Source organism: Anomalospiza imberbis, chromosome 7, assembly GCF_031753505.1.
Source record: "Anomalospiza imberbis isolate Cuckoo-Finch-1a 21T00152 chromosome 7, ASM3175350v1, whole genome shotgun sequence".
Lineage (NCBI taxonomy): Eukaryota > Metazoa > Chordata > Aves > Passeriformes > Viduidae > Anomalospiza > Anomalospiza imberbis.
This window is the reverse complement of record NC_089687.1, coordinates 21,847,322-21,919,410: the sequence shown is the minus strand read 5'-3', so window position 1 is coordinate 21,919,410 and position 72,089 is coordinate 21,847,322. Positions and strand designations below refer to the sequence as shown.

The window sequence follows — 72,089 nt, the reverse complement described above, 5'->3', positions numbered from 1 at the left end:
AAGATATCCAGTTTTAAAGACTCTTTTGAGGAAAAAGGAGCAAATCCAAAAAAGATTATAAGCAGGTAGAGAAGAGGTTTTGTCCAGAAATCCATAGTGTATTGGTTTATAAAGCTTTCACACATGCTGGCTGTAATGCTTTACAAAAGTGGATTGATTCACTATTTTTGACCTACTGGGAGGCTAATCATTTGTTTAATGACTTTGGTAATCTTCCCTTCAAGCGGTGGTACGGGTGCTGAACTTGCTGCTCATGGCCAGAAGGCTTGAGGTCAAACCCTTAACTGATACAAATACTCTGTTCCTCCTCAAGCCAAGCCTGGCAGCACCGCCTGCCTGCCTCTCCTGCTCTCGTGTTTGTCTTCCAGGCCCCATCCAGATGTTGCCCTTCTGTGGTGCTGGTGCTAGAGTGGGTGGGCATCCATCACCCTGCTCCACAGCACCAAGAAACTTCCAAGATCTGTCTTATGACTGCAGCTGTAAAAAGTGTCCTGTTTCTGCAGCTGCCACTGCCTCTTGCTACAGCTATTAATCTTGTAGAAGAAACCAGTGTGATGTTTGAAAGCAGCTTTGTATCACCTTTTGTTAACCAGGTTAGTGCCAAGTGGCTGTCTCCAAGAGGAGAGCTATGCAAATGACATTAAGGGTTTGCCCTATTGCTGGACTGGGGGGAAAGAAATGGGGAAAGAGAAGACAGTTAGTTTTGTTCCCTGGAAAACAGAAGAAGGAAGAAGCATCCACTGTGGAAAAGTCTAAGATTTTTTCCCCTTCAGTTTAAGACAATTTAATGTACTTTATTATTTCTTCCTTAGCCTGATATATGCTTTAAAGTCTCTTTTAAAATTGGAAAAGCCACTTCCCTCTCCCTGAGGGCAGTGTAAGGATGCAGTTTAGACTTTGCTACAGGGAAATGGTACCATTGGCAGTATTGTGCCCCAAAACTCACTTGGGTGGCCTGCTTGATGCACTGACGCTGCCCATTTTCTCTTAAAAAGAATCCTGGCAGCTGCTTACCGTCACCTGTTCCCCAGCAGTCACTAAGCTCCTCATATGCTCTTCTGGAGGGGTGAAGAAAAAGTAAGTGTTGCCTGTGAGAGATGGTGTTTTCCAGGGCTGATGCTGGGCCCGGGTGTGTTCACCACCTGTCTGTTGAGAGAAGTCACAACAAAACCTTACCACTCCCAGTCTTCTGTAAGTATGTTTTTAACCCACCTGCTTGGGTCTAGTGGATAGTTTTAAAATGTGCAGCAGGTATAATGAATTGGTGAATAAACACTTCAGTGATATCCTCCTCTTTCCCCAAAACTGCTGCCAAAGCTTTGCCAAGCAGTGGTAGCTGCACACAGCTCTCCCTTGGGAGCTTCAAAGGTGGAAAGTCTCAGCTAATCAGAATGATTGATGTGTATATAAAATATGCATTATTCTAATCTGGGATGTTATGGGAGACACTGCATCCCACTGTGAGCATAGGGTCTCCTCCCTGGTGGCAGCTGGTGTGTAAAAAGCGTGTGGAGAAAAACATGGGGAGGATGTTTACTGTTTGCATACTGTGTGGGTTTTAATGCTTCCTCAACCTGTAACCAGGGAAATTTCCTGGCCAAAGTGGGAGGCCTGTGCTGAGCATCCGGAACTGGGCTGTTGGCAGGACTGCTGTAAGATTCCTGAGTTTTTCTGGTGCTGACAGCATCCATCCTGAAGGGGATACTGCATAGTGGGGGTTGGCATCCAAACATTTTTTATGTTAGTTGTGAGCAAAAGTACTGGTACCTGAGAAGCTTCAAGCACATTCATTTTTATAGCTTATCCAACCAACACAAAATGAAAAGGTGGAAGATACACAACACATCATGACATATTTTCCCCTTTGCTTGTTTCTAATATGTGCAAATGACATTTTTAAATAGTAAAAAATGTTCACCTTGAGTTTAAAATACTTTAATAGTCATCTAATTATATCTTATTTCCTCTGAAATTATGCTAATTATTATAGAAATTTATGAATGCAATTAATTTCATAAAGGTTTTAAAGTTTATTTCCCTGTAAAGAACACCAAAGCATTCTCACAGTACCATTACTTTAAGGTTCTGATTTTAGGTCTTTTTCACTTTGATTATTTGCAGTGTGGCAGCATTTCTTTTTTTCATTGAGTACATTACTTAGGCATTATCAATTAATTCTGCATGCATGTATCAATCTAACAGGTACATTTCTCTGGTTATAGAGATAAACAATTACAATATTTATCTCATGGGCTTTTTCCTTAAAGGGGCTATTCTAAAATTTTTCTTCTGGTGTTCTGCAAACTCTAAGGTATTTTGTTTTCATAAATTATGAAAGGAAAATGTCACAAGCTATCACTGTTTCTGTGCTCTGCCTTTGCTGACAGCTGTATGATGCTCATTCAGTGCAGCAGATTGGGAGCTGAAAGTTTCATCAATAAATATGACTCTGATGGCTTCATGTCAACGGTCAAGGTAATGGCCTTTTATTATCCTGGAAACACACTTCCACAAGGAGTGTGTATATTTTTCTTAAATTCTTCTGAGGAGAATTTTTTTTTTTTTTTGCTTCTGCATACAATTTTAGTCATTGTCCTCTGTAACTGATATCTAAGGCATTTGAATAAAAGAAGAATAATGTATTAATTTTTATTTATCACTGTGTGCTGAGGAAGAAAGAAATTCAAAGAATGCTGAATTGTCTTTCTGTAAACTTTATGATGACTGTAGAAGTATTTTATAATATTTTGAAGTCTTTGAAAAGGGAAACATGCAACCGACCTATTTGTAAAAGTACAAAATGCAGCACAGAGATTTGCAGTGTTAAAAATCACAGAACAGTTTTATTCTGCACTAAATATGGATGAGACATAATTTTGTGTTTCACTGAATTTTAAAATTATGGTTTAAAATGGAATTTTCTAGTCCATTGTACTAATGAAGAAAATTATTGTGACGCATGTATTTACTTCCAGGAATAGTATGCATCCATATGAGAGAGAAATGAGCATTGTAATATTTCAACTTTGCACTGCTCTTTTGTAGATTAAATACTTTGTAATATTTAAAATGTTTTTGAAAGTTTTAGCTTTTCTTATAGCTTTTTAAAGTGGTCTGGTAAAAGTATTTATTGTTAATTAGATTTTAGTAAAAAGTTTAGATAGCTTTCTCTGTCTGATTAGTTAGATGGCAATATTTGGCCCTCAAATGGTAACTTGTAAAATAAATCAAGGGAAAAAAGATACCTACCTCTACAAAAATATTTCTCATTCAATGGCTGTACTGTGGTTTTATATTTTATCCAAGAGTTTTTACTGATATTTATAAGATTTTTAGAATATCTAACTAGTTATAAGGGTATATGTTTCTCAATTATATCTGATTTGGAAAAACTTCTCATTAAAGCATATATTCCACAAGATAGCAGACCAGCTAATTTTGGTGAATTTCAGCATATCTGGAAGAACTGACAGCTGCCAAGAGATAAACATATTAGTGAAACTGTTACTGGGAGATGCTGCTTTGGTCCTAATAATGTGAGGAATGTGGCCCCTTTTCATGTAAAAACTGTGTTCATTTGAGTTTAAAAATGAAAACTTTTCTGCATGGGGTTTTAGCTTCCATCTGTGTTACAGCATTTCATAGACTTTCTTTAATAGAAACTATAGTAAAATCAAGCTGGAATTCCTTCCAGGTATTTGAGGAATAAAATAATCTCTACAACATCCATGAAAACAAGGGCTTTTTTATCATGTGTCTTAGTCTCATCTAGTAGTTCCTTTGTTATAGTTTGTATATATAGTTTGCTGAGAAAATAAGACATCCCAAGTGCTGTAGGTGTTGGGTGCAGTCTCACTGTCCCTGTTGGAGGCACTGCCGCCAAGCCCTCCTGGCACAGGGGGTGCTCTGCTCCTGGAGGTCCTGGGAGCTCCAGGGAAACTGAGGGATCAGCTGCCCTGCCCAGGCTGTGCCACAGGGATGGAGCCCTCTGCCAGTAGTGCTACACAGGAGCTCCATGAAGAATTTGAAAGCACTAATTAAAAGTTGTGTTACTAGCAAGATGCTGACTCTGGGCACTTAATTGAATTGATGTGGACTGCTGGGGTGAGGAAGAAGACCAGAATTAGGTGATGTGGCCCTGATCTGCAGTAGAGACTTGTCCTTGTTTTGTGGCTTACTTTTCCTCTGCTGCTGGTAGAACTGCAAACTTAAAATTCTGATCCTTGCATGCTAGACGGCTTCAAAAAAGTAGAGATGTGAAGCAAATAAAGCAACATTTTACTGAAAGTTCATTCATCAAAAAGCTGCATATTTTGAAAAGGGTAAAAGTACTACTAGACCCATCAGGGATAAGTAAAGGCTATATACTATAGATTATTTTAATCCCCTTGCTAGATATAAAAGGGATAATTACATATTTGTGGTTGAAGCCATGTGGTGGAAAAATCAATACAACTTTTTTGTATGACACTTCATTAGTGTGAAAAATTTTAAAAGCTGAAAAGAACTGCCTTGCAATTAAATGCCTCTGCTATTTCAGATTCAGTAATGGGTTTGTATTATTATCTAGTTTATTTGAAATAGTGGTTGCACTATTGCAGTAATTGGAAAACATTGATTATGCACTTGTATATAGAAAACCTGGCAAATCATTACAGGGCATAGCAACAGTTAGTTAGCCTTACTAATGAAGCACTAATTGCTGTAAGTAGGTTAACATGTTAGTGAAACTACAGGGAGATAGAGCTTTGAAATCTTTTGTCTGTTCAGTGTTATGTATTTTTTTTAACTCTTATTTTAAGAAACCTCATTTTGCAAACACAAACCACAAGACTTTCTTGATATCATATTTGGAATAATTTTGTAGATTTGGTTTGTGTGGGTTTTTTCACTTAGATAGAAAGTCTGGCACACTTTAGTCATATCTATGCTACTCAATCAACATAATGACTTTAATGTATGTGAATGGCTAGTTGGAGTGAAAGGCTGGTTGGCTCAATTGATTTCCTTATTCTAATGCAATTATGTCATCCATGCTATATGCTTCTTGAACAATTTTTTTTAATTAGACTGTTCTATGTTTGAGGTAGTAGCTAAACTGCTATATGACTACTTGGGATACAATTTTAAAAAAAGCCTTCACTTTTTGAAAACCTGAGGGCACCAAATCTCTCTAGTAAAATGTATTAGAAATAGAAATGGATTATTTTATTATAGCTATTGACTAAGAAAGACATATTACAATTTCTTTAATTGATTATGCTACATTAGTATGTTTTGCCAGCTTCTGAATCAAAAGGAACTTGAATTTTGCTGTTGCTCTCTGCTTAAGAACACATCTTTAAGGCATGTCTTAATGAACAGCAGGAGGGATGAAATCATGACCCTTCCTGAAATCCAGGGCACTTGCTGGCCATCCTTCTCACAGCCCTGCCCTCCAGGAGAGGGTGGCACGGCAGCTCTCCCACGTGCAGAGGTGCTCCTGACCCCAGAGCAAGGGGAGCCCATGACTTGCCACTGCCCTTGCCTTGGCCTCCCCCAGACTCCTCCTCAGGAGGGTGAGTGCATGGGGCAGGCTCCAGAAGCTTCTGCAGCTTTTCTTCTGCCTCCCTCCTTCCCTCCCACCATATGGCACAGCAGCTCCACTGCATTTTGATACTGCTTGGCTGCAAAAGTGCAGGGCCAGGATTTCCTTGTTTTAAATAGGTGTTAAATTCTCTCCCAGATTCACAGGAATAAAGCATGACCCCCTAAGAAGTTGCATAATGACCCTGACTCACAGAACATCTTGGAACAATTCTTACATTGAAAAGTAAATGAATAACAACACACAAACTTTACTAACCAAGTGTTAGAAAATGCTAGTTGTGATTCTTACCACATTCCAATTTTTAAAAAATAACTGTGTGTGGTTTTTCAAAAGATTTTAAAGGGTAAGAGGGATGTTTTAAAGGGAAAACTGCTTTCAGTTCAGAGCTAGCCTCAACTAGCTCTGCTTTGACTCAGCTTACTTAACAATATTGTACCCCTCTGTTCATAATAAAGAGCTGTTTTGTGCAAAGCAGCTCATTATTATGAATGTAAGGGCATGTTTGGACTAGTAAAGCAAATAATAAAAATTGCTGCCCATGTCACGTTTTTCCTTTGTCAATAAAATATTTTCCTCAGGGTCAGAAACAATTATTGACCAGAGAAAAATCTCAAGTTCTGCTTGGAAATTTTACCTGATGATTCTGGAAGGATGTGAAGTTTTCAAACTAAAAGTATGTGTGGTGAACATTATCTGCAAGGTCTTTTGTGTTAAGGAAATCACGACATCTGCCAATCTTTCAAATTCCAAAGGGTAAAGAATGAGGTCTGTTAGGCTGTCATCGAACATGACAGGCTTAATGTAAAGTTTATAACAGAAAAAGGGCAATCTTATTGTGGTTTATTCAGTTTTATGTTGCTTGTTCAGTAGAAAAGCTCGTTTTTTTTTATCTAATTTATAGTATTTGAAATACCAAACAGATTTTTTTACATATCTCCTGAGCTCTCAGCTCTTCTTGGCTACCCCTTAGTCATTCCTTTAGGGAGCAGTCTTAAATCCTTCCAATTTAGAATCTATGTGAGACCAGACAATTGTTTTACTTGAGCATATCCTTCAGTTGTTATAGAGCTATTTCTAAACTCCAAACATTTTAGTTTAATTACTGCTTAGAATATTTGCTATATTTTTATCTAGGTTGCCTCTCACTTGAGCCCATTGGGCTGAAGAAAGAATTACTCCCCATGCTTTCTGTAGCCTTTCTTGTTCAGATCTGTAATTGGCCCTGTGTTTTTGACTTTTTGCTAATAAGCAGCTTACTTGCTCTCCCACTAGACTCAACCCACCACTTTTGTTTCATGAATTTTACAAAGGATTTTAATAGATGCTTTAGGCTATGCAAAATGTTATATGAAGGAAAGCATTAATGCTCTAGCCTTGACACAAAGGATGTGTGAATGGCTGCTTATCATTACCGTCAGGTATCAGAATTTTCATTAGGAGTTCTGGAGGACAAAAGGGGGAAAAGTGTAGCTATATGAAAGAATATTAACCTATACTGTGCAACCAACCACAATTGCTTAGCATTTTACATTAACTCTCTTCAGACACTGGCTCTCATTATTTTCACACATACATAATAACTGCTTATTATAGCGGTACAGTTCACACTGATATATTGTAGATAAGGTTGTGTCAGCACTTCCATTATAAACCCTATTTTCAGAGGTTTAAAAGGCAGCTGTAAAAATTTACTCCAGACAGAAGATTGGTTTTCCAGGTTTCTGCCTCGAGCAATTTTTTTTTAAACCAATTAAAAACAATTGGCTGTTTTTTAAGCTACAGAAGTAAACAAAACAAATTAAGAGGTTTAAAGCATTTTGCACTTCTGTAACTCACAAACCTTTATTAAAAAAGAGAGAAAGAAATTTAGAAAGCAATCTGTTAATGTTATACTTACCTGTGCTGTTCTGCAAATGAAATATACACTGGGCATTGCTAAAGAGCTGTAAATCAGGATACTAAAGCTTAAAATTGACTCCTGAGCACAGTAGATGATTCTTAACAAATAATTTTTTTTTAGCTCTAGAATATAAGCCTGGTCCTTGCTGTCACCAAAGAAAGGTATGATTTTTCTGAGGTGCTTACTCCTCCAAGGACTGAAAAGAATTGTTTCCTCTTAGGCTTCTCCTTGGGCTCCTTGGGAAGCCAAGGTGTGATTGTGCCATCCTGTCTGTGGCAGCAGCAATCCCATTCACTGTAGTGTTGGGGTCTCTCCTCAGAGCTTTCCACTCCTGCAGGAAGATAATGATCAGGAAGAGGTAGAAGTTAAGAGAACTTCTGGAGATGAGGTGAGAGCCTTCCTGTTTCTGTGTGTGACCAAGCCTGGCACTGCACCTCCACAGAGACAATGGAGGTCAGCTCCCTTCCCGCTTTGCATTCCGTGGATGCCGGTGGAGGCAGCCCTACTGCTGAACTGCTCCGTGGGGAGAGGCCCACTCATCAGCCTCCAGGTGACCTATGGCTCCAGCCACTCTGTGACGCAGCGGCATGACACACTTTCCGCCAACTGTATCGTGAGTACCTGCAGCCCCTCATCCTGCCACACATTCCCTGAAAGTTCTTGAGCAGAGGAGGGACGTGCCTCCAGTTGAGTTTGAGGGCTTGTCATACAGGAGATGTGATACTTCCTCACCTCACATCTGGAAGGTGAAGGTTGAAGGTGTGGCTGTCATTTGCAGTGCTCTTTCCTTTAGTTAATCCTGAATATTGTCCAGGTGCCAGCATGGAGGATGGAACAGCACTGTTGGATTTTGCTCTCTAACTGTACCTGGCAGTGAGAAAGAAAAATAACAACACACCCATGGTTATGGAGGTTACTTGGGAGGTACCCAAATTATTCAGCTTGATGTCCCAACATTTCAGCCCATCTGTTCAAACAGGGATTTATCCACAACTGTGAATTATGCCTTAGTATCTACTGGGTAATATTATACGTTAATTTCTGCAAATAGATTTAAGTATGACATTTCTGAGAGTTGTTCAGCTGAAATGAATTAATAATGCATTTTTATGATCTTCTTTTCACTTAAAAATATACTACAGTGCAGTGTATTGAGATAGCCTCTAGTTTTAAAAGAAATATTTTAAATATATTTAAATACAGTTGGCTCATTTGGGATAGACATGGGCAAAAGAAAAACAACACCCTATGCATGTTCTTGAACTCTTGTCACTAATTTGGAGGTATTTTCTGTCTTTCCCCTTAAATGATTTCACAGGAAAATGTCATGTGCCAGAAATGTGGCTGGGAAATGCCAGTACTCTATCTTTTACGATAAGAACAAAGGATCAGATCCTGAAGTTCTTCCTAGGTATTGTGTTTATTTGCAATATGGCAAAGCCCCATCATAGAACTGAGTAGAGTGTCTGGAACTTGGGAAGAAGTATAAAGGCACCTGGAACAATGGCAAGATTTAGAAATTAAAGCCTATCCAGTTGTGTTTTGAGGTGGCAGTTCATACGAATTGGAAAAAGATGTGACAAACACAGCAAGAGTCCATGTTTGGTTGCTTATTTGTTTTTGCTATATATAGTGATAACAAACCAGAAATCAGTCTGTTAATGAAAGCAGCTTAGTAAGATATTGAACTTCTGACCCTATCAGCTTCCCTTAGCTGCCCTCCTCACAAGCAGACTGCCATTAAGTTCCACACAGATAATTACCTGTGTCCTCATAGCTGCCACGGTGGCTGCCCACAGGGCAGTACCACCCAGAGAGTGGCTGGCCCAGGGCTCGCCTGTGCTGGCTGTGCCAGCCCTGCTGCCGCTGATCCAGGCTGCCTCGCACCGAGGTGGTGGCACTGGTGCGCCCCGGTGTCTGGAAGATTCACCTCCTGGTTCCAGAGAGAAAACCATTGCTGCCTGCCTTTCTGAATAGTGAGTTTAGATGAGGTGTGGAGTATCCATAATCTCATCTGTCTGCCTTGCAAGGCAATAGCTACACAAGCATGAAATGTAATATGAAAGAAAAGATGGAAAAGAAATGTGAAAAGGTAGCAAAGTTCATGCATCATAATGTAGTTTCTATCTAAACAAAAATTCAAATTTAATTGTAAAATTGAAGTGGCCTTGTTTATGGAGGAGCTAATAGTATCTCTGTAAAGCTCATTAGGTATAAGCCATCTCATGTTTTAGATTTTTCAAAAAAGAAGTAATTTGTGTTTGCAATCTTACAGAAGAATTGCAAATTAAAAATTGAGACAATGGATCAGTCAGATTTCATCTGGGCAAAATAATTCGTGTTGTGTTCCTGTTCTCTGATCTTTCTAGAAAAAGCTATTTGGTTTGTGCTTATTCAGCAGCTATTGAAAATATCACATTAGTTTTTTGGGGCAATGCACCCAAGTGTATTTAAACTGCAAGAACCCAAACAATGAATGTGCAATCAGGAAGAATGGAAATGGGGAGAACAGTGTTTCTATATAGTCTGGATACTTTCCATTTTATGTATGCTAAGATATAGGTTACCCCACAGTATTAAGTGTTAATGATGCATCACCACATTTTCTCCACTGCATGGAACTGTTTCCATGAGATTTGTATACAAGGAGATAAAAATATAATGGCTAGGCTTAAATGACACATTGCAATTATCTTGAAATAAATAACTAAAAATATTGTTGAAGAGTTTGACCCTTTCTACAGAGAAGTTTAGATTTTAAATACAGGCAAGGAACATCTGAGTACAAATTTTGTCGAGCTTTCTGTCTGGGCTTTGATCACAGGATGGGCTCCTAGTCAAGTGTTCTTCCTTTCAGTTCTCCATAAGCCTACAGAGGAAGTATTACAGATAGATGTTTCTCTTTGAAAACTAAGAAAATAGGGTAAAACCAGTCTTTGTGTTAGCCTAGTTGGCTGAGATCAGCTACAGGCAGAATATAGATGATTTACCCTGGTGAGCCATGGTTAGAATGGAGCTGTAGGATTTGTCCCTTGGGAGGTGTAAGAGCAATGGAACAAACTCAAGCAAACTAAATCCCTCAAAAGTGAAGACACAGCCAAGAGTGTGAATTTATTTCTGATCCTAAATAATGTAAGTTTTGGTGTGGTTTTTGTTTGTTTGTTTTCTGCTTCATTATAGTTTATCCTCTAAAAGTAGGAGAAACATATGTGTCAACTGTGGAATATGAAACACAAGGCAGGTTCTATAAATGGTTGGTATAATGCATACCACTTTAAATAATTTAAAACTATTCACAGAATTGCATGGTATGTAACCTTTTGAGAGCAGAACTTAAGAAGCATTGAAAGAGCAGGGTGTTGAGTACATTTAAAATATGTGGAGAAAACTGTATAAACTCCCCAACACCTTTGACTAAAGGTAGATATCAATAACCAAAATGCCTCCAAACACAGAGGCATGATTCAAAAAAAAAAAGCTGCTAACTTGGAGACCAGTGAAAATTTATTTTCTCCCCTTATAAATTAGCAACGTTTTCTGTAAAACACTTTGACAGTGTGGTCTACAAAAGACAAACCAGGCTGAAAGCAGAGTTGGAGACAAGAATAAAACTTTCCTAGCTGGCTGCAACATTGTTTAACTTGAGCATAGGGGATCCACCTTAAGAAAGGTCCAAGGAGCGAGATGGAAACCAAATACAGTCAAAGGAAGTTGGGGATGTGGGTGTCAGGTTGTCAGTAATCTGACAGCTGTGGTAACTACCCTCTAATCCAGCAGCTCCAGCCACGCTCTCGGCTGACACCGCAAGGACTGACTGACAGCTGAAGAGCGGGCACTTTTTACAGGCAAAAGTGACATCCAGTCTATTAAGGCTGACAAGCACAAAGCAGAGATTTGCCCTGAATGGTTTGGTACTGAAGCCTAGTAAAGGGGTTATTTGAAAGGTCTTAGAGAAAGTGTCAGACTCAAGCTCAGATGATAACAATATTGTAATGATAGCACTGGACAATGAAGTGCTATGATTGCCCATACAGGCCAGGAAGATTGCATGTGGATATTGTGCTCCAGAAGCCAGTTTACAGCAGCAGATTCTCAAAGCAAACTTGCAACAGCTGTAAACACACTCTATGTCAGAAATGTAAATATATATTTTTTTCAGTGGATGATAATCTACTCGTGCCTTTGTTACTTTTGCTCACTGTCTAAGGAAAAAATTAACAGAAGGGCAATTACTGCCCACCCCGTAAAAGATAGAAATAATGACACACTCAGCATCTTACAGGTTGAATTAAGAATGTTCTCAATATTGAAAAACTACATTAATAATTGAAATTGCTGTATCCTAGTCCAAATGTTAAATAAAGGAGAAATCTGGGCATGATACTGTACTGTAAATTCATACATAGATGTGCTCAACAAAAAGGGGCTAATAAGTAAATATAAAAAGGTATGGCATTGTGTAGTAGTTAAGCACCTGACTGGTATTGTGAGGCTCCAGGTGTCACAAATGTGACCCTTGGTTATAGCAGGATCTGAATCTGCTATGGACTAGCACTTTTTAATATTCCTTTTAATGTTCCCGAGATGTTCCTTTATCAGCAAAGCTCTTAAAATTTTCTTCTGCTTTATTTTTCTTGGTTTTCATATAAGATACAATATTTAATCAAATTATGAAGTGAATTTTTAATTTTTTTTACACAGAAGCTTAATTCTGTAGGCAGCTGCCTTTTCATTCCCACTCTCCCTTGTACTATCTTTCAGAGCCCTTATCTGGCACCCACACTTAGTGGGTGCTAGAAGCCACATGTATTAGCTGGCTTTTCAAGTAGAAATAACATCATTCAACAGTTTAAGCCACCCTGTACCATCTAGTAATTTCTCAAAAACCTATATAATTATTTTCCCAATATCAAAGTGGTCCTGCAGTTAGGTTTTCTTTTGTGTTTTTTGGGTTTTGTTTTGTTTTTCTTTGTTTTAGTTTTAAGTCTTTTTCCTTGCTATCTTTTCTTCCAGATACTTTCAGGGAATTGCCCCTTCTTTCCATTAGGTTATTTATGTAGCTCCTGTCTATGAACTGAAGCTAGCCTAAAAGCTAAGACTGAATTTTATGTCTCTTCTGCTTGTTGACTGCATTTTCTGGGGAACAGATGTTTACAAGCAAAATTATCAGATCAGGTTTAAAACAACTCAGATTCTAATTTCCAAGGAAAAAGAATGGCCAAATAATGGTCACTGACTGAGGAATGAAGAGTTTGCAGGGGAAAAAAAACCTGCGTTTTTTTCAGTTTCAAGAGTTTACAGTGCTAAAACCTGCACATGGTTTGATTACCAGTAAGTGAATAGTCAAGGCTTGGAGTAATTTTCATCCATTGCTACTCATTGTCCAATTATTGCCTTTAAACAGAATTTTTTGTGAGGATGAAATACCGGTGGTGGAAGCACTTTTGTTTGAAGACAGAAGCATGATTGCAGGCTTTGCTCAAGGTGTGTGGAAGAGCTTGTGCCTGTAAATGGCTGTAGGAGTGGGCACTGCTTTCCTAAATGGCTGTAGGAGTGGGCACTGCTTTCCTAAATGGCTGCAGGAGTGGGCACTGCTTTCCTAAATGGCTGCAGGAGTGGGCACTGCTTTCCTAAATGGCTGTAGGAGTGGGCACTGCTTTCCTAAATGGCTGTAGGAGTGGGCTGAGAAGCCAAGGCAGAATAAATGTGAGTGTGGCCAGTCCTGCCCAGCCCAGCGTGCTGTGGAACTCACAGATGGATGTGTTGTATGGGCTGGCTTAATGAGACCTGTGGATTCTGGAGGAGTTTTTGGATGTCATTGTGAACTGACAACATTGTGACCTCTTTGCTGAAGTCCTTTATGCTGCCATGAAATTTAAAAAAAGTTCTGCTCTGACCTGTACAAATAATTGTTTTCATTCCTCCATGTGTTTTGGATTTCTTGAACATTTATGTGACGGAGGTTACAATTTTTTGAGCTGCTGATACCAATGAGTAGAACTATGTGTGTGAGTGAAAGTATTCCGTGCGAAGGTCAAACCTCACTGTGTTCAAAAACAGTCAACAGGAAGTAAGTGAAAATTATATGAATATATTAAATGTAGTTAATAATCCTGTAAAATATACAGCATACTTCCCCATTTATTCTATTATATATATGTGCCTGCATATGTATGGATATATGCTGTGTTTTCCAGTGTGATTGTTTGCTTAATTTGGGCTGGGAGTGGGTTGATGTTTTTGTGTATTTGTCTTTGGGGTTTTTTTTTAATTGGTAAGCTAGGATCTGATTTTATTTCCTTGTTGTTTAGTGTTATATTTCAACAACTATTTAACATTACTTTTCCAGCACACTAGATTTTACTTAGGGCAAACAAACCTGCTTACGGATCTTTGTATCTAGAAGCATAACACAAATACATAACTTTTGGCAAGAGTTCAGTAGAAAGAATTACCTGAAACTTGGTGCCAATGTATTCCTGTATTTGCTGTTCTAAACTAAAAACCTGATCACTAACTCTGTTGTAGCCATCTGTCATTTACAAAATGACACATCCAATTTAAAACCACTAGGAAACAAAATGTTTAATCAGAATTTTAGGAATACTTGCTAACCATGAATCTTGAAGGCCTAACTACTTAGCTATTACTGTGCAATTTATCTGACAAGGGGTGTCATCTATTGCAGACGATGTACAAGTGCAAGTCAGCATCACCTTGAGCAGGTTACTTTATTTGTCCTTTGCCCCAATTTTCCAGTCTGTGGAATGGGAAAAGGGATTTTCCTATTTATAGGAAAGGTATTGACAGGAGAGAAAGTTCAAGTGCGTTTCTTACATATCAGTCTTGCACAAAGTTTTTACTACATATGTCTGCCAAATGTATTAGAAAATACTGCAGATGTTTTGGATGTTAGTGTGAAGCTTTATGGTGGAATTACATGACTGGGGGATTTGATAGGACAGGAAGCCTGTCTTAGTTGTGTGTTTCTAGAACATAACTAAAAGATATGAACACAGAGCACTGAAATGCAAAGTTTAGTGATGAAAATCTGCACAGAAGTTTTATACAGAGGCTGACTCCTCCTGGGTCAAACTTCCTCCCTTTGTACATTAAATTTTGTTAGACTTTTTTTTACTCATGTTATGCTTGGTTTGTACTACTTTGTAGTACTAGCACTATAGATTCCTAAGTTGCAGAGTTACCCTGCATAAATATGCAAAGCCAAAGAAAACCCCTGTTCTGAGGAGCTCAGCTTTAACAGATGAGACAGATGTGAAATGATTCACCCAGGATCACCCCAGAAACAGGAGGTCAGTCACAAGGAACTCCAGGAAGACTCAAGGTATTAGAATGCCCTGGCTAATTCAGGCTCCTCCTTGGAGTGATGTTCTCCTTCAAGCATTGTCCTGTTTATCTTCTTTCACATCTCCAAATGGAAATTTAAATGTGTTGCAGAAATGAAATTTTAAATATAAGTTATATTGGGAAATAGAAATGCCCAATGATAAAAACAGAAGCAGTATTTCCTGGGTGTGTTTCAGAAGATGGAGCTCTGACAATGATGTAAGCTCTTTAAACCAGTCACAGAGCCAAGAGAAATGTAAATCTTTATTAGCTTCTGTGCTTTATTATACTTTATTATACGCCATTAACAGTTATTTTTAAAATATGGTAAGTGGATTCATTTTCCATACAGTAGTTGTGAAAGCATTGCAGATGTAAAGGAAAAAAAAATAGAGAAAATGATCTCTGAAGACGTGAAAAGAGAAAAATTGGATAATAAATGCTCAATCAGTCTGAGGTATTTTGTAAATCAGACAACTTTTATTTGGATATACTATTGTTTAACAGCCGGTTTAAATTGGGACCAGCATCCTGATTCTGGACAACACGGCTTTTATTGGAAATCCCTGCCACTTTTAAACATCTTTAATACATTTTAAAAATAGAACTGTAAAAACCAGTAACCAGACTTCAAAGCGAAGACATGTTGTGCCAGAATTGCGAAGCTGGTGCCGATTTTCACTGGTTGTAAAGCCCTGGGAGCGCCCTGCGGTCTGTCCCGTGGTGACAAACACCAGGAGCGCAGGCGGCTGGCACGGGACACCCGCCGAGGGGGGAGGGAGGGAGGGTGGCACAGTGGTCACCAGTGTGGGACTCGGACCCCTGTCCCCCAGCCTCAGCTGTCATTGGTGCCACTGCAGCATGGCCTGGCATTCAGGAGGGAATCAGGGCTTGGGGCACAGGAAAGCAGCTTATTAATGGTCACCCAGAATGGCCAGGGTCTTCCGGCTGCTTTTTGGTGGTACTTAATGGCAAATAGGGGAAACCAAGAGCTACCTGTATGTAGTGCTCTGTGTGGGGCCTGTCCTGTCAGATTGTGCTCATTTTACACCAACCATTTAAAAAAAGGTTTCTAACATGGTTGCATACTTCTCCAGGAGTGGGTGGGTAGTGATATAACAATTTCCTATATGATGGTGTTGGGAGAAACAGCCAAGAGGCGAAAAAGAAAACGTTTTGATTTTTAAAAATTTTTTTGGTGTTTCTACTTGCTATGTGACACTTATAACATACTAAGATGAAGGGAGAGGCTCTGCTAGGTTAAACTGGCTGTGCTCAACTGAGGCTTCACCAGCCTGAGCCAAAGACTGCCCTGGAGCTGGAGTTGGTGTCATTTAGTGGGTGTTTGTGGGGGATTAGACCTGGATGTTTCTCAGACAAGTACTGGCAGAGTGCTGTGGTGCTTCAGCCACCCTATTTCTCTTGACTTACAAGCAGGTCCCATTAAAGGACCATTATTAATCAGTGTCCTTGCTTAGGAGCTGCTCCTGTGGCTACACCTCTCCTCCCAAGAAAAGCACCACAGCAGAGTGCATCCTTTCCTCTGTAGCTTTCTGCAGTGAGTATTTCAGAGCTACTAGAGTGCTATAGGAAGGTATTGCCACAACATAGCTCCAGAGATCAGTCTGGGATGAGTAGGCTATGAGAACTGGTTTATTGCCATCTTCAAATAGGCAAAGTTGTGAAAAGGATCTCTCCAGTGACATATCTGCAGAGAATGTTCACCTGGGAATAGGCTAATTGAACGTTTGATGCCACTGCAAACCTACCTATGCATAACTAAAATGAGCACATATTTGACAACTACAATGCATTTTAAAAGGAATTTTAAAATGCAATGATTATAGAGCCCCAGGGCTTGATGTATATTTGATTAACATAGGAGATTTTATTTATGAAAGATAGGTTCTGTATTTATATTTTGGAAAATTAGGACCCAAAGATGTGTTTCACTAAAAATTTTGGGGAAATTCTTCTGGCAGAACATGGATTCAAGACCGTGTTAGGATTTTCTCTGGCTGTAGCTTCAGCATGAGATCTTTCTGATTTTACTGTCAGGGAAAAATAAAGCTTTTGTTATGTATTAGAATCTTATTTTTAAGTCCGTAAGTGTTTGGCATCCTTTGCAGAAATAAAGTTTTTGGATAAGCGATCCCTGATATAAGTGAGCTATTTGATATTTATACATAACCATCATTATGGTTTCAGATCCTCTTACAAAACTTAAATAAGGTGTCTGAATAGCCTACAGAGGGCTCTTACAGGTCTCTCTTTCTTTAGTTGCGATGTCTAAAGGAAGTCAGGATTGGTTACAGCTGAATTTCTTCTAATATTTATTTCCCAGCAGTGCTGTATTTGTCTAAGGTTTCTCCATCTTAACAGTTTTAGAGTTTAGTTAACTCTGATGCTGCTACTGTAATTCTGGAGAGCAAGTTACCAACAGTGCCCAAGAGAGCAGCTCTCCTCCAGATACACTGTGTGATGTTCTCTGCAAGGAAAGAGGACCCAAATTTCCCCACACGAGGGAATGCTGTTACTGATGGTGCTGACCACACACGCAGCCCTGTCCCTTGCAGGCTCTCCAGCTTACAGCCTGTTAGAGCTGAGTACTGCTGCCACACACAGTCTGCCTAAATCTTGGCAGGAATTAAAAACCCTTGGAAGAGATTGCTGACTGCACACTTAGCAAAGGAGATTTTTTGAGGAGGCAGGTGAGCCTCACCAAGTTCCTTCCTGGTTTTCTTCACTCCTACACTGAATTACTCAGGTGTTCTCTATATGGAACTAAAAAGTAGTGTGGAACCTCTGGCTAATATAAGCAATTGTTGTCTGCCTGCTGAGCAGCTTTTCCTGCCTGGATTGTGAGGAAGACCATGATGCCCTCAAACAGGACATCCAGTGGGAAACAAAGCACCATTGCTAGGTTTCCACATTCAAGAGCAGGGGGGGCACATTGTGCAGGGTTCTGGCTAAGCTGGTGGCTGTGCACCAGGGAGGAAGCTCCTCGTGGCAGAGGTCTCAGTTGCCAGTGTAGGAGCAGAGGTACTGGGTGTGCAGACCCTACCTGAGAGCAGAGTCAAACTGCTTTGTGGGGGTTTGGCTGCCATCCTGGACATAAAAATCTTGTTGTTTAGCTAGGATGTGTATAAAGAATAATAAAAATAATGAGAAAGGGCAGATAGGGGACTGTCTGTGATAGTTTTGAATTTCTCTGGTTTTGAGTAACAAATGCTTATTTTTTCATCACATGTTTGTTACAACCCCACTTTATCTAGCTATTGGATTTCTCGTAGGCATCACAGCATGAGCACAGAATCAGAAACATAGTGAGGACCTCAGGAGAGTGCCTAATCTGACCTTTTGCATGGAGACTAAATCAAGATGCTTGATTGCCTGGCTTGCCCTTCACAGTGATACAAGTGCATAGATAGTAGCCCCTGGACTGCCTTCCACACCTGTGGATACGCAGGTTAAGACTCTCTATCGGTTACAAGCAAAGTGTAAAGGGCAGCGGGCTGAACAAGGCGCTTGGGAAGGTCTCTGGAGTTGATGTTTTCACTGGCATCTATTAATAAGTTGGGGCTAAAACCTCTAGTTTGAGGAAGAAGCCAGCCGAGAATTTTACAGCTGTAGACAAATATCTAAAAGGATTTGGTTCATTAAGCATTAGCAAGAAATCACACAGGAATGCCTGAATATATTTTAAAAACAAATAAAGTATAAGTTAAATACACAGAAGGCTTTCCTCTCAGAGAGTAAATAAAAATTTTCTCAATTTTTCTAAAGGTCTTCAAACAGGAGCTTTAATGGAGTTTAGAAAAAGCGTACCAATAAATGTATACGACCATTTCTTTCACAAGCATTTAATTTCTGACAGGATTCATTGGCTTAAAAATTCAGGAGAGAAATTAATATTTTCCTGGGATCTGTGGGTCGTCTCAACTCTTTCCTCAATGCCCCTGAGGCTCTGCTACCCATATTTCTGTTTTGTGAAGAAAGTGGTTGCATAACAAATGGTAAGTTTGAGATCATTCCAGCCAGTAAGTATTCAGAGTTGAAGTGGAACTGGGAATGATGGGTCTTGGTCTCCTCAGTTGGTTGCCTCTGCCTTTTCTTCTTATAACACTCTGTACTATAAACTTATATTATTACTGCATGGCAGAAATCTTACCCTCATTAAACTGAGAGAGGTGTTAAAATTCTCCTCTGGTCAGCATCAGAGGAAAATACCTGTTTGAGGAAGAAATGGAATATCTGTATGAATTGTGCTTATATTAGAACAACTAGAGCATTGAAGTGGCTTATTCTTGTATATATGTAGCATCTGATAGCAGGATGCTTGTTGTCTGGTAGACTTAGAGCTAGCCCTTTTGAGCTGAAGTTCTCGACTGGTTCAACATCTGGCAAAATTACAAAACAAGTCTGTGTATGATATAAATGCTTGGACACATTTGATGAGTTTGGAGAAAATAAGCAAATAATGCTTAGTGTACTCATTCACAGTGCTGCACATTAAAAATTAAGAAATGTGCAAATATAGTTAATTGTAAAAAAATCTGAAGAAAATAACAAAAAAGTAGAAAAAAAAGCACCTCCCTGCAATGCTATAGTCAATGGAGTTAATGAAGTTCTGCAACTGCATTATAATGCTCACTTTACAAAAAGAGCATCCCCTATGTTTCTTTTACTTCATTTAGACTATATTTCTTTTATTCTCAGAATAAGAAAGAACTACAGCTTGTATCAGTAAGTGCTACTTATTTACACATTGGATTTAATTATATATTAAATAATCCTTCTAGCTTTAACATGCAGCCTTAGAGGTTGATAAATTTTATCTGTAGAATAGAATATTGCCAGTATAAACTCAGTCAGAAGACTGTGTCTTGGAATGAGTATAAAAGTTATGCTTCTTCTACAGACAAGCATATGAATAAATAGGAATGATTTATCTCAGCATCTTGGTTTCTTTCTTTCATTAAGAGTTACAGCCCTTTATATTATACTTGCTTTGTTTCAGCAACATTTTCTGGAATGCTGCCTAGCACTGTTTTTCTTACAGTCGATAGAAATTAAAAGAATATGAAGGTGCCAAAACTAAATAGTATTGATTATTCTCTTTCCAGCAATATAATCTTTTCAACCCCAAACTTTTAATTCCTAGCATCTTTAACCTGTTGGGCTAAGTAGTCTAAACTAAGCTCCTCTTTTATGTGTCAAAAATGAGATGGAAACTACTAACAAACAGTTTCCTCTCATTTAAATGGTGAGAAACTGCTGACTTAGGGAAACTTTGCTTTTCCAGAGAAGAGATCTTGAGTTTGAGAAGAAAGTATTTTCATTGCATTTAGGAGGCTCAGATATGATGAAGTTCCTTATGCGGCACATGAAACTGTCACAAGAGAATTAATCAAAGCAGAAGCAATATTAATAACAGCATTGTTATTCCTTTGTTGTGGTATTTATCTCCACACTTAACATCTTACATCCCTTCAGATGCTCATACCAGGGAGAAGACAACCTTTATCTAGGGCAGTTTATCAATCCTTGTTGGTCTGGACTGTAAAGGAAAGCCTTATCCTTATGCCCTTTGTTCTCTTATTTTCTCTTTTTTCTGCTTACATCAGAAACTTGCTAGGTTTGATGGCGATGTCTTGGTAGCTGGGCAAAACATAACACAACTGATCAAGAAAAAGGCACAAAAATGAGAACTGAAACACAGTAATGACAGGATATAGTCTTTAATAGGAGTTACCCTATGGGGATAAATCAAGTGAATAAATCAATGAGGAAAAAGAAAATGTAAATAAATATATAAAACCAGGGAGATTTGTTAATAGAGTATATGAAACCAGAGCGACACCCTCCTAGCTTCTACTTTGGTCTGCATTTTCTTATATGAGTTTAGAGAGGCAAAGAATACTTCGAATAAACTGCTGTTTTAAGTGTGAAAAAATTGGGTTTTGCCTTTGTTTTGGAGCCTGCTTGGTGAATTTCTGTGAAATCAGTGAGGTTTGTGTAGGTCACTAATCTCAGATAATTAGTTCTGGAGGTAAGCCAGCTAAAGGGAAGCTCATCTTCTTCTTAAAGTAAGTGAGCAGTGCAGCATGACAAGGGAGGGAAAGGTCTGGTGATTTGTGCTCTAATGCTTGCTTCTGAGAATTGAATTTTGGATGTGTTATGTGACAAAAGAATATGAGTCAGAACTTGGAATGCAAAGGACAAATGTATTGGGTCTTGCTACTACAGTGGGCTACTGACACTGTCCATAAATTGGACTGGGATGAATAAGTGTATAAGAGAAAAGTAGGGGACAAGTTGGAGAAAAACAGGAAGTTTTTCAGTTTAGCTACATTCAAAATTTAGATTCTTAACTGCATAATAGCAGAAAGAAGAAAGAAATTTTTTTTAAAAAGCAGCAATGCTTTATTTTCCAAGATATGGTGTAGCAGCAATAGCCTGTAAGGAATGGCTCCCATGTCCTTCTGCTTCTGCTCTTGTCTGCTAGTTGTTCTTGCATAGGCAGGTAAAGATGAGTCAAATATTCCTCCAGATTTTTCTCAGCAGAAATAGATTCTGATATCTGCAACAGGTTGAAGAAAGAGCCTGTATTAATTATTGGCTTTCATTGCAAAACAGGATATACTTTTGCCAATTTACAGTGGCAAAACTGATGGTGCCACAGATCAAAGGACACCATCTGCTGAGTGCAGAGGGGAAAAGGAGGCAGCAGCCAGGGCCATGGTTGAAGGGAAAACATATGAAGTCTTAGAACCAAACAAAAAAAATGCTTGCTCAAGTGAGGTCTTCAGGACTGGGCCCTTTGGGAAATGCACACTGATGAATGCTCACTCTTACACTTGGTTGTAGAACAAGATCAAGGCTTGTGCTACAGCTTTAATTTGCCCTGTGGTGGATGTACACCATGACCCTTTTTCTCAATAGAGCATCTTTGATTTTGAGTTTCTGAGTTTGTTTTGACTCTCTTTTCAGAATTACCGTACATCCTTAGATGCCATTAATTTTGGATTGATTTGTACTTTTTAAAATCTAAGAATCTCTCCGGAGACTCCAGGTAGATTGCTAGAAAGTGTGTTTCCAAAATAAAACTTTCTTTGTTTTTGAAAAGACTGACTGCTGAGAGAATATGTGTCGTTTTTGCAGTAGAAGTTCCACAGAAAGCCAGTTCACAAATGAAATTGTCATCAGATGCAGTGGATCAAGAAATCATATGTACAGCCTTCTACTGCTGAGCCAGGAAACCTGTTGTTAGTGACAAACTTTAGTGGTAGGCCCATATGACAGGTCTATCTCGAATTTATTTACTTACTTTTTGTATGATGGGTGCATTTCAACTGATGGAGGCTCAAAGTTTTTGTTAATGTCAGTAGTGATATCTGTTGTACCAATCATATTTTCTATGTTATAGAGTTTTAAAATATTTTAATTAATATCTTGGCAGAAAATGCAGCATGGAGAGCTTCTGCCACCCAAGGACCCTTGTGGGATTCTGTTAGTTCCCATGCAAACCTTAAATCTAAGCTACAGCCACAATGGGCTCTGGTAGAATTAAGCAAGACTGCTTGCCTGAGTAGGCAGGCGAAGCAACATCCTCTGTGCATCTCTGCTGTAGAGCTCAGAGTCTCTGTTGTATCAAAGTGCAGCTGATGTGCTGGACTTTAAGTCACTACTTTCATGTTGCAGAAGAGTGTACTCCATGTGCATGGCTATGCATTTGCTCTCATAGTTGTGGTTTTCTCACTTCCAGTCGTTCTGTTTGTGGTAGGCAATCACTTCTCGGTAGCCTGCTGGTGACCCTGGGATAATCACCTTTAACAGTTAATTACTTCGGGGAGCAAACATGGGATCAGGTCATTTGTGAGTGATTAGTGGGTGTGGAAATGCGAGGAAGCTGCTAACTTTGGCCGTGTGTGCAAATACACACGTGTGGAAGTGGGCAGTTTGTTCTTCCTCTCCTCTGTATCGCATGTTAAAATGTTTGACATCGCTGTAGTAGAAAGTGGGAGTTTGAGATCAGTGTGATGGGTCAGAGGGGTTGTGATGACGGTTTGAAAAGAAGGAATCAGGCTAAAATCACAAAAAATCTAGGTCAGCATCTCAAATCACCTTATGAATATCTCAGCTGCTGTTTAGCAGCTTACAATATCTATTTAACCCAGCCTGAGGTTTATTTAATTAGTGTTTCTTTTAATGGTTTGTAAGTACTAATGGATGTGAATCTTATAAATTTTCTCACATGTGGGTGCATACAGTGTGTACTTTGTGTGTCTGCCAATGCGGACCCATATGCTATTTTTTAGATTCTTGATTATAGTGTGTTTAATGTATCAGCAGTACTTCTGCTGCATTAGTAAACGATGTTTATTTCTGTATGATCAGCATCACTTTGGGTCTGAATACACAAATATTCAAGTTTAAAATTCAATTTTTTTACCACTTGCTTTCCAAGTAATGTTTAATAGAAAGTCATCAATTGGCCAGAGCAGTAGGCATGTTTAGGTTCAAATGTGGGACATTTGATGTCATAAAAAGAGTTACAAATGCTCTTTGCATATAATTAGCCTTGTGCTCAGGCCCTAATATTTCAAACACTTGGATACATATTAAATCAATGGAAATATTCATCTATGAAATGTTAAGCAAATGCATAAATGCCTTTGCAGGATTGGGAAGTAATTAAGTGGAACGTTAAAAAATACCATTATGATCTTATCTAATCTAAAAGCATGCAGTATTAATGCTTGCTGTTTTAGCTGGTTGTACAAGCACCACTTCCACAAACGTGTATATGAAATGGGTATTTTTCAAGGAAAATACTCAGAGGCTGGTTTAATAGATTTTACATTTTTGGCTTTCAGTATTAAAATGTGCTGTTGCCACATTAATTTCCATCTGAGTGAACAGTAGCAACATGCTGCTGTTTCAGTGTGTATAAGCTTGGTGGCAGATTTTTTCATCAGTGGCCAGGAACTATTTCCTTGTTATTACAATGAATTAAAAATGTATTAAAAATGAAGCGTTGTTGCTTGCTGTAGAGAGACAGTTTATCGTGCTACCAGTGTTAAGATAGTGTTATTTATTCTGAAGAGCAAGGAATTAAACATTCTGCAAAAGAGGTCTGGGGAGGATGGCCAAAGTTATCCTGTCAATAGCAGTAATGTATCCAGGACAGCAGTGCTACTCCACTGATTGGGCTTGCAGAATTTTATCTCCTTTCTCATCTACTCAAATGTAATTTTTTTTCACCTGTTTTAAATTTATTAATAGCATCTACTCCCATTTTTACTATTGTATGATCTTTGGTTGAATAGTGCAATATAAACACAATCTTGTATTTCAGATGGTAATAGTAAGAGTTCTTTTAAATACTTTTTAATTGGCTTCTTAAATGGCCACCTTAAGGATGCATTCACTTATGTCTATTAAATGTAGCAGATCAGCCATTGAAAACACTTTTTCCTGAAAAAGTACAGCTTTTGAGTTTTAGCAGTGGCCAAGAATTTGATTTATTTCTTCTGTTTTTTGTTTTTTAAAAAATAGGTGTGCTGTCTCTTGCTAATTCTGATTCAATGGGATCGAGCAGAAGTCATGGCCCGATAATTGAAATGCCTATATATTATAATGTGTACACAGTTGTCTTTCTACTATTAACTGCACATGTTAGAAATATGGTATTGCATTTATACAGTTAAAAACAGGATCAAATATTTTGTAAGTGTTCTGTATTCAAAATAAGCCAGCTGATGATTGCAGATTTTACCGCCCAATACCTATGACTATCACTGCATGACACATTTACACTTGTTCAAATGAATCATGCCTTTTTAGTTTTAAAAATGTGCCACTTGTGTCTGCATTCCTGCTACTAACAACATCATTAAAGTTTTTTGCAAATCTTGTAATAAGGAAAAAACCACAGTGTTCAAGATGCGTTTCAGATATTCTGTGCTGTATCTTCCTGAAAAAAGCATTATTCCAGACAGAGCAGTGTAACTCTTCTGAGGAAGTTTTCCCCTAAATCATAGCAGTAAACACTCCTTTCCATTTCCCATTCCACCAGCACTATTCCGTGAGAGCTGGTGGTAAGCCCAGGCTTATTAGGCACTGAGCAGAACTGAAATTTTTCTGAGACACTGCCCATTAGACAAAGAGAACATCTTCCTGAGAGACATCAGGGTCATGGCAGTAGCTAAAATTCATTCTCTTACTCAACATTATAATTTTTTTTCAATAACAATCTGGTTCACTTCAATAATGTACCTAACTAAAAAAAAATCTTTTATTCTTTCTGATTTATTTCAAATAATCCCTTTTATTTCAACTAAATTTAAAATAATACAAATGAAAAACAATTTCTAAGGTTCAGTGTCTAAAAAAATATTCAAATTGTGAAAGTTTTTTGGAAGTGTCAGTAAGACTGAAATAGCTAAAATGAAAATTTCCAGCCACCATGAATTTACTGTATTTCCAAATTCTGAAAAAAATAAGATGCAAAGGAATGACTCTCCAGATATCACTTGTACTCAATAGATATATTTACCATTACTTAACATTGTAAGTACTGATTTGAGAATGCTCAGTATATTAAGAAGTTTGTAACCAAAACCCAAATCCTACAAGGATCTGAGAACCCATGTTTAGTATTTTGGTTTTAAGTCCAATTTGCACAAAGGGGAATGTATCCTGAATTGATCAACGTTTGTGTTGTTGACAAAACTGATTTTTCTATCAGAAGTTGACAGGTCATCAAAACAGATTTTTTTTGGTTAATAGAAATTTTTCTATTTGATTAAATGCTGCCAAAAAAGATTTTCCATGTATCAAATGGGACTTTTTTTTTTTTTTTGTTATAGTAAAAGAAATTAACAGCATTATTAATGAGATGCCCATTTAGGGAGTCAGTTATCAGTTCATGTCTTGAACAACTTGTTTTTTGGTAGGGTTCTTTTTAATGTTGAATAGCGAATAGTTTCAAAACCTCAATATTTTTCACAAAACACTGCTGTTTTTCAGCCCTCTTAAGGTTTGCAGGCTCTGAGTAAGTGCAAAAGGTATTCTTAAGCTTATAAGACAGGAGTGAATGTGTTTATTGATGCCCTTGAGGATCACATTGTGCAGCAAGGATTGGTGAAGTGAATAATCAAAAAATAGAAACATTTGAATGCATAGACTAAAATCTGTGTATGTGTCCTAAAACCTGCTTAAGGATTTGACTTGTAAGTATTGTAAACTAACTAATATTAAATGAAATTTAAACTTGATTGAGTCTCAGCATGGAGATGCCAACATTCAAATTGATTCATTAGCTGACTTGAATTCTCTGATAAAATTTACCAGCAGGCACAGTCAGAGGACTTCTCCTGGATGATGTTCATGTCGTTAACAGGAACTACCACTGGCAGCATGCACAATGTCAGCCCAGAAAAAGGAGAAAATAATAGAAAATTTAAAACACTACAGTTATTTAAAAAAATAGGCAAATCTGACATGTTAATATATTGTTCTTTTTGCTTTACTTATCACTTTACAGCCAGTGTAACAGCCAGACGGCGACACAATGGAAGTTTTTGTGGAGCAGGGTATGCTTGCTTCAAGGAGCTAGTGTGCCAATAGAGGCACACACCAAGTGAAGCTAACATACTGGGTGAATTATGTGTCCCATCACACCAATGGCTGCAGAGCAATAAAACCACCCTAAGTGTTCTAGTTACAATCAATTACATCATGCTTTAATCACATTTTAATGATGTATTAACCAAGATTTCAACAGCAATTAGTTTAATGGGTGTTTGCTTTTTTTAAACTATTTTAACTGTGGTTATATCCAGTAAGATTAAGAAAAAAATAAAGCATTGATTGTGACCTCCTTCTTCTGCAGCAATTTTGCGTGATGGGACAGGAGAGGGAGATTTTTCAGTTACTGAGTATTCATGACTGTTAAGTTAATAACGTGCTGTGCGATTATATACTGCAAAAGTCTCCTCATCCACAACAATGCTGCAAAATCTAACACACTAAACTGGAAATAATTACTGCATCTCGCATCCTTTAGGGCAGAAAGTAATACACTGGATATTGCTATCTAGGCAAAGATTTAAAAAAATCAGAGTAAAATTATTAATCATACTAATCTTTAATAGAAGGGTTTAGAAAACTTCTGTGGCTGCCTGGAATTTTCCCATTGATACATATTTTCCATATAGAAAACTGACAAACATCTCTGGAAATCCAGCTCCCTTTAAAGCACTCCTAAGGATATTAACAGATAAAGAAAAGAGATTTCACAGCAAAGCCCACATAAAAACCAATATTAGGAATGATACCAAACTTAAAGAATGTTGTAAAATGAGCATGGAAAAATGTACAAAATGAATTCATGCCCATTTACATGCTTTCAGTCAGGCTACCAGATAACAAAGCCTCTGTCTTTGTGTTAACACTGCAGATTAGGTCAAGTTTTTACCCCTCTGAGCTCTTTTCCTGTAAATGACGGGTTTTGATGTGAAACAAGCAACATGTCAAAGCAAGTTGAAAGATGTAGGCATTTTATGCCATGTCACAATGACAGGCCGGTGAATATTTGGGCCATTAGGGGCTTATTAGTGAATAAATGACCAGATGGTTCAGTGATGCACAGAGATGGACAGAACTGGATGCTACTAATCAGCACTGTCTGTACTTGATGTCAAATCACATGACACAGTAACCCATGGATACCGAATAAAAGTTACCATTAGCAAGTCAATTTGATATCTGTGTGGTGTAAACAGACTTATAACTGCACTTCAGGGCTGCCTGTTGTTAAGAAGAAATAATGGTAGGGTATTTAAATAAACACGCTCTATCTTATCAAGTTATGATAAATATAAATAGAATTTCAATTCCCAGGACCTCTTTTTTATTTTGAAGAAACTGTGGAAGCATTTACATATTAGCCTATCTCCACAGACAAAAAGGCTGGGCTGGAAATCCTGTAAAAGAGAAGCAAGAGGCACATTCTTCAAACACCATGGTTAGCAAGTGATGCTTTGTTTGTGCATTTGTGACAGAAATGAAACTTTGAGAACAGGACCCATTTTCTGGGGGGAGGTTGTTTGCATTTTTGTGCATTCATGCTTTGATTTTTTTACTGATGTTGATATATGTTTGCATGCTGCTACCATAGATTTTTACGACATGTTTTTTTTTTTTTTTTAAATTTATTTTGACAAAACCTTGTAAGCAAGTAATTTCTAAAGCATTGCACCAGGGTTAGAAGCTTTGGGCATTTGGTAAGGACCAGATCCTGAGCTGATCTTGGACCATTCTGTAGAATAAGCAGTGCCAGTCTGACTGGAAGGGGTTGAGCTAAGGCTGGTGTTGGGGGAGGCTTCATTGCTGCACTAAATCTCCATGAGCTTAAACTAAAAGGAAGTTTTCCTCTGAATTTGGGGAAGTATGTTTGAGGATTGTAGAGATTTGGGTGTATCCTCATCTCCAAGCTCATGACAAACACACTAGTAATGCACTTCTTTGAGGTAGAAATACTTGCACATCTGAGGAATGCATTACTTCTTTCTTAAGGCTCTTTATAGCAAATGAGAACAAATGTGACATTAGGACTGATGATTTTGATGATGTACTAATGTGGTTGAGAAGGTGTTTGGAAATGGTGACTAAAACTTCCTTAATTCTTGTCTGAAGTATCAGATGTAACTGTATATGACCCCTTTTATATGATATTCATGTAGGATTTTTATGTAGTGGGTGAAAAATGTAACAATATTTTGTGGCCCTAGTTGGGTTTAACTGTGAGTTACCCTTGTTCCTGATTTTCACTCTTGCATATTCTTTGGGAAAGAACATGGGAATAATTTTATGGCAGGAATGGTCATGAAACTTGTTCTCATGATTAAATAAGGAATCAAGTAAGAATTAGGCAAGTCCAATAAAAGAAATATTTCCATGTAAGCAGTCAGAAATATGCTTGCATTTGTGAAAGTACAAAATTTACTGAAAACTTGGATTAGCAAGAAATACAGCAGGATGGCTTAGATTGTGAAATGTAATGCCTTTAAAAAAAATTCCTGTTGTGGCATGAATGTGTTTTTATATAGAAGGCACAAAGATAATAAATTGTATAAATAAATTACACAACATTTTCCTTCCAGAACATAATGCTCAGTGCTTGTATTGCTATAGTAATTGTTGCAATACTGTATTAGGCAAAACCCTGGTGTTTTTAATGCATCTGGGCCAGTGATGATCTGAGGGTGCCTTGGGTAAAAGTGAAAGGAAACAGGACACACATGAAGGAATCCATTGGCTGGAATTCAAAGTTTTGCGATGTTACTGAGGCTGAAAACCAAAACGGAATAGAGAAGTTTGTGGGAGAGCTCAGCAGCAGTTATTAAGAACAATGGATTAAGATCATCCTCCAGTTCATGAAACTCCTACACAATCAATTGCTGGACTCTGGGAAGGACAACCATTCCAAGGATGCTCTTAGGTTGGTCTTGTTCCTTTAATTTTGACCTAAAATATGCTCTAGCCATCATGACTTTTGGGGTTTTATTTAATATTAAATTTGCCACTGATGTAATTTTAAAATCCCTCTATATTTGGAGAAAGTGTTTTATACTTTATCTGTTTTTTATTCTTTTTGATACTAGACCTGGAAATGAGCTATGCCCCCAAGCTTTACCAAAAGTTTGCTGAAGGCAGTGGTTTACCCAAAATGTTCAGCTGGCCATCCCTGAAAATTGCATCTCAGTCTGAAGTGAATCTTGAATGGATCTGGGATAACTTCAGTGATCTGAATAGAAACCAGTGCAATCTTAGTAGTTTGAGCACAGACTGGATTAGAGCTTGTGCTCTTCTTTTAATTAAAAAAAAAAATATCAAAATTGAACTCTGTAGTTAAGAAACTGTACGTGGAGCTAAAAAAGAGTATTATGTAAACTTATGTAACTACTGCTTTAGCAAAATTAATGTATTGCCTGAGGATTTTATTTCAAAAGTAAATCTCAAGCACAGGGGTTACTGATCAGCAGGTACTTGCTGTTAGAGACTTTCCCATTCCAGTTGTGACAGACTGCTTCCACCAATGTTTCTTTCTCTTCATAGTTGGTTGACTGTGAGCTATTGGTACAATATAACTCTTGGTAGATGCCATGACATTCGGAGAGTCTTCTTTTCCTGAAAATAAAGGTTTTGTCATCGTGTTTTCTTGCTGTTGGTGACAAAAGCAAAAGAAATGCACCTTCCTTAGAGCAGCAATACCTTAGAGAAATACTTCCTTTTTGGAAAAATTTATTTTGGATGGAAAGAATTGTTTAAAGTTAATTTCATGGGAAAACTGCCTGTATTGCTATACATAACATTTGCATGGCAGTAATAAATAATTTTGAGAAGAGACGTAAAACAGTCCTTGTCACTTACGGTAGCTGTCATGCTGGGTAAGGGTTGTTCAGTGGAAATGGTCAAAAGCCCTCAGCCAAAGCAAGTATATAGAATGTTTATTGCTGTATAGAATGTATTGCTGTAAAATAGTGAGAACCTAAGTGTCTGCAGCCTCACTGCAAAATGTAGTGATCTGACAAACTTATTGTAAGAAAGGATTAACGTGGGTTTGTGTGCAAATGTGATTGCACTTTCTACCCTCTCACTTTCACGTTTGAAGGCACATGCTGATACCTTATTGCTGGCTGGAGATTGTTTAGAGTCTCTGAAAGTTTTCCCCCTAGTACTCTGTGGTGTCACCTTTCCACCTGACATCTATAGTTCAGACTTGCTCTGTAGCTTGCTGGACCCTGGCAAGGTGATGCAGAGGACACAGGCATTGCAGGAGAGCAGGTTTTGCCAGGCCTTTGGATCAACACTGCCTTGCTGTTCTTCAGTTTTCTTAACTCGCATAACTCAAAGGTAAAATGCATCAAATAGCATATATTTGTAAAAATCAAAACCTTGAAAACATAGTTTACAAATATTTATGAAAGGCAAAAGTTATGACCAAAAAAAAAGAAAAGGAGAAAATTATGTGTAGATTTGCTTAAACTAAGATCACACCTAATGGCTTATCCTTGTCTCTGTGAGATCTGGAGCATTGACTCCATGGACAGAGATGAAATTCAGTTCCATTCCAAACTTTTGTTCAGTTGTGACTATTCCAAAGCAACAGGTCTCTGAGCAGTTTGACTGGGGTGAAGGTGAATTCTAGCAACCTTCTGGCTGGTGAGAGGAGGAGGAAGAAAAAGACTATCCAAAACACACCTCCCAGGAGTCCAACAGTAAAAACACAGCCAAAAAACACGAGCAGTTGAAGACACCCTCGCAAAGCAGTAAGTTGAATATTTGACAGTATATTTAGCAGTCTCTGACTAATAAATGTCCAAAGATTAGACAAATATTTTGGAGGCCAAATCTCATGGAACACTAACAGTTTTAGAGAAAGATTATAAAGAATGTATTCAGTAATTGCGTGGAGGTAGAGAAAAATCTGCCTGCTTGCTTAATGCCCATTTGTGTTCCTGTTGCAGTCAATTGGAGTTTTGACATTGCCTTTTGTGGAAAAAGCTTGACCCTGTATTTAGTGCATTACATTGAATAATTGCTACATACCTACAGAATGACAATGAAAAAAAAAATGTTTTTGACCTGCTGCCTCTGGTGGCTTTGTAAGTTTGCTGAGGATGCAGCAGCTTCATATAAGCTGCTGCTTATTTACTAATTAATTTACCTGTGAATATATGAATAGCTCTTATGCAGTGGTTTCCTAGCAATTCAGTTCTGATATGCATCCTTTGTTTTCTGTGACAGGATGTGTGGGTGACTGGGTGTGCATGACCACAGGCTTCCCTGTCATCAAATGTGGGGATAATTTTCATCATTACCTGTTCTTTTAGCAAATTAATTTGAGCAAGTCTCCTATTTGTCTTATACCTTCAGAGGTTTGGGATTTGAGTCAAACTCCTATCAGAAAAGCAAAGCAGATGATCATTACATCTCTATTCCATATTCGAGTTCATTTTATGAAATTTATAAAGGAAGGATTTTTTTAACACATAAAGAAATATGATGGTTTAATTCTACCTTGACAAAGAGGGTATTGGTTAGTGTTACTAACTAGCAACCTCTTTCTCTAACCACCAAGTTCTAGTAATGGAATTATTTCAGCACTGAAATTTGTAAGTGTGTGTCTGTTTTGTAAATGTGCACACGTGGATTAGGTAAACTGCATATAGGGAATTCTACTGGGTTTGTGTGGCAAGGTTTAGGTAGTGGTGGGGGGGCTACGGTGCTGGCTCCTGTGAGAAGCTGCTAGAACCTTCCCTGTATCCAGGGAAGCCACTGCCAGCTGGCTCCAAGACAGAACCCCCACTGGCCAAGGCTGAGCCCATGTGCAATGGCAGTAGCACCTCTGGGATAACTGATTTGAGGCAGTAAAAGAAGTTATTAGTCAGAAGCAACTGCAGCCAGAGAAGAGAGGAGTGAGAGTATGTGAGAGGAACAGCACTGCAGGCACCCAGGTCAGCAAAGGAGAGGGAGGAGGTTCTCCAGGCAGATTCCCCTGCAGCCCCTGGAGGACCCTGGAGCAGCCGGATTCCCAAAGGAGGCTGTAGGAAGCCCATGCTGGAGCAGGCTTCTGGCAGTACCTGTGGACCAGTGCAGAGAACAGCCAACACAGGAGCAGATTTACTGGCAAGATTTACTGACCTGGTGGGGGACCCATGCTGGAGCAGCCTGTTTCTGAAGGAGTAAGATGTTTCAATATTAATTTTCACCTAGGCTGGGGCATGATCAGCTACCTGAAAATACCAATTTTATAGCAAAAGACAAATGAAGTATATAAAAGAACCAAATGGGAAACAAAAACTTCACTATTTTCTCGTTCTTATTCTGTTGTTTTTTTCTGTCCTGTTCTTCAACCCCTTAGTCTTGAAGCTTTCTTCTCAACTGACCAGGAATTATGAGGAAACAAGCTTGATTATGGAAAAGTATCCTTTTTTGCCTTCTTCATGTGAACAGACAAACTGAGTGAAATACCTCCACTGCAAGAGTAAAGATATCTGGAAATCTCTTCTTTTATGACCATGTGCAGGTGAGAACCCAAAGCACTAACAAAACAGATTAAATATCCATTCAAGTTGGAGACAAGTTCTTTGTCGTCAGCTGGTGAAAGAGAGGAGAGCTGAAGAGACCCTGCTCTCACAGGAGAAAAAGAGGAGAGGGAATTTTTCTCCCTGTTAGCATCAGAGATGCCGTGGCAGTGCCCTTTCAGGGTTCAACACTAACTCTGAAGCAATGCATTAGGGCTTTGTGTAGACAGCTCAGTGCAAGAGAGCAAGAGCCTTACTCAGCTCTTGGTACCAGCTTTCCATCCAAAGGAAAAGTAACAGGCTGTTCTGTAAAGGCTGAAAAATTAGATGCAATATGAGTGTTTCCTTCAAGCATTGCTGCTCTTGAATATGGACTGAGCCATAAAAGGCTCCTCCCTGTTCACTCAATTAAAAATTTTTTTCCCACATAGGTCACACTGCTTTATTATTTTACAGGCACACCACTTTCAGCAAGCATTATTAAAGAGCTTCAGGTGCCTCAGTTCTTCCTAAATGTATTAAACATATGAAAATAAATATTCAGATTATCCTAAAATGTTTAACCATCTCTGAATTTGTTGTAGATTTGAAATATTCAATATTTGCAATTTGGGAGTAGTATTGATTCCTACCTTTAAATAGCTCCATGGTTTAAAATAATTAACTATTTCTGAGAAATCTCAAAAAAAAGTTAGAATTAATTTCTTATAAAAAACACTTATTTTATATCCAAATAAATATTCCTCTGCATCAAGTCTTATGAAATTATAATATTGTTTTCACTGGATATGACTTGGCTCAAGGATATGAATAGCACCATGTTCAGAAACTAGCCTAAAATTCTGATTTACAATGAGCAAGGCATTTAGATGTTAGGCTGGATGCCTGTTGTAATAAATAACTTTAACAGATCACCTATCAAGAAATACAATAAATCTAAAATAAAAAAAGCAGCCACATGTGTAGTGGTAACTCATCTTAAATATGTCTAACAGCAGATAACTTCAGCTTTTAAAAAAATTATTTTGGTTTTCTTATCCAAACAGTTGCTTTCACTATTCTGAGTCACAAAGAGGTAAATTTATTAGTTTTTCACAATTGGAGATATTGCATGGTTAGTACTGCTGGTAAACAAGCTTTCCCACAAACTGACTATAACACCTGTGTTTGCAGAAATCTAGGCGTGGATTCTGCTGGCAAAATTCTTTTGTAATTGGGACAGATTGAGGGGAGGAAAACCACCATCTCTTCCAGTGATGATGATGATGGTAACATGGAATACAACAGAAATTTCATTGAACGATGTTTTTGCTTGAGTTACAAGTTATGGTTCCTTTGCCTGAAGTGTCCATTTGTTGTTCCAAATGCATAAAACAAGTATGCTCATAATTCAGAGGAAAGTGCAAAAATTATATTTATGCTACAACATTTTGAAAGGTAAATCTACTTATAGCTGCATATTCCAGTACTCTGTTCAAAGCATTTAACTTTGTTCAGAGTCCTTTGCAGACCCTAGGCTCTGAGCAGGGAGCCTATCTTCCTGCACAGGTATGCCAACTATCAAAAGATGGGAAAAAACCTCAAGATGTTGCCAGTGCCAGGGTACTGCTGCACAACAGAGTTGTGAGCCTTGTCCATGATCCTGGATGATTTTTTTCACTTGACTAAAATGACTGGAAAATAGCAAAGAAATATTGTTGGGAAATAAAATGTGTCAAAAATGAAATCATGGTTTTGCTGTAGTGCCAATAAGACTCTTCTACTGTAATGACTTCTGTTTTGTCCTGCAGTCACTTGGACATGAGTGAGTTCTTACAAGTCCTTAAGTTTTTACTTTTTTTTTTTTTTTTTAGACTAAATAGGTGTTAGCAAAGTTATTTTAACATTATGCTTGCCTGGGGTATTTTGGGCAATATCTGTGGGCAGGCAGTGCAGTCAAATAACTCCCAAGATTGTCTCTAAGGTAGAAGAAAAAAATCCCTTCTCTTCCCATATTTTTTTTTTTTTTTCCAAGAGAAAACACGGAATCATTTTTAAATTCAGAGGGATTTTGAGACTGAGCTTTAAAATCCTGGGGTATATGTGTGAAATAATCTACGAACTAAAAGCTATGGGCTGGTCAGCTGACCTACAACCCCTGCTACTCTGATACTCTCCAGTGTGCAGTAGTACATGATTCATATGCACTTATATCTGACTGTGTTCATCTTCGAAATAATCACTTCATTCTAGATAAATGTATTCAGTGCTATGACTACTCCATCCATCATATTAGGTAGGGTTGTGCAGCTGAATGCAGCTCTATTCCAAATAATGATGGTCTCTAATATTTTCCTGAAAATGTGGGTAATTTATTATCATCGGCTAATTATGCCCAATACGGCTGCAGGCTGACATTTATTGCAAGAGGTGGGCTGAAGGGAGCCAGGAGGTATTGCGTTGTCACCAGAGCAGTTTCTGGGAAGAAATTTAGCTGCTTGTCCAGCATTTCCATCACAGCTCTGGGAAGCATTTCCATTCCTGCAGTGTGCTGGATGAACTTGCTTCTCCCCTGCTTCAGGCAGGATTGATGGTTGCCCAAAGCTTCCCTTGGTGAGGGATCACAAAAGCTCCTTCTCTCCCCACATGTGCTCCTGGTAGGAGAAGCACAGCTGCTTTGTTTCAATGGCAGGCACATTCCTGCCTAAATCAGCCTAAACAGTGACCTGATTTGCAGATCCCCACTCCTGTGGCCTTGGTTTCTTGTCCAAGTGGCAACATTCAACAATTCCTCTTCCCCATCTCTGAATGCACAGACAGGGACACAAAGCAGTAAACTCTTGGTTTATAGACATCTGTTTTTCATCTGTGAAAAATACAGCTTTCTGTGCCTGTCGAGGAAAACTCAGATCCAGAAACTTTCTTCAGTATGTGATCTACCAGGCAGAAAGAAGAAATGTCACCTGTTCTTTCTACTGTAATTTAACCATTTCTTTGGGTTGTTTCTCTTTTCCATTGCTGCTTTTGCTTGGAAATTAATAGCTGAGGAAAACATTTTAATTGCTGTGCAATAAGTTTTTGTTCATCTTGGGAATTTACTGCAGGACAGCTCTACCTCATTCAGGTCAATGATAATTACACATTGACTTCAGTGGGAATGAACACTGCCTCTATATTTTATTATCTATGCATGAAATAGTTCTATTTGCTGAATTCTTCTTTAATTCCATATTTTTGTTTGCACTTCTCTCTTTGTGAGTGTCTTGCCACTACGATCAAAGTATCCCTAAGAAAGTTATCAGAGCCTTCCCAAAAATGTTAAAATGCCTTTTAGGTTGCACCTGTGGCTGTTATTTTCTAGGTAGAATAACTCAACCCCCCATGTCTGAGATTCTAGAGACCTGATATCATCTTTGTTGGCCTATGGTGCACCTTTAGCGAGGCAGTACTGACTTCTGGCAGCCCAGTTCTGCAAACAGGCCTGGGTGAGCTCCACATAGGTTACAGCTATGAAAGATCTTCTTCTATAGAAAATATATCACCTCGTGCTTATTGCTGTCTTCCCTTCCTAGTGCCACTTGATGTTTGCCTCTGCCTGCTGCTGTGCGCTAGGTTGATGGTTTCAGGGATTTTTCTATACAATAGCTTCCCAAAGTTATCAGCTGTGTTAGGGTGCTTCACCCAGGAATGGACTCAGCCATTTTACCACCTGGTAATTGATGCTGGGTAGTCCTGAGAAATAGGGAAAGCATATTAGTTAAAGTGCTTTGTGAAAATACTGCTCTTAGTGAAATCAATCACTGCAGAGTGTGCAATGATTCTGAACTACGAAAAGATATTTGAGGTCAGTGAATAAAAAGACATCATTTTAGCCATTCATTTTGTCAAAAACAGAACTATAGAAAGCTTTTCCCATTATTTTTGTCTTCGTGGAGCCATTCAAAACCAGCAATAGCATCAGCAGAGTGTACAACTGCTTTATTAGAGGTGCTGTTCAGAGGTGTTTGATTTTGAGGTTCACTTAAGGTGAGCAGTCAAGACAGTAGAGACCATCCTTTGATTTTTCAGATTGGAGAGATGCTCAGAAAACTACACAATCAGTAACTTCTGTGCCAGTGATTAATTTGCTGAGGCTTTAGGCAGAACTGTCTGTTCTTTAATTATCTTTGAAGACCAAAATAAGCTTGAGGTTTATGTGTGTTTGGGGTGAATTGAGGGGAAGTGTTCTTCCTTGATTTCATGATTTCTACTGGGAAACAAAAAGCAGATTCACTTTTTAGCCCAGTTAAGTGTGTTCATCTAATTATTAGAGTTCACTACTGTCATATATGGGGTTTACTGGAGCACCTGTGGTCCAGCACTTGTGTGAATGATTCTCTCCAAGCAAAGCAGTGCTTTCACCTCTCCACCTCTGATAAATGGTAAAAACCACACAACTCCCTAAAATCTTCTAAAGTCTTGGCAAGACAAAAGAGCTTTGTCCAGGCTAAGTAAAAGGGAGAAGCAATTATCTGAATGAAGAAGGGTGTGTAAGTGAACACCTGGGATGAATCTTCCTATTTATAACATATCATTGTCATATGGAGGAGTGAAGTTTAGCACTCAGCCATTGATTTGAGGCAGGGTCACTCGATGTACTGTCAGCCAGTGGCATGCACACAGGACTACTTGGGATGGCTTTGTTTTGCCTTATTAGCTGTAGCTACTGTTACTCCCAGATATGACTGAAGAAGCAAATAATTTTTGTTCAAAACAGTGCATATCCAGCAATTTTTAATTTTCCTTTTTCAGCCGCATCCAGTTTCGTGAACCTACAATTTAAATTTCAGAGAAGCACTGGAAGTCTGTGGAGGATGATTTGAAAGGTGCTGTATGGCTGTGTCAGTGGTGGGCAGCTGTGCCACTTGTGTCTCCTTGGCCCTGAAGACACGGGCTCGGCTGGAGGTTGAGAGAGCCTGTAAACCTGGAACTGTGGGAGGTGAGCAGGCAGCCTGGGGGGGCACTACAGTTTGGGATGGGAAATGGGGTGTCCTGAGAGCTGGTTGTAACCCTGTATTTATAGGCCATTTTTCTCACTGAATGGGTAATTTTTTGATTCTTGGTTTTCATTGAAATAAGCAATTGTAAATATTGAAGTTAAAGTCCAGTCAGAGCTGTGAGAATCCTGATAAAAATGTGCAGTTTCCACATGATCTGAAGTACTGCACACAGACAATCAACAGATTTATATCAAACCATGCCACACAGTAATCTTTAAACCTTCCTGCCTGTTTAGAAGAGTAATACATTTTGTTTCTTACTGTTTGTATGCTGCTCTAAACTGCAGAAGAGAAGGGATGTAGGAATATGTACGAGCTAATGGCAAACTTTAAGTACTGTATCAATAAAGACATTAAAGAGGTGATAGAACGTAAAAAGACAGGGTCCTTTCTATTGATTGCCAGACGTGGGGATGTGTGGTAGCTGTGGGTATTGCTGTATTTCACCACAGCCACTGTCCTGTGCACCCACTGCACTGGCAGAGAGAGAGGTGATGTGGAGCTGTCATTGCTGATTCTGAACAAAGTACTGGCTGACTAATTAGAGAGTTATTATTTGTAGCCAGCATACTATTGAAGCAAAATCTCCTAAATATTGTTATTAGTAATAAGCACTCCTTTATATTGCTGCAGAACCATGCCTTTAAACCACACCTCCTGCTTGTCCCAGAGAGTTTGCAGTCTGCTCCTAAGCTTACAACTCAAAGTCTCTATAGAAGGAAGGGAAAGTAGGAAAAGTGTGCCAGGTCCAGGCTGTGTTTTGGGCTTCCCAGGCAGAGATGGAACTGCGGCGTCTTGCTCCCAAACCTTCCAAAGACATTGCAGCCTGTCCAGCACCCTGGCAGGACTCGGAGGTGCTTGGGATGTGACTCTCAAGCTTTACTCAGGTATAGGATAGTCCTTGAGCAAAGCTCGCAGGAGCTAGGAGACAAGCAGTGTTTTATTGTTTTTGTTTTGTCCCTGTTCCTCTTGCTACCACCCTTCTTGTCTTTGTTTCTGAAGTGATGAGAAAAATCCCCAAAAGATGCTTGGACTTAGGTGGGCTGGGAAATTTATTATTTTCCTGTCTTTGGTCCTCTATATTATTTAATGAGCATAAGAAACACACCAGTAACCATTAGACTTGCTGCTCTTCTGTTAAATTTTACTTCATACTTTTCTGTCAAATTTTCTCAAAGTGGACTGTAAAACCTAATAATGCTTTCTTTTCCCATGTGTCTGTGGAAAGCACTGGAAATATAACCAATACCAGAACTTCTCTGTAAAGACACAGAATAAAAATGCTTGCTTGTAGTAATTCCTTACATTGGGCTGGCAGGAGGAAAACTTCTCAGTTAGTGGCAAGTAACTTTTCTATGTTTATCTTCAAATTCTAGGAATCTGGTGTTGCTCCTCCCTGTACGCTATTAAATAAAAGACCATTAAGGAAACCATCATTACTGCAGGTAAACTAAAAAATCATTAGACTTACATCAACTCCAAATGTGATAAAAATTGAGTTAATGGCCTTTTAGGTGACATTTTTTACCAAGAATTATAATTTACTTGTGTTTTTGTCAATTTAATTAATTGAGTAGTTAATTAAATATTGTCTATAGGAAGCTGCCATGCAAAAAAATCAGTTTACTGCAATCCCCCTTTTTTAAAATGAATTTCATTGCCATCAAATAAAGAATGTTTTTGTGTTTGTTTCCTCTGTTTAAATTCTGCTTCCTCCTTGTGAAACTGTTAATATGGTAGAGCTCTGTTCTGAAATTGCCCACAAACTTTTAAAAACATAGCTAATTACAGATAGCCCAATTTAAACTTTACAGCATTCTTTGTACATTCAGAATGTATGGAAGGTGGTTTATGCCTGCCAGCAAGCAGGAACACATTGTACTTCTGCAAATCTGGAGATGAAGCAAGAAGGACTCCTTCTGCTGACAGAAAGTGAGGCTCACTAAGTACACCTGGGAAGAAAAAAAATGGTGGTGTTAGTGGATTAAATTTTTTGTAATAAATGCTGGTCTTGGTTATGGATATTCCTTTGCCTATGGGGTGCAGTGCAGGGCTAAAGTGATCAGAAGGGAAGTGCTGTAAGCACATTGTATCATATTCTAACAGCATCAGCAAGTAACTTGCACCTATCAATGGTTTGCTTGCATATTACTTCAGGAAAGTTCTGTGGGTCGTTCCTGGGCATTTTGTGGAGCTGGGCACTGGAGAAAAATGGAGCTGGGAAAGCAGCAAAACTGGACCATGCTCTGGATGTCCAGCAGCCTTTCGCAGGCTACTCAAGATGGATTTTTAAAAAAATTCTACTCTATAAAAGAAATAAAAATTATGTATCTTTGCTGCTTGTAGGTGAAAAGACTTCTTTGTCAGGTATCGCTACTAAAGGTTTTAGTGGTGCAGAGATGCTGTGCAAAGAGTGGCAGGAAAGTGCTATGTACAGGGGCAGGATCTGGCAGCCCGCTTAGAGCTCACTTCTGTCACAAGAACTCAGGATCGCAGGAAATTGTACTGTCTGAAGATCTGTAAGGCCATTGCATTTATTCTGAGATCCTACTATTTGAAGCTGTTTTCTTAATTCCATCAACAATTTAAAATTGCTTGGCATTTCAACTCAGGTAAAATGATATAATTTTTACAACTCTTCCCAAGATTTGCCAAAACTGTAGAATGTGGGCCTGCCAAACTGGCCTGCAGCAGATGTTCATAAGGAGGAGTGAAAGGCCTCTGAAGCTCTATTGTCCATGGGTCCATGACAAAAAGCTGTTGGCTGTGGATTGCTCCTGGGTGTGTGGTCTGCACAGAGCAAAGAAGTGCTGCCTTCTCTTACTGCCCTCACCCACACACCCAATCTCTTTTTTCTCTGCTCTTTTGGGAAGGACAAGGTGACTTCCTCTATCCCCAAGAAGGCATCCCCAAAGACAAGAAGGAAGTTCTGAAACTGCTGAGCTCCTGTGCCATGTCCAGCTGTCCTGTGCTCAGATCATCCTAAGATTCTGGAGGAGGACTGGGATGCACAAAATCTGCCACTCAATGGAACATTGAGTGACAGCCTGGAGGGAAAGAAACCAGGGCATTGAATGATACTGTTTGCTTTTCCAAATAGAAACAATTTTGGAGAGATGCATTTTGTACAGGAACCTCCTGATGTTTTCTCTTGACCTCTCAGCAGTTCTGCTTAGGTAATGAAATGTAAAACACCTTTATCTTGTTGTATGTCATTTCCTAGAGTGACAGCTGATTATATTTTAGGAATGTTTTCTCATTTTCTGAATTAAATCAGTTTGGCATTCTGTAGCAGACAGTACTCATTAACCTTTTAAAGATTGCCAAACTAATTTGAAGCATTCAATGGAGGAAAAAAAAGGAAAAACCCCTCTGTTAAACATCTTTTTAATCTGATGCTTCTGAAGCAACAGGCAGCAAAAACTAGGTATTCTTACTGTAATGTGTTAGAAGTGACACTGGTTTACACTCTACTTGAGCAGATTTGAAGAAGGTACAAAATATGAACCAGCTTGTGACGTATAGTAGGAATGTCATTTATCAACTTACCAACGTTTGATGTTTAGAATGATACTGATTTTCATATATGATTCCATATAACTCTTCCAGACTGTTGTGAAGGAGAAAATAAAAGTCCACTTTCTAAGCCTCACTAAGCACACATGGCAGAAACCAGGAGATAAGGAGCTGCAAGATCTCAAACCACTGGTGCTGATGAATTCATGAATATGTAAGTAGAACTAAATGAGAAACTTAATGTGATTCTGCAGGTTTTTTGCTTCCCTTACCTTCTCCAGCCCTCAAAATACATTATGGATAGTGACTACATAATATTCGAGCCATGACTATTACAAAAAAGTACCTACTGAGTTGGTGGGTGAGAGGAAAATTTTAAATATGCTGGTACTGTATGTATACTTACAATGTTTGTATGTCTGAATAACATCTATGATATTTATCTTGTTAGTCTTTGCAATAACTCTTGGTCCCTAATTCTTCATTCTGTAAAGACTTTATAATATCCCTGTTTTGGGGAGGCTCGCAAGTAAACTGAAGCTACACAAATTAATCTGTTACTTCATTTATATTTTACACAAGTACCTTGTAAGCCACATCCTCTGATAATGTTGCTCTTCCATGCAGGGCATGTGTGTGCCATCACAAAATGGCATCTGTACATGTTTTGGTGGGCTCTTTGGCTAATTAGGTTTTAAAACAACATGGTTAAATCCCTGGCACAGCCCTTCTCACAAGAGAGGAAACTGGCTCAGATGCATTACTTTGGGGACCAATCAATAAGGATCAATTCCTGCAGTGTGGGGCTAGAATGTTCCCAAATCCAGACTTCTCACCCGGGGGGATTTCTCCCAAATCCACTTTCTGGTAGTTTTGCTACCTTGTAATACAATGAAGGCAGCTACTAGATCATTTGGCTCACGAGGAGTGCAGTGCTTAGAGATGAGTGTGCTGGTGCCTTGGTATCAGCCAGCTGGTCATAATAAAACCAGCCAAGGCAACTGGAGGCCAGCTGAGAGAAATCACCCTGCTTTCCACAGCTTCTGGCAAGATGAAGAGCTGTCCTCAGTAGATCCATGGCAGGAGCTGTGCCATTTTAAGATACCTTCCTTGCTGTACCTCCCAGCACATTTTTCCTCTTCTGAAGGTAAAAAAAAGGCAAGTAAAACTGTGAAGATGTTAAAACTTGTTCCTCACATTCCCCCCAAGCCAGCTTGGAGTAGAAAAAAAGAATGTAAAGGATACCAGCGTTCCATCCGTTCAGCATTGCCAGAGTAAAGATCTGTCCTTTGGCTTTTTAGGAGGCTGGTATTTAAATGGCAGCCATTACCACCCATACTTATTTAGAGGGTATGGTGAGATTTCTTTTGTGCTGCTGAAAGAGTCACACTACACACTGAAAAAGTAGGAACTCTTGTAATTAAAGGAGGTTTTATGGTTCCTTTAAATTGTGTCCTGGTGAACAGTTGTGTGGAAAACCCTAAGACACGGAATTGCAAATTAAATCTTTATAGGAAATGTCCCTGCAAATAGAAGATGTATTTTAACTTGAAGTAAGCACAGTATAATCACAATAATATGGACTGAACATCAGCAAGGGAAATATTGCTGGGGATTGTGTGCTTTTCAACTCTGTTGTAGGTAACTTCTCACACCAGTAGTGAGTTATGCCTAATATGCATTGGATTTAGATCAAATTTACTGAAGGGAAATGTGGTGCACACACCCCATCCACCCCCCACTCCCTTGTACCTGCATATTGAATGCCTGGCCACCACAGAGGAAAAGAAGTGAGGGCAGACTCCTTGAGGCTTGTTTTCCTGCCTGATGGCACAAATTTCACTGGGTTGATATGAAGGTCCTGTCAAGCAATGACTCTTCCTGAGCTTAGATGGAGTTTCTGGCTACCAGAACATGTCAGCTAACTAGTATTTAAACATCTGTGTATCAAAGGCTGTATATGTATGAATTTAATGTCATATTGAAATTATTTTCAACTCATAAAATTTAGTTTTATATTTTTTCAAGAATTTATGATCTCTCAAGACAAGTGTTGTTTAAAAAATACATATATATGTATATATACATACACACACTTATGTAACAGGAATATGCATGTTAGAATTTCTCTCCCTGTTTTAAAAACCACAAAGGAATAGGAAAAACTCTTATAATGTGTGTGGTGTAGTAAAAGCAATTAACAATTTAGAGCATTTTGAGGCAGAGGAGCCCAAAATGGAGCAAGAACTGGGGAAGAACTGAAAAACTGTATCCAGCATACACACGGGCACAGTGCCTGGCAGAGCTTAGCCCACACTGTGTGTGCCTGCTTGGTCCCAGCAGTTTGCATCCCCACACCTTCTCCAGGGACAGAGCTTGCCTAAATAAGCAGAAGGCACACATAGTTATTTATCCAGAGCATGGTTAAGAAAGCAATCCATCCTCTGATGTTGTTTTCTAATTTGTCCCATCCTGGCACTAATGTACAGCAACTGTGCTATATTGGGCTGTCCTTCCCAGTCCCTCTGCACTGGGGCTCAATGGACTTACAAGGAAGGTCTGGCTGTAGAATCATTGCTACAAGATGCTTTAAAGAAGATAGTGTTAATTTCTTAAATATGTTTCACCTTTCCACATGCATGAGGCTTCCTAACTGGCAGCCTTTGGATTTTGTTGGTTCTGGCTGCACACCTGCGCCTGTCTGTGCATTAAACCTTGACTGTAGGACTCTCGTCACAAATGAACTGTCAAATCATTACTACGTTTGATGCAGCATAATCTGTCTTGAAACTAGAATTGGTCCATCCAGGCTCAAATTTCACTTGCTACTGAGGCTAATATGCTGTTTTGAATATGCATTCATGGAGACTGGCATCCATTGGGATCCAGAGGGAGTACAAGCTAAGAGCAGATTTTCTGAATTAGCATGTCGAAAGGGAAGGGTCTTTCATTTAGACTGCTGCAGATGCCTTTCCCTCTTGTTCATTACAATTGCATTTCATCAGCTTTATGATGTCCACATGTCAATTGAGTGTGAGGATTTTGCACACAAAAGAGCCTCAGGGAAAACGACTTCACTAGCTAATCAGCTGATTATCATACCTCAAATGGGCTGCAGTGTGCTGCTCCAAATACTATATCAGTGAGAGTGGAATTGAAGATTAAGACAGCAAAAAGAAAGCTCTACAGCCCAGTTTAAAAAAATCAAACAGGAATTTGTCAGGGATAGAAAGAAGCAAATATAGCCAGAACAAGTGCCTTGAAAATATCCTGAGGCTGATTAAAAAAAATAACAAATGCCTTTCTTCCAAAGGTGTTGAGGGGTGAAAGGTTAATTAACTGTATTATCTGCCTGTTTATGCCCAGCTGTGTAAAGCTCAATAACACAAGCTCCCACCCTGGTTTTAACATTGCATCCAAGAACCAAGACCAGTTGCAAGAACAGCCTCTCCTAATAATTTAATTAGCCTCTGAACAAGCTGGATGCTCACAGCAAAGCAGACTTGTTCTCAGAGCCTCCCTTTATGTGGATCTCTGTTCTTTTTGGATCTGCTGTCTGGATGGGGTTCTTAGAGACCAATTTCATTAAATGATCCAAACAGTAATGAAGAGGCTGCTATGGAGTCTTGCACAATAGCTCCTGGTTGCTCGTATGTATGGATTCCTCCAGCCCATGAATACAGATCTATAAGAAGCACCATTTAATGGTTAGCGTGGGCTTTTACTTTTTGTCTGAAATTTACCAAAGTTTTATCCCAGCTCCCTGGAGTCCTCCCCAAGTCTATCTAAAATGCAGTTAGAGCAGAGGCTGTCTTTTGCTTCACAGAGCGTCTGCCTTATGCTTTCATCAGAGTAGTCTAACTCACACAGATGCACTATTTAACAATGCCATCCCCTGCTTTCATCAGAAGGGGGAAGGTTGCAGAGCTGAGCCCTGAAGAATAAGGGGGGCAGGTCCCCTGTGATCGGCGAAAGCTGAACATCGGTGCCAGTTTCCATCTGTCATGATAGCCTATCTCCGAACCTTCAATCTGTCAAAAGCTTGCTGCCTAGCTGAAGGCTCCAGGAGATTTGGTGCACTAAACACATTTGACAACAGCATTATCACTGCAAGGAGCCCAGCAAAATGCCATCAATGTGTTAATTGTAGCCGGCTATGTAAAATGTCACTTCCCATATCATTTTACAGCGGCTTTGCCTATTTTGCAGCTCCTAATTTTCCACCCTTTATAAATACGTGGATTGTTCATGTGGAAATGTGGTTCTTTTTCATGTCAGCTATAGTTTGTTGGGTTTTTTTTTCCTCTCCTTAAATGGAGGTATAATTTGGGTCTAATACATTGCTCCAAGAAAGCAGCAGTATCTGTGGAAAAATAAATAAAAAGCATTCATGGAAATGAATTGTCTGTACATTGCTGCTGTTCTAATTTTATATCTCAATGGAGATTTATTTCTGGGTTTGTACATTCTTTAGTGTATAAATGATTCATTTTGCTGCTGTTGCTGCAAACTCCCTTTATCGAGGGCATGGTATTTTTACATTCCTGAGAGTTTTCCTCCACCATGATGCAAGAACACTTTTGTAATGATAAACATGAGAGTACAGCATAAATAAATGAAAAATCCCCCTTGAAGGTATGAATGTGCTTTTTAGCACCCAAGTAACTAATATTCAATTTCTGGTACAACCAGTGCCAGGTGTTAAATTTCTCTAGTTACTGTCACTAATGCAAATTAGATTCTTTTTGCACTCATAAAAAATCAAATCCACATTAGAAATTAGCTATAAAATGTAATGACTTAAATGCTGTAGTGTTTTACAAATCTCCCTGCATTTCTATAGCAGATAATGCTATAAAACTAGGAAAGAATAATAAAATATGGTAGAAAGTTGGGTTATTTAAAGGTCTATTGTGACTGATTATTCAGGGATTTGATGTATTATTTTGCTTTATTTCCTTGTTGGTTGAAATAAGCATGCTTATGATTTCATTTCTTTTCCAGATTAGATGTAATCAAAGCTCTCCTTTGAATTTCATGTTCCCCTAACTGCAAAGGCTGTTTGTATTATTGGAAAATATAATCTGGTGAAGTTTATAATATATTTGCAACTTTTAATCATTGGAATTGTAAATGTTTCTGACAGCTGTTAAGAAAGTTGCAGTGATCTTAGTAGTAGTTGCAATACTGAGCTTTATGGGGCTCTGTGACAATTTTCTAAACAGATTATTTTTTGCCCCCAGTCCCCATAGATATTTCAAAAACTCTGGTGAAAATAACTAATCAATGTTTATTCTTTTATATATTGTGGTAAAGTCTTTAAAAATGGCAAATAGCAAAAATTGTGTTTGCCAACCTTTAAATCCAAGGTAATATTGCCTATGCAAAATACCCATTTTGTCATCTCTTGCCAAGTATTTAATTTAGGGTATTAAAAAAAAATTGCAGTAAAACTCTTAAGTCCTAGGTGTATAGCATATTTCCTGCATACTAAAGGAAGTTTTAATTAAAATTAGCATTTCTGAATTGTTACATTAGTATAAAGCGAATTCAAGCTCTGCAGTTCACATTCTGCCTCTTTTCCATAGGAAGCATAAAAGAAATTCATGCAGTGCCCCTGCAGTCATTGCCATGGGATGTGACCAGGGCACAGCACTTTCTCTGCAGAGCTTGGGCCCCCGCTCCTTTAGAAAACATTTTCCCTATCTTTTTCCTGTGTTCCCAAAACAAAAGTCACTGGAGAGGCGAAGTATTTTTGTTCCACATACAACCTGTTATGCATCCCAGTTCTCAATTCATAATTGTGAATTGGATAGTCCCAGTTCAGGTCCCATCCAGATCTGAGCATAAATGTGTGGACTGGCTCAAACCCAGTTAGGAAGACTCATAGAAATTCCTTTTAGGAGTAAAGGTGATGCGAGTGCAATTCTCAGCCTTGAGTTGCTGTGGTAAAGCAATTAGCTTTGTTACCTGCAATTGGACTTGCAAGAGGTGAGAGAGGAGAAATACGGCTTTGACAGCTAGCTGGGAGGGTGATTTTTTTTTGAGAATGATCCTGTTCAAGACTGAGACTATGGAAAAGCTGCTGAATGGATACCATTACTGTCACACTGTTTCACGGTTAACAATCTGTTCTGGCATCTAAAATCTGTGTCACACAGTTCTTGAATTCTAGGTTTTCAAAAGTGACTAGGAAGAAGAAAGAGAGAGAGATTAATTTGGGAGTCCCAGCCCTCCTTAGAAAGTGCTATGGACCTTCTCTCCAAAACTCATCTGAGGTGCTACAGATACAAGTAAAAATATGTGGCCCCTTGAAAATCATGGCACAAAGATGCCCTGTCAAAGCAGGGAACATGTCCTCCTTGGGCACTTGGCTGGTGAGTCTATCAAGTACTTCATCTCCAGTAGCACAGGCATGGAATATTGATATGAAATGCATCTGTAAAATATTCAATAATTCAGAACAAAAGAAAGAGATACTTAAACATAAGGGGCAGTACTATGCCAATCTCTTGGCTCCACCATCAAGGGCTGAGGACGGGTAGAGCACTGCTCTTGGCCACTTTTTCCTGCTGACCCATCCAGCCCCAGCCATACCAGTAAGTGATCTTGGTGAATCGTATGAAAATGCAAAATATAAGAATGCTTTCATGTTGTTTGCTTGTTTGTTTGTAATTTAAATATTTTCAGAAATTTCCAGTTAAAGCATAGCCTCTACATTTCCACATCAGAGCACCATCAGTCAATGTCTCACTCCTACATGTTGAGTTCAAGGAAAGCTTGCAAGACATACACTCAGAGTTTTTGTGTATGGCCCCAAATTAAGTAATTAAGTAATCGTACCATGCAATGTGATCAAAAGCTATTGGGAAGTCCAGAACTGAAATCTAATGCACTGCAAAACCTGTCACCAAATATAACTGGTGTTAAACAACCTTGGGGCTTTCTGTATTCCCAGCATCACACAATACTGTTTAGGCAGCTGAAAAAGTAAATACCAGAAATTATTCTGTTCCTGACTGCTGAGCTCAAAAGGACTGCATGAGAAAGCATCTGTATTTCTAGCAGACAAAAGTACTTGAATTCTTCTGTAATTTCTCATTTCATTTATACATTCAGCCCCCATGTATATCTTCTATGTATTGAAATGCTGCAAAATTAAAACTGAAATCAGCACAAATTATTATTTAGATTAGATTGCTTTATTCTAGCCAAACTTTTCTAATACTTATTAGCAGATTCAAATATATGTTGTCAGGGCAGGTCCCTAGCTGACACCTTGCTGCATGTTCTCAGTGAGCCGGTGCTACCATGAATTTGTCCTGCCTCGTAACAAAGTTTTGCAAGATTTTGTAGCAGTCAGGATTTTGCTCACACTGCAAGAAGTAGAAATCTAATTTTTCTGCATGCACTTGAGTCTCAGCCTCCAGAAACTTGAGCGATGTGACTTCAGAAAATGTTTCTGTTCTGCTCAATATTTAATGTGTAGTCTTTCCTTTTGCAGTGCCATAAACATGCAAAGAGGTAGACAATATTTTCCTGTGATTGTCTGTGGTTAGTTCCTCTGCTACAAATATTAAAATCTCATTTCTTAATTTTTACAGATATTGTAACAGATTGACAAATAGGCACTTCTGCTGTTAATGAAAGGTAAGGAAATTTTCAGCCATAAAAAGAAAAAATATTGAAATTTAAATAACAGTCACAGAACCCTAATTGTAAAAATAATGCAGTCATAGTAAGAAATATAAATAAAAGCATATTATCTTCTACCCAAATAAAATGAATTAATAACCCTTGCATTTTAAATAGCAGACATTCTATTTGTTGTTTTTTATTTAACAATTATATTTATGTGAATGACTTAGTCTAATATATAGACCTGCAAAAAACTTAAACTCTTTGAAGAGCCTGAAAAACAGGGAAATGGTGCCTTTCTCAAAATATTTAACTGTACTGTTGATTTCTGAGTTATAAAGAAAGTTATTATTTTTATCAGAAGGAATATCCAAATATTTTTGTCTATAATCCATCACCTTCTAACAAACATATTATTTACTCTGAGGTAACAAAGATAAGTAGCGAGCAAGATGAACGAACATGTGATAAGCAGTGTGATCTTTCTTTTTATATTCTCTATATTTCTATATTGATGTCACTAAGGCAGTATTAGGCAGATGCCATTGGGTCACTTAAATCCAATTGGGTTTCTGGACAGAATCATGGGTCCATCACCACAGAAGCCACTGGGGTGGCATCTTCCAGTTCAGTATAGATGGCACACAAGTCTGATCTGGAAGGTTTGGTTCTGGTAAGTAAATTCTTCCCTCACCAAAGCCAATGGGAATTTCATCACTGACTTTGTGGGAACAATCTCACCATGGTGAATCTTGGGCAATTTCTGGATTGTTTGAAACTCGGGGGGAAAAGGTTTACATGTGCTTTTCCAGTCAGGACCTGTGCTGAACCATGAGGAGAGAGACAGCCCTAAAAAGCAGAGATTTGCTATTATGTTTTACATGAGTGGTCATTAAGACCTCATCTTCACTAAAATGAGATTTTTGTACTCTATCTTCTTTCAACTCTTTTCTTAAATATACTTTAATGTTGCAGAAACTGCTTTTTTCAAATCACACTAATGATAGCATGGGAAAAGGAGATCTTTACTTTCATACCTCCTTATCGGCAGCTTTACAAGATAAAAATATACATGTTTAGCATTGCTGCCTATGACAGTCTTTGTTATCTACTAAGCAGAATGTTATTTTTCCAGCAACATATAAAGCAGGCAAATGGCTGCTCATCATCTTCTTTTCAGGAATGTTTTACATACAATTCTCTCCTGGCTAATAGCTCCTTCTATTGTCCATGACTTATCATTGTCAGGATTCTATGCATTTCATCCTTATTTATTTTGCTGGAAATCTGACCATTTTCAAAGGACAGGCTGAATATAAATGGCCCATGCAGTATCGTCTCATGCAGAGTAAAGCATATACTGTTTTAGAATGTATAAGAATATTACTTTCACTGGTATATTTCCTTTTCACTGGTATAATTCTTTCCTTTTCTCTTCCTCTGTCTTACTTATTTTTTTAAACTCTTCTAAAGCACTATAAAGTAAGTATCAAAGGTATCCTGGGTAATTAGCCATTACAATACTGTCACAGAGGCTTCTGCAGTCAATACAGAGATAATTTGGGCAATGGTGAATGACAGCATTGTCCAGACTTTTGGGATAATCAAGGACACATCCAGCTGTACCAGACATCTGTCAGACCCATGAATCATTTCAAGTAGCTTTGCAATATCCAGGCAACTCGAGCAAAGATAAACACTTCAGCAGCACGCAGCCATGGAAAAATACTGCTGCCACCAGAAAGCATTTAGCTGCTCAGTGCTGCAGGCCTGTCTCTCAGAGCAGAAGAGGTACCCCACACATCTCTGGGATTTTGAAGGGGCACACATTTTTAACATTGCCTACTATAGTATGACTGAAGTGGCATCCCCTGCACATGCACACACACATTTATTAGAATTACTGAGGCAAAAAGAAAACAAGGGGAAAAGTCATATAAAAAACTCAAAGGCTGAAGTAATCCTGATAAATGCAACATGCCCTCTTGCAAATAAGGGTATTTGTACTATTTATATTGGCCTGAAATGGCTAGTTGTACATTTTCTAGACTTTTCATACCTGTGGTGGAACTGTTACTCTAAATGTGCATCAAGATTAACAAGGAGCTGGAAAACTCTCTGGTAGTTTCCTGTTGCTGTAACCTTAGTCACATACTTGTGTTGGAGAGCTGAAAGGAAACAAAGGCAATGCTTTGATGTCCTGGGTAAGTCATAGGCAAAGTCTGGAGCTGTGAGGTTTGGACTTTGCTGTGCCACAGTCACGTGCATGGCTGTGGGCAAGTATTCTCCAGTCTCTGTGATGTGGATTCTCCCTCTAATTGCCAAGCCCATCTTTGCAAAGCCCACCGACACCCCTCCTTTGGATTAAGTTATTCTCAGTGCTCTGCAGGTGTGTGGGGATGGCTGCTCTGTCCTAGCCCTGGTTCTCAAGGATGAAAACAACTGGCAGGATGAGGTGAGCCAGTTTCCCTTTCCTGTTAAGGTGACCACAGACTATGGAGGTGAGCAAGGAGTAGCACAACTTGCATTCAGACAGTGTGGATTTTGCTGCACTCTGCAGGCAGAAAAACTATATGGAATTGCTCCTAAAAATTTTATTAAAATCCTATAATTACACCAGAGAGTAAAGGAGATTTCTGAACGACTGTAACATATCTGTCATACAAATATCTGCCATAGACTTCTTTGAAAGTCACACTTCACACTGGAGTTGAAATTGGTTGTAATTTTCCCTTGTTATCTTTATATGGCACTGATGGGAAAGAGTGTTATTAAGATTTCAGGGTAGCACTGAAGAGCTTTGTTCAACTCCACCCAAGAGCCTGTGTCTAAGAGCAAAGCAGCCGAAAAAGCTTGTGAAATCTGTTGCTGGTGAGTGGAAGGGCAGCATGGATGGAGCTGGGCTGGGAGGTGCTGCAAGCAGTTGGTGTTCAAGAAGGATACAGAGATTGATTTGTTGTGAGTGCTGTGAATGCAGCAATTGCTTTTGGAAAGCAAGAGGAAGGATTACTGGGGAGACATCAGGGGCTGTGATTGACAGATTGGTAGCTTTCCAGTGACAGAATGAGGGGCACTGAAGTATTTGGGGAGAAAGAGTGGGCCCACCACAGAGAAAATGCAATGCATTGATGTTGCTTCTGATTATGAAGATGAAGAATTGCATCTTGAAGAGTTGACAGAGGTGTTGAAAAACTGTTGCTGCATCCTCTGAACTCACATTTGTCTTTGTTCCCTGCTTTGGCCTTTTCCTCTGCCACCATTCCCAGCTACCACTGCAGTTCAGTGTCATTGTCGCTTAGCTCTGAAGTTTGGGTAATTTAGGAACATGGGTGCTGTTATACCAACAAAGGTCTTCCTCTCATTTCCATACACAGGCATATTTTTCTGTTGTGATAGAACTGTGGTAGATTGCCAGTTCCTACCAGTCCTTGCTGACAGAGGACACCGGCTCAGGGCAATCAGGTACACTTCAATAAAAGTGTACTTGAGCTCAGGTATTCCTTCTTGATTTTTGAGTTCTGACACCAACTGCTGGTGGTTCTGTACTGACCTACACTCTCCACAACTCCAGGTCCTAATCTGTAATGCATTGCCCATGCTGTTTTGATATGATATTGGCTATACGTGAGTTTTTGCCTCAGTGGTTATTCAAGTCTGAGCACCAGAGTAAAATAATGCAGTTGGTAGGGATTGCAACATCCCTCCAGTTGTGTTGGCCCTTTAATGTCCCCATTTTCATTGCTAAATAATTTGATCATTAATAAGAGAGAGTAGTTATTGATTGGAATAGAAGCAATAATGCTGTCCTCGCTGTATCTATTTAATTTGTAGGTTATTTCTGCTATTTCAGTTTCCCAAGTTTATGTGTAGAAAGATGCTGTTGACTTCATATATCCAGCAGAAGATATGATTTATTGTGAAATAATTTTTAGAAACTTATGGTAGCAATCTCTTCAGGTCATCTACCCTGTCATCCTCAAGCTTTCTTTCAGTATCTTTATGGAACTATTCAGACCTTATTTTGCTTTAAAATAATCTCTAGTTAATTGCAATTCATTTTCCTGTGTAATAGTCTTCAAGCTTTTGTAGTTTGTGCAGATCTCCAGAACCAGAATTCTCCCTGTAACCAAAAGCCTGGAGCATGTTCATTATTTCTGTGCTGAAAACTCTTCACTAATTTTGCTGTGTTACAGCAGGGAACTTTTAAGTTTATTTGCTTTTATACCTGGCTTTGCACAGTTGTGTTCATTCATAAATGTGGAAACTCACTTCTCTTGCTTCCTAAAGTGTACATATAATTCTTCCACTGGAAACTGTGCAAACTGCCTGGGTATTTTTACCTCTTTAAGGAAACTACCTCTCTTAAACACACTGCTCTGATATGATAGATTCTCTAGCGCTGTTACTGCTCTTTATTCTTGTGGTTAGCTTTGAAGAAAAATTGCTTCAAGTCAATGGGTCAGACTCTTTGGATTGGCAGAGCCCTGTCAAGTACAAATAGCAATGGCCCTGAGGAACTCCTTGCCACAGAATATCCTGAATACCAAAATTATTAATGAGTTTTTAAAGTGATTAGATAAATTCATAGATATTTGAGCTATTTGGTAAAAATGAAATGAAGTGATCCTGAGAAAACATTCACTACAGCCAGTCCATTAACATCTGGTTACTGGAAATTAAGTTAATATAGCTGAGGAGAAATTACTCTGCACACATCTTAGATTTTTTACTTTCTTCCCAAAGAACCAGAGCTGTCAGAGAGGAAGTACAGATGCAGGAGGAGATCTGTCCTAACCCAGTTTATACTATCAGGCAATGCTTGTGGCCTTTGTGGATTCTTGTAAGATCATATTTAAAAATGGGCTAATCAAAGATACATTAAAACTGACCTGAAGTATCCTAAAAAAAATTACAAGAGTTGCTACAGTAATATGTCCTGTGTGAGCATGGGCAGTTGAGTTAGTGCACTTGCAGCAACAGCAGAGTCTCAATAATAGAACTGGCTCCCAGTCATTATGTGATCTCCCATCAGGAACCAATTCAAAGGACCCCAGGAGATGAGAGACTTTGCCTCCTCAGAGCTACAGTAATCTCTAACCCATCTGCATATGGGAAGAATCTGGCCATGCACTTTCAGCTCCCTTTAATCACACAAAGACCCAACCATCTACTATTGCTTTTTCATAATCTGCTTTAATTGTCATTGATTTGTGCGTTCAGGATGTGCCCTGAGCTAACTGAAGCACTTTGTCTGTGTTTGTGGCTGACTGCCTGTGTTGCAGTCCTCGAACTGCTCTCCTTGGGGTCCCTGATGAAACCTTTTTCTGGGCAACACCTCTGTGTTTCCCAGTCAGGGTCTTGCTTGCAACGTAAGGGTTACCTGAGGCAAGTGCCTTCTGCACAGGTTTAATTGTCACATTCTTAACCTCTTCCTGGCTTCCATTCCTCGCAGTCTTCCACGCTTGAAACAATGAACAAACATATTTTAACAAGATAAACTGGCAAACAGATATTTAATCAATTATGCAGGAAAAATTTATCAGTGAGAACAATCTGGATAACCACAACCCACAAAAATCACATTTAACCAAAAGGACATGGTTGCAATGAAAGAAATAGTGTTTAATTACTTGAACTCTGTGAAGTGACTACTCCAGTGGAGACTCTAATGTGATCAAGAAACCATTTAACACACGCAGGTATCTTTCACCTTGAAAGACATAATTTCAATTTAATTTTCAGTTTTAATTTACATTTTACATTTTAATTTACAGTTAATCTTCTGGGCATTCTAATAATACAGAGTCTGTTTTATAGTAATAAATTTGCTGTGTTTTAAACATGATTTGTTTGGTACTTTGCTGATTTAATAAATGAGGTAAGCTAACTGGACAAAATTTCCATGGAAAGAAAGGATGGGTCAAAAGGACAGAAAGGGTAGTTTCTTCTAAATGTCACATGTCATGGTGAGCAGGCACATATTGGGCTCATTGATCGTACCTCTACCACCTGGAAGGAAGTGTCATTGTCCCTGCTACATCTTTAGTAAGGATGTTGTGCCTTGCACAACACAGGCAGCCTGCAGCAAAGATCCAAAGCAGACAAGAAGATGGGTAGTTTAGTTGAGTGAAATGATTGGGATTCAGTTTGAGTAAGCTGAGGTGCTACTGGGAATTTTGATGTGACCTCCTCATTTTGATCACCTACAGTGCCACCCCTGTGGTGACAGACAATTCCCTGCTTGGGGCAGCTGGGTAGGGATGGGCTGGTTTGTGTCTCCATGTGGAGAGCTGGGTTTTAATCTGAGGCAGAGGTTCAAGAGAGGGAGCCATTACATCAGCAAGTGGGAGCAAGGGTAACCCGCATCTCAAGAGGGATTGTGACTGCCACAGGCACCTCCTCCTGAGAAACAGAGCTGGGACAGCTTTGGGGTCTGGAACATCATCATCTGTGACACCAGAAAATCTTAGTAAATATTTTAGATTACTCACCAAAAGCCCGCAGGAAATATTAAATAATGCAGCTTGATTTTATTTCTGCCAGTAGTGGCAACATAACAAAATAAAGGAAACACTAAGAAAATGGAAAAATTAATTTGATTTTTTGAGTACCTATCTCTTAAAACAATATTAGTTACTCTCAATGATGAAGAATTATAAAGTACAGAATATACAATGTCTTCTTAGATTAATAGAAAAATATTTTGTATTTCACTTGTACAGACAAAATTTAAATATTGGTGGGGGAAATTTACAGGAAAAGAGGCACAGAAAAATAGTAGAATTGGCCATGTAGAAGTTTTTCTCAGGAGAATATTCCTTTAAAAGAGAAAGAATCATCTCTTGGGAATGATCAAGAGCAGTCGCTTCCAATATTTTGCAATTTTTAAAAGTGTTTATCACCTGATAGAATTGTGGCCACACATGATGGGAATATAGCTTGCTGATAAAAGAGCTTGCTTGTCTTTGCTGCCTCTTGCAGGTCTTTACATAGTCTCTGGATTCTCAATGGTTACCAGAAGCTGTTTAGCCACTGTTGTAGCTAAATGCAGTGTGGCCTCAGTGCAGGGGAGCGGGATTCTGAGAATGCTTTGCGCCTCTCTCATGTATGTGATTTTATAACTGAGCTTTGTTGTATCTTCTTAGTACCACAAAATATTGGCGGCGACAGCAGCAACAAAATCCTACCAAATTCATGTGGTCCAAATCCTTGTGGCTGCAGAAAATCCTGCAGGAAAGGGTAAGGATACTCCACTAGAGTAAATTCCACACTGGATTTGGAGACTTCTCACAGCCACTTCTGTTGTAATCTGGGAGGAGACTTGGCAGATGGAAAGTTCTCTCTTTCCAGTACCTTTCAGGATGAGGCTTTGTGGGAGTTCTTCAATAGGAAAAAGATGACAGAGGCTGATTAAGCTGCTTTTATTTTCCCGTGAAATGCTAAGGGCGCAGGGTTTGCTATGTAATGACTAAATGACTCAGACACTTACCTACATCTTTGCATTCCACTTTGAAACACAATGGTGGTGTACAAAGGCAAATTCATAACCTTGGCAGGTAGAGCTGCCAAGAACTGAAAAAAATGGTGCTTAAAAAACATCCTTTTTTTGTCCAATGCTGCAATCAATATTTTTTTAATATCTCTAATAATGACGTAGTAGATCTCAAAAGCACTACTCCAATGAGCCTACATTACTTTGCAAAGCATTTTCTCTGATTATTTATTCAAAGTACTGCTGTGGCTGTGGCGTAAGCACAAGGGATTTGGCAATTCAGAACTTTTGTTTGGATTTACTGACATTGTCACCCATTATCATGCCTGCCAAGTACATTAATTCAGTCTTCCTTAGGAGGACCTAAGTAGTCACAGATAATCCTCAGTGTATAAAACATTTCTTAAAGTCTGTATTTTGTTCTGTACCTCAAGTTTATTTTGATGATACAGAGTAATTCCTGCAAGTTAAACTAGACACATGACTCATGTTACCTGGGCTTTACTTAGGTTGTACTTGCTTGTACCAGCCCGAGTTCTAGTTCTCTGTGTTCCAGAGGAAGTTACAACTGTGAAAAAAGATGCAGATGCCCAAAATTCATTAGATTTCAAGATTCTAAGGCTTTTCAGATGCATTGTCAAATCATGCCGATATCACTTGATCCATCCCCACTGAGATAATTTGAAAGTTTCTGCTTCTGTATTACTCCAAATCTGTGGGATGGCAGGGATGCAAACAAAAGCAAAACCCAAAACACCAACACCACCTCAAAATACCTAGTTATCTCAACTTTTAAACTTAGCTCCCCTTAACTCCTGGAGCACCATTTGTGGATGAAGAAGAGGGTTTCCCTTGTAGCCAGGAAAGTAAGAATAACTTCAAAGAATTTCTTTGAAGAAATTTCAAATCAGTTATAGAAAATAAATGGTGTTCATTAAACTGGAACACAGCAGGAGCTTCAAAGGCAGGATTTGTATCCTAATCTGTATTTGTCTATCAGTATGGCCTGGACAATTCAGAGCATTAATTTACTTTGAAGGAGAACTTACTAAATCTATATGCTACTTTGGCATGCACTTTTCTGAGCTGGTATTCTCAGTGTACCCCCTCCCATGAAGATTATTGATAACACCCAAAAAGAGATTGCATTCCTTTGAAATGTAATTGAGTTTTTTTGAGTTACTAGACATTTATAGCATGCAAAACTCTCAATATGTTGTCTGTAGGTGACCATCATCTCAGAAGTGCAGTAACCCTTTTTCTGTTCAGAAAAGCTTGAAAAAGAAAATCTTGTTGGCTTTTGCTGGATGCCATCAACAGGAATATAGAGTATCTCCAACAAATTATTTTGTAAACAAGCAACTAATCAGGAATTATTTCCTCGTGTTATAGTACAATAACTTCCAATAATGAATTTATTCAAGAAGGCAGTTGTCTGTTTACAGATACTTCATGAACTGGAAAAGTGTTAAACCATATTTTTATGAAATATTAATGTACTACAGCATCTGACTTTGCTATGTTATTGCACTGTTTTGAATATAATTTAGAGTTATGTGAGAAATAATGGAAACAATATATTAATTCCAAATTCTATAGGCCTATTCTGTATCAGAGAAAGCAAGTTAATGGTTCCCTGCCATATGGATGAGAATAGAGCTATCCCCTCCCTGTTCTTTTTTTATAGTAAATTAAAGACCAAGCTAAGAAAATATGTTAGAAGACCCCACAGAAAAGATCTCTCACATCGTCAGGTTACAGATTCTAAGTGGGGTGTCTGACATTTTCAAGGGATTCCTCTCTTTGTTTGGGTTTATAGGCTGGCCTTCCACAACCCTTGAGTACAGCTGGAGTTTTTAGTTCATGCAAAAATCATGTATGGGTCTGCTTTTTACAGAGGCATCCATCCTGAAATTCATGCATGTAAGCTTTTGATTTACAAGAGAAAAATAAATTCACTTGTAAGCATGTAGGTGTACATTTGCCTTTGTAAGAATCTTCCTCTGTAGGTTTCACTTAGCGTGGTGACCATTTTAAGCTGTGTGTAATTAATCTGCCATAGAAATTATTGGTTTATTTATTACATAAGTATGCCTTTTAATAAAACTACTTTGTGAAAACCTAATTGCTACTATAGTAATATAGCATAACAGTTCCTCACATAAATACATGATTATTATGTACAGTCACTTATCTGTGAATGAGCTCTGCTACTACTTTCCTTAATTAATGATACAAAGGGCTCCTTCATCTTTGCATATTCCCTAGCTAGGACATTGATACTCATTATTTCCTAAGTCCAAACACTGAAACTGTGTCAAGAATGCATCTATCACCAGATGGGTAGTTATAGTCAGCGGAATTTTCCACTGCGTCAGCAAATTCAGCAATTTGCAATTTCTGTATGTCTGGCATACTTTTATTGGAGAAGATCACTTTCAAATACCAAGATCATGAGACTGATTCCTTGGTTAGTCTCTTTAGCAGTCAAATGTAATGATAGTAATTAACAGTCTGTGATTAGGAGCCACTCCAGAAACTCTTTGAATGTTAATTTGCTTCAACTAATATGCAGCACTTCTGTGTAATGAGAACTATGCTATAGGTTCATGTGAAATCAAATTATTTTCCAGCATTTAATCATACAAATGATTCTCAGTTAATCACTTGAACAGTAAGCCTCAATGTTCTAATACATGACATTTTTCATTTGATGTATTACAGATATAGGTGATGGTATGGTGAATCAAGTACCATTTCTTCAAAATAGGTCAAGAACACACCATGTGTGTCACATAGTAGCCAAGGCAATCTCATTTTATCATTTTGAAGCAAGGCATTTTCAACCTTTACTTTATCCTCCACTTTTTGATTCTTTATCCTCTCACTTTCCTTGGTGCGCTTTTCTGTATGATACCTGGAGTGTTTCCTTGAATTGCTCTTCCTTTTTTTCAGACTGTAGATTCCCAGGAAAACTAAACCAGTTGCACTTTGGTGCACTTGAAGAGGGTTGCAAGGAAGCAAGGCAGAATGAGCTCACCTTGCCAGCAGACAGGAGAGACCATGAAAAAACCACAGTGGAATTAGGTATTAGCCACGTGAGTTGCTGCATTCCTTTTTGTGTTTTGCATCTGCAAAGGCAAACCATACTGTTGAGAATACCAAATTATTCCTTAGGTGAAGGAGTCAAACACATTTGAAAAAAAATATGCTAATTACCTAAGTATGAACTTGAGAGAAAAGGCTTTCTCTTGTCTTCTGACTGGTTGGGCAAATACACATTGTGAGCAGTGACACTACAGATCTGGGACTGCTTGCTTTCTTCTTCTAGAAATCTATACTAACCAGAGCCCCCTTCATCAGCATCATCCCACCGTGGACCCTGAGGCCATAACCTCCTCACTGCAATTCTGTTGTCTAGTTCAATTCAAAACTGGGAGAAAGGAATAAAAGAGGATTATTTGAGAGAAATATTTTGTTGTTATTTTTAATTTACTTTTTAAAATTCAAGTTTTCAATATGTAAGCACTTGCTGGCTTGTTCCTCCCCATTCTGGATACTTTGTCTTCTAGCAACCTTACTCTAGGCATCTTTTTATTCAGATCTTTCTCATGGCAGTAACACAGTTCTTCACCTTGAAGAACTGCAGAAAAATCCAGTCCTGGAGGGAGTATAATAAACAATGACTTTAGCTGCAGTTGAGGCGTGTATTAGCCCTAAACGCCTTAAGAAATCTCCTGAATTTATTGTAATTTGACTGTTGGATTAAATTTTCCCCCTTGGAACTTAGAGACAAAAGCAAATCATATGGCAACCATGCAGTCTCTTTTATTACTCCCAATACCCTTGGTGATGCACAGGAAACTCCATCTGACACTTCTTGCAGTGTCTGATGCCCTGTTTGGGATACAGTGAGTGGAGCTCACATATCTGATTCTGCAAGCTGGCATCTGCCAGTAAGGACAGGTTTGCAGCTTATTTTAGCATTGTTCACCCAACACAATAAAGAGGAGATTTTGAAAGTCAGCATTCCTGAGGATAGGTAGAATGAAGGGGAATGGTTCTAATCTAATTGTAAATTCCCTGTTTTTAAAACACTTCTTGTCAATAAATCTTTCCATTAACAGACATTCTGGCAGCCCACAGCACAGTCAAATCAGGAGCCCAGCTCCAGTTATGATGTTATATTTCCATTATTCAGTGCATAAAAAAATGTAGAAAATTACATTGAATTTAAAAATGTGTTCACCATTCTGACTTTCACATTGCACTTAACACCTAAAAAAGGACCTGTTCAGAAACCTATCTACAGACTGAGCACAGGCTTGAGAGTAGTATATTTTGAGCTACAATTTTATTTTTGCAGCCAAGTTGCTGTGCGAGCTTAAGCAGATCATTTTCCAAAGATACAGTGAAGGAAATAATGTTTCTCCATCCCAGTTTATAACTAGTTAATATTTTTAAGCTTTTGGAATGGCCTACAAAGATGTAAGCAGAATCATTTTTCCCACAATATTGCTTCTATCACTACAAACTCAGACATGGAAGTTGAGCTGAGTTCTTTTTCTAACAACTTTTGTGTTGACTTTTTGGTTGCTGTCCAGTTTTCTTCAAACTGCTGTCAGGCAGGTAAGGGGTATTCTTAGTTTTCTATTTCTTTGCTGCTCCCATGTCCCCCTGAATCTGCCTCCATTTCTCTATTGTTGGACGTTGCAGTGTATTGTGACCCCTCTGGATATTGAGAACTGGTACCACATATAGCTTATTAAGACAAGGTTTGACTGACTGGGCCACACTCAGGTAACTTGGTGTTAAGTCTAACTCTTTAAAAAAACCCAAAAACCAGTTTGTGAGGTAGGTTATCTCGTACACTTTTCACTTCTTTCTTATTTTAATTTATTTCTTCTGTTCAAAATCTTTTTATCAGAAGCAGGAAGCTCCATCTACTTGTGGCAGCTTTCCTCCAATGCTACCATGAGATTCACTAGTGATGTTCTATAAATGCCAGCCAAAATCTATCTGCAAGAACATCTGCTCAACAGTGCAAACCTGATGTAATTACCAACCATCATCTTTTATCCTCCTGCTGGGGCAACTGCTCCAAAGATGACTCTTTGCCCTGAACTAAAAAGAAACTTGCTGTTATGTACAAAATCTGCCACAGAAAACTAACATGGCTTATACACAAATTCTAATAGAATCTTTCGGCTACAAGAGAGAACAAATTCCCAAGTAGCATGAGTATTGTGGAAATACTTAAATTTTTTTATGTTCTGCATCTGCTTCATACATTGTTGTTTTGTGAGAGAATTTTTAAGAGGTGGCAATAATTATACAAAATAACTCTTTTCAAGAAATATATAATCACAAAAATGGATGTTGCAGATGCTCAAATTTGACTGTAATTAAGTTATAACAGGATGTCATTTATGTGTGTGTGTAAACAGGTGATAGATGCGAGGAGATGGATATTCTGTACGAATAAATATACACAATAAGTGTATACTATATTTGTTTGTAGGAAACCCACAAATTCCCACACTATATTGTACTAATGCCAGATAAATGTTGCAGAAATCTTTGATATACAGCCCATACCTGTCAGCAGCTTTTTTGTCTCTATGTACTGATACCTCCCTCTCTGGGAATTGTTTCCGACATTGCAAACCTCCAAGGACTTTCAATTAATTACAGAATTCTCTCTCAAACGATCTGATAGAGAAATGCTTCCATTTTCCTTGTGCTGTAGAAATGACTTCCAGAAGGCCCATCTACCTTTGTGTTCAGTTTCACATCCAGAGTCTCTGGCTGACCTTCCAGTCAGTGAAAGTGTAATGTGCATCCTAAGTGTAAAACTCTGATAACCCCAGCACAGGAAATGTTATAATTACAGGGTCATACACTTCTCAAACAACATTGGTTTTGCCTCATTCTCTGGGTAGAGCATCCAATTTTGATTGCACCTGCATTACCTTGTACCTCAGCTATTTTGGGGAAATCACCTCACCTACAGTTTGCCAGTTATACTGTTAAAAAAAGGCAGGGAAACCCGGACTGCAGAAATACAAACCAACATTATTTGATGTGCAAATGCAACATGCACAGGATGAGGTTTCCACTGTATTTCTAAATAAATACATTTACAAACCACAGCTTAACTTCTGGCAGAGCATCATGTCAGCATTGCCTGCCTGCCTAAGAATATGTGCCTGTGGGACCCAAGGCAAGAGCTCCTTGTTCAGCAACCTCTCTGCTTCTATTACTTTATGACTTCCAGACTTGTATTGTGGTTCCTGGAGATTTTCATCATCCCTTAGACCTTTGGTGGGATGATGTCTGCATAGCTGCAGCAGGTAGGGCTCTGCTAAAATGGGCTATTTTCATCGATTTAGCAATGTCCCAGACACACAAGTGGGGATTCCTTCTCAGAGGTAGCAGAGGTAGGTAAATATTGGCACTAAGGGGCATTTCTTGTGATATATATGTATTTCCATGCAGAATGGTGGGTTTTGCACATTCTCTGTGACATTCTGATCTTGAGTTACTCCTAATCAACCCATTTTCAGTACTGAGGTCCACAGGGCTGCACTGTGCTGCACCAGCAAAGAACTTTTGTCAGTGATGGTGACTTAATTAAATTCTTCAAAGACATCTACAGTGACCTTTATTCACCTCTTCACACAGTTGCCCCAGACTTTTTGTTAAACCTGTTGATATTTTTTTTCTCTGGATAGCCTTCCTATTGCCGCATGTCTGTAGTTTATCATCTGAGGAAAGAAACAATTACAATGACAGAACTAGACCTTATGCTATGAGTAATATTACATACAGTCCAGCACTTCTGGAGGGAATCTTGAATGCTGGTGTTTTATATACATGATAAACAAGGAGAATTTGGTTTGTATTTGAGATAATTTATGGTATAGGCTGCTTCATGTGTAGCTGCTGCTGTGCTGTTCTTTCATGCCAAGATTCATTACCCTTAATGGGTTGGCTAACATCTCTGGGACTTCTCTGAAGTCTGTTAAAGAGCCCTAAAAGAAAAGGATACAGATTTTAGCTTCACATGTTTTTCATAAATGTTTTAGACATTTGGAACATGTCATTAAAATTTTTCAAAAGGAACAGAAGGAAACCATATTACTAAGTATTTTCTTCTTCCTACTCATTTTTGAGTAATTAATTTTGGGTAATGAATTTTCTGCCTGTTGAAGCATATTTTGCCTGTTGTTCTTTGCCTGTTGATTAACAAGGAACTAGGTTATCATATTGCTCAGTAGAGGCAGCTTTGAGTAGCACTCCATATCTATTACATATAAACCTGCTTCCCTAAAATTGTGGTTTGTGCTTGTGGAGTAAGAATATAAAATGGAGGTAAAAGCCTATTGGATTAGAATGGCATGTTCTGGATCCACTTGGCAATTATTTTCCAGAGGGATAATTGATAGGGGAAGGGTAAACTGAGAGATTCAGGCTGTAAGTACCAGTACAGTGCTTTTAGAGTTCTAATACACACATCAATTCTTATGGTGCACTCCCTTCCGGAGAGAAGTCTCAGGTATATAATTTTTTTTTTTTTTTTCTGGAGGGGAAAAAAAAAAAGCATATAACAACCCTGTTTTCTAATTTAGGATCCACAAAAGACTCTTGCTGTGAATGACTGGTACCAGTGGAAGCGAAATAAACCTCTGTGACTCCAGGAACAAAGCATCAGAGCATTTTAAAAACCAGCTTATTTCTGTGCTGGCCTCAGCACACTGCTGGTTTGGTGCCTGGGAGCCACAAGCTGCTGATGGCTGGAGCTGGAGCCATGCTGGCCTGCAGAGTCGCCCAGGTACATTTCTGAAGGAAAACTGCTGTCTCATCTACACACACAGTTTTCCCCTCTGTTTCAGTTTCCCACCCACGAGGGGAAGGTGAGGTCCTCACAGCCCAGCTGTGATGCAGTTTTGGCCCCAGCAGCAGGAAGCTCAGAAAGGCTGCACTGCTCCACTGCAGGAGAACCAGGGAATGCAGAGCCCCTCGGCTGGGATGCTGCAAAGAGGGTGGGGGAGATGCCCAGGCTGCCCTTACAGCTCTGCTGGCTTTCCTGCTCGTGGTACTTATAGGCAACAGGAGGAGTAATGGATATAAGACGTGTAGGAATCGGATGTTTCCTTTCTGTTGTCCCTTCTGCTCTGCTGGCACAAAGCCCTTTCCCTGAGGCTGTTGTCAATGTAGTGTGACTGAACCTATTGCAAATCCCAGCTGGATGTCACCTTCAGGATCTGTACCTGTAACGCTCTTTGCATCTGGAGGAAACAAAATGCTCCACCCCTTAGAGGCACTTCATGTTCTCTGGTCATTTGTCTTCCATAGGGAAGTTCCTGCTTTCCCAGGGAAGTGGTGGTGTGGAACATTTCTTCAAACACTGAAGCCTGAATGTGCACCTGCCAGGCCTTCATCATGGGTTCATCTGCGGTCCGTTACACAACCTGAACCTTTCTTGAAATTAATCAAACCAAACCAGGTCCTCTCTTAACAGCTAATCCAACTCTTTGGAACACAGGTACAGGTTTCAGGCAGTTTTTCAGTGCTTACTTAATCACCCATTCCATCCACTTTGACAATAGACTATAGTAAAAATACTAATTATAATTCCTACCATTTTGATCTGAGACAGTAATTAGCATTAAAAAGGTGCATATACCATATTTCCCCAAGGCTGAGGTCTATTCTTACAAAATTTCCAGACTAATGTTATTTAGATACACTCATTTGCAATTTACAGATTTTTATATTAAAAAGCTAGGTCAGTTTCAATGCATGAGATTTGGATTTTATTAAAAAAACCCCCAAAAAGGTACATTTCAAAATTAATTATGCATGCTTGTAAGTATGTGTAAGTGAACATCCTTAAAATCTATACACAGATTAGATTTATAAAGTAAAATTCAATAGTATTTTACAAAGCAATAAAAATACTTGTAGATTCTCATGAAAAACATCAATATATTTAGTTATAATAATGACAATGTTTAATAAATGAGATCCAGTTATCAGCTTCATGGATACTGCAACATAAAATCTTTTCTTGCATATCTATGCATTTAATCTTCATTTTTTTACCAGTCTTCTCAATTTGCTTTTACTATTTCTCCAATTTTTTTGTTTGATTTTTTTTTTAATTTGTTTTTTTTAGAACAGACCTTGGCAAATTGTTTTATTATTTTTTCTTTGAATTTCAGGATGAGTAGTTTCATGCAGAAAGGTTATTTATTTTTGTAAGCACGTCTGGCAAGGAAATGGGTGTAGCTTGTTTCAGTGATTTTTGCATAGAGTACAACATAATTATTTTTCTATCTCTTGGCTGAAAAAGAATCTTGCAATCATCAGTCCTTGAGAGCTGTTGTCTTGGTATTTTCCTGTATTTATTCTGGAAATGCAATCAATGCAAACAGATATAAAATAATCCAGTTTATTTCACTGGATCCTCTCTTGCTTATACCAGACTACTAGCTTTTACCTACTTCTTAACATCAAATGGTGACACAGCACTTAAATGAAAAATTTATTTTTCAGAGATGAGGTTGTCTTTTTGTCCAGGCTCCGTGGGGTACAACTGCCCTAGAAGTGGGTATCACTGATTCTTTGTACCTTTTATGTGACCTTCAGATTAGCACAGAAGTTATTCCCCTTTGCTACAATCACTACCTTAGAAGAAACTCCCCATTTGAGTCTTTCTCCTCTGCGCTGTGAAGAGAAGCTCATAGCTCCAGAGTGGCCAGACATCTGCATGTGGTTATGTAAGTACAAAGTATCTGGAGTGAATGTTGCAGTGTGGGATTGGTGGTGGGTTTTAAACTGTACCCAGGAGCTGAAGCAGGAGGTGTTTGTTACTGCCCATTTAGCAAAGCACTGGCAGGACCTCTGTCGACCTTCTGTGTGTGACAGTGGGAGCAGCCCCTGCTGTAAACGAGGATCAGCCTCTTCAATTGTTTTTTCCCTTCTTGCCTTGGTGCTGTATTTGGGAACATGCATTAAGTTAAATCTTGTATTGGCTCACTCAGCTGGTGCCACTCTGCCTCTCCAGAGCCAGAAGGACAAGCGGACAAGTCGTTTTCTGCTTTATTAAGAGATTTGAAGGTCAGAGCATCAAAATGGTAATTTCAATCAGAGCCAGTCTGGTTGCTCAGCAGACTAGCAGAGCTACTGTAGGTTGCAGATGTTAATGCATACAGAGAATGTGATCTAATTCTGAGCACTGCTTCTTGGGTCAGATCTGGTTGAGTCAAATCGTGATGCACCAGCCCAGTGGGTCGCTCCTGAGAGGCTGCCTCCCACCTAGGTGGCAGCAAATAAAATACAAAGAAGAAAGGAAATGGAGACCGTGCTTTGCTGAACAAGCACAAATTTCTGCTTTAAGGATTAGCACTTAGAAAATAATCCACTGCTCCCTTTAGTGTAATCTCAGCAGACATACTAAATTCAGTGTCAAAGCCTTTGCAGATACTGTCAAGTACCAGACATAGGCACTCCTTCCAAACGGATGGGAGTAGAAAGCAGGGACTGGAAGAAAGAGAATAGATTAATTTCCTATTGTCTCTCAATTAATCCTTGTAGTGCCAAATGGCATAATGTTAACTACAACAGGAGATCTTGTTAGGAAGCCACATTTTTATCCAAAAAGGAGAGAGGGATTGCGATGGCTTGTTTTCAAGTGTAAATATAACACTTTTTCCTGACAGTATAATAACTAATGAGGATTTGTAGGCCTTTGAAGGAATAGCAGTATTTTTTAAACAAATATACATGAGTTTTTAGACCCTCACTACAGCCCTCCCTGGATGCATAGGTCTGTGCCCAGCCCCAGCACATTAACAATAGCAGAAACAGCAATTATATAGCAACTGTGAGTAGCATTTTTCAGACACCGTGGGTACTGTATTAGGAGAAAAAAAATCCCAAGCAAATAAATTAGGAAAATGAAAGTATAGAACAGCACTTAATCACGTAGTTGTCTCATTTAAATCAGTGGGTTGACTCATTTTTGTGTAATTATGTGTGTTTTTAAGATGTGCTTGATATGTCATGAGACTCTGTAATCTTGTAATTGCAGCTATTCATTTCCCTTACATTTGCCCTACCTGTGGAAGAAGGAATGCTCCAGTTTTACTGGTCATGGGTAGCTGGAGTACAAGATGTGGACTTGTTAGCAGGAGCTGGTAAGCACTGCAATAGGATGCACAACCACAGAGTCTTAGTTAAAAAATAACTGCTTATTGCTGAAGAGATGGTGAACTACAGAAGTTGCTTGACTCCAGTGATACTACAGCAACCCTGCAGTAGACAATGAAAGTGGCAGGATAAATGGCTTCTGCCACCTTCCATGTACTCTGAAAAAGTTGAAACCACTGGAAGCCAGAGCAGGTAGGCATAACTATAAATGGGGAGCTCTGGCAAAGATGGAGTGCAGGTGGTGGGAGAACAGTAGCAAAATGATGTGTTTTATGTTACTGGTGTCCCGTCTTTTATTTACTTTAGTCTGCTGGCAGGATGTTTTTCTGTAAACATTACCACAAAACACTTAAACAGGAATAAAGTAACTTTTATTGAAGGAATTTAAAAGTAGTCCCTGGAAAACATGCAAGAAACACCATGTGGACTCCACATCTTCTTCAAAGTAGAGTGAACACAGCAGGGATCTGCTACTGTCACCAAAACCAAATCAAAATTGCACCGCTTAATATTTATGTAATTGAAAATACAAATTCAGTTTGCTGCCTGAAAGTACCTCTCATGACAGCAAAAAACTCATCTTCTCAATCTTGTAATAACATCAAATTAATCCTGTAGTTTCAGCATAAACTAGCAACATCAGGAAAAGAAGGTTTACCACATATTGCAAAATACAACTTTCCATTCTTTAAACTAATTAGAGAGGCAGCCAGTAGCACCACTATGGTTCTGCCAGCATTTCCACAATAAAACCCCCTTTTCAGAGCTTTATAACTTGGCTGTAAAAAATTAGCTTCAGGCTGAAGCTTGGCATACTGTGGTTCACCCCAGCAGCAAATCATGCTGTGCATGTGGTTATGTGTGTGGTTTGTTGATTGTTTCCTAAATACAAATCTTAATTAAAATTAATTTTGCCACTTCTTGGAAGACAATGATAAAATAAACAGATTTTTAAATAAAAAAAGCTACATTATTTGGCAGGCTCTTGCAGCAAGTTGTTAAGAGTATGGAAGTTTGAGGTTCAAAGACTAAAGATTTGTGATGCTTTTTTGTTTGAAATTAAACCATCAAGGGAAGTTTGAAAACAGGTTATTACACCTGCATGATGAACTTATTTCACAGGGTGGGATTGACTGCATGAAAGCCACCAAGTAGCTTTGACAGAAAAATTCCGCACAAAAGCAGCTCACATGAGGGCACATAGTCCCTGATGTCCTTGGAACAGCTGTGCCAAAATGAGGATCTGTGTTCCCCGAGTTGCAGGACTGTCCAGGCTGCTAAATACTCATGTGGAGCAGCCATCAATGCCCTTCTCCACTTTGCATGTAGCAGTGACAATGCCAGCCTTTCCCAGAGATCAAACTGAGTCATCTCTTCCAGCTGTGGGAGGCAAACTGCTGTCTGTTGAATTTCCATATTATGGATGATCTCAGTGCCTTATTAGTTCATAAGTGTTCACATAACTCGTTATATTCACACATTTTGCAGTGAGCTGACCAGCATAAATAATCTTGGCTGTAAATGTTTCTGTTCCAGCTTCTCTGTGGTCTATAAGAATGCCCAAGAAGTCATGTCACTAATATGCACCTGGAAACACTACAGCATGGACAGAGAAGTGGAAGCATTTGAAAGCAAATCAGAAAGACTGGTAAGAGGAGCAAAGCCGACTAATTCTTTTTTCAGGGGAGCTTCTTACTTTTAATACAGTTGGATGTTTTGTTATTTTTCTTCAGTATTTTAAAAAGTTAATAATAATTAATTGTTAAATAAAAATAGGTAAAAATATGCAAGCCTTGGAAGCTAAATTTGCTTCTTCCAAAGAAGCAAAGAGAAAGACTCTAAAGGGAGATAAGAGATGGAGAATGTCATCAATATGCAGTAACATGCTCTCCAAATCATTCTTCAATATAAGTGTCACGAGGAAAACTAACAATCCACATCCAGTATTCCTCGATCAATGAACAGTTGAAGATGAAAATTAATATTATAGAGTAGAATAACCAATTATAAGCCAATTCAAAAGTCTATTCATCATGGACTCATTTTTGCAATGGGTGGATGAGACTTGAAAGGGAGAGAAAGTGAGTGAGTAAGCAGCGCTGAGCCAACTCTCCAGGTTCCCAAGCACAGAGCTTTGTCACTCCCCCAAAACAGAGTTTATGGCTGATGAACAGTGAAATATTTGGGCTCAGCCCATCTCCCCAACTATAGAGAGTCCAACGAAGAGCTGCCTCTAGTGCAGAAGTAGGCTCAGGATCTCCATTAGGTCAACAAAATTTGGTTCCAGCTTTAATTTTCTCCCAGAGTAGCTGCCAGGATATCCTTAAACACATAAACCCAATTAAGCCAACCTAAACTGATCATTAGGCTTTCAAGTATGTGTCTGCTGAAATTTTATAAGGCTGTAGTCTGCTTAAAGTTTCACCTCCTGCAGCCACTCGCAGCTGACCCTGGGAGTCCACTGAAATAACAGACAGAGACTCCTAAATTTCTGGGAGAGTCTTTGAGTTGTCTCAGAATTAGAGAAGCTGCCCAGATCACTGAAGCTCACAGGAGAATTGCTCCAAATTTCTGCTTTACTCCTTTGCTCCTTTCAGCTGCTGAGGTGGCACCCACTCAGAACAGCTGTTGTGACTCTGACCTGACCTACACTTGTGGGCAACCCAAGAGTGTGGAAGTGGAAAAGCACATGAAGCAGATGTAGGAGATAGGTATGTGCCTTTCCAGGCACCAATTGTCACCTTGTGGACTGGTTTAAATTTTCTGATCATGATCAGGCTGCGACCATGGAGATTTCCTTCAGCAAGCACTAGTACCCAGGGGAAAGTAAACAAAACCTAGTGTTTAGTGTCCCACTTCAACTCCCCACCCCAGTTCCAGCATATATAGGAAACTCACTTGCACACAAACACCCCTAGCTCTCCAGAACATGCTGGCCGAGTAAGCAATAATACCAAATAAACTGAATTTCTTGAATGAAGAGGGTATGCATGGCTCCCTAAATCTGCTGCTTTCCACTGATCTTACTCAGTCAGCTTTGTGACCATGTTGTCAGAAGCCAGTTTCACTGACCCAAGCTAAGAAATCAACATCAGTTCTGTTCATCTGAGCTTTGTTCTCTTGCAAGATTAGTTAATACTTAAATGGACTGTAGGGATAGGTGAGCAGACATATTGGAGAGCACCTAGAGGGATTTTATACACAGCCATGGGCCAACCCCAAGGCCACAGCCAATCTCTGTCCATCCTCATGCTTACTTTTCCTTGCCTTATTAGACATTGTGAGCATCCTCTCTCTTTAAGTGCTGCATTTCTTCATCCTCTAGTAGGTCTTCTGTGATAGTAAATATCTCACGTACAGTTTTGCTTAAGAGGTGTTTGCTTCCTTTGATTCCCTTCTGGGAGTACTCAACAGCCGTCTGGCTTAAGTCCTGCTTTCTTAAAATTGGGGATGTGCTGACTAAACTACATGATGAGCTAAATGCAGTCAAAAACATGTAAGAACTTTATTTAACATATCTCACTAGGAAAAAAAAGATTTTTACATGCAAAAATTAATGTATTATAGTAGAGGAACATAATAACATATTCTTTTGTAGATCAGTAGGACTTTCAGGCCATCGATATCCATGCTATTGTGCTGTCATTGCCTAGGACTGTATGGCCTCTACAGCTTCATGTGCTGAATAAGCAATTCCCAATATTTAAAGATATCCTTTGCCTATTTGGAATCCCTCTGCTTGTACTGTTTTTTTTTCTGAAAGGCACTGTCTGTCTCCTTTTTCCTGGCAGTTGTGATTTCTGTATTTCTAAAAGAATCTGCTTTAAGATTTCTGCAACATTGCACACAACCCAACTGAACAGGAATCCAAGGGGTGCTGCCAGTGACGGCTGAGAACACAGGAGGGTGAAGGAAGACAAAACTCTGGCTAGATCCTGCTTAATTCCAGTTGCTGAAAGAAATATATACAGAAATCAGAGTTGAGGCTGAAAGCAGAGGTGGTGTAAGAGGTAAGTCAGGGCAAGCACCTGTACCATAACTAGTCTGAATTAAACGATCAAAACTTAAGATGGAATCAGGTATAATGAAAAGGGAAATACAACAAATGTTAGTAAAAAATGTGTACCTCAGGCTAAACCTGACCAACCTCATATATACTGGGTGGTTACATTATGACTTCTGTCACTCCCTGTGACTGGGCTTGTACCATGGCAGGGGTTGAAAAAAAAAGGAAGGATGAGTGGTAGTTTTTCAAATGTATATTTTTGTATTT

At 38.8% G+C, this 72,089-nt stretch overlaps 4 long non-coding RNA genes across 4 annotated transcripts; all 4 read left to right on the top strand.

Moving 5' to 3' along the window:
- The first annotated feature begins 13,192 nt into the window (after positions 1-13,192).
- LOC137477613 (uncharacterized) lies at positions 13,193-18,360 on the top strand. The gene is made up of 2 exons (XR_011001094.1): positions 13,193-13,560; positions 18,131-18,360. It is a non-coding gene; the product is annotated as an uncharacterized lncRNA (long non-coding RNA).
- Positions 18,361-32,505: 14,145 nt separating this feature from the next.
- LOC137477186 (uncharacterized) lies at positions 32,506-37,862 on the top strand. The gene is made up of 3 exons (XR_011000868.1): positions 32,506-32,593; positions 32,801-32,937; positions 37,744-37,862. It is a non-coding gene; the product is annotated as an uncharacterized lncRNA (long non-coding RNA).
- A 1,106-nt stretch (positions 37,863-38,968) lies between these two features.
- LOC137477612 (uncharacterized) lies at positions 38,969-47,759 on the top strand. The gene is made up of 3 exons (XR_011001093.1): positions 38,969-39,398; positions 41,563-41,683; positions 47,645-47,759. It is a non-coding gene; the product is annotated as an uncharacterized lncRNA (long non-coding RNA).
- Positions 47,760-59,610: 11,851 nt separating this feature from the next.
- On the top strand, positions 59,611-71,788 carry LOC137477184 (uncharacterized). Its single transcript, XR_011000864.1, has 4 exons — positions 59,611-59,697; positions 66,185-66,384; positions 69,353-69,464; positions 71,680-71,788. It is a non-coding gene; the product is annotated as an uncharacterized lncRNA (long non-coding RNA).
- Positions 71,789-72,089: the final 301 nt, after the last annotated feature.